This window comes from Tetrao urogallus (genome assembly GCF_951394365.1).
Source record: "Tetrao urogallus genome assembly, chromosome: 14".
Lineage (NCBI taxonomy): Eukaryota > Metazoa > Chordata > Aves > Galliformes > Phasianidae > Tetrao > Tetrao urogallus.
In genome coordinates, this window is record NC_136827.1 from 12,534,403 (window position 1) to 12,595,350 (window position 60,948).

General features: G+C 55.1%; 7 protein-coding genes across 8 annotated transcripts; 3 read left to right on the forward strand and 4 right to left on the reverse strand.

Annotated features, from left to right (window-relative positions):
* Nucleotides 1-1,556: 1,556 nt before the first annotated feature.
* TNIP1 (TNFAIP3 interacting protein 1) lies at nt 1,557-6,910 on the forward strand (the record flags this gene model as incomplete). The annotated part of the gene is made up of 17 exons (XM_079542185.1): nt 1,557-1,698; nt 2,335-2,457; nt 2,572-2,651; nt 2,743-2,811; nt 3,625-3,816; nt 4,002-4,096; nt 4,191-4,272; nt 4,464-4,556; nt 4,659-4,724; nt 4,840-4,975; nt 5,049-5,173; nt 5,305-5,427; nt 5,590-5,715; nt 6,058-6,138; nt 6,245-6,439; nt 6,527-6,617; nt 6,885-6,910. 17 exons carry the CDS (start codon nt 1,557-1,559, stop codon nt 6,908-6,910), a joined length of 1,845 nt encoding a protein of 614 aa, XP_079398311.1.
* A 1,014-nt stretch (nt 6,911-7,924) lies between these two features.
* On the reverse strand, nt 7,925-9,805 carry GPX3 (glutathione peroxidase 3; the record flags this gene model as incomplete). Its single annotated transcript, XM_079542357.1, has 5 exons — nt 7,925-8,375; nt 8,458-8,557; nt 8,758-8,875; nt 8,985-9,138; nt 9,725-9,805. The coding sequence occupies 5 exons, from the start codon at nt 9,803-9,805 to the stop codon at nt 8,169-8,171; spliced, it is 660 nt and encodes a 219-aa protein (XP_079398483.1). The 3' UTR covers nt 7,925-8,168.
* Nucleotides 9,806-13,599: 3,794 nt separating this feature from the next.
* On the reverse strand, nt 13,600-13,779 carry SMIM3 (small integral membrane protein 3; the record flags this gene model as incomplete). The annotated part of the gene is made up of 1 exon (XM_079542591.1): nt 13,600-13,779. One exon carries the CDS (start codon nt 13,777-13,779, stop codon nt 13,600-13,602), a length of 180 nt encoding a protein of 59 aa, XP_079398717.1.
* Nucleotides 13,780-15,902: 2,123 nt separating this feature from the next.
* Nucleotides 15,903-25,502, forward strand: DCTN4 (dynactin subunit 4; the record flags this gene model as incomplete). 2 transcript variants are annotated; one of them, XM_079542613.1, is made up of 14 exons in its annotated part: nt 15,903-16,037; nt 17,044-17,114; nt 17,420-17,598; nt 18,490-18,533; nt 19,245-19,352; nt 19,957-19,977; nt 20,881-20,954; nt 21,121-21,233; nt 22,254-22,363; nt 23,044-23,117; nt 23,531-23,585; nt 23,988-24,095; nt 24,473-24,570; nt 25,289-25,502. In XM_079542613.1, 14 exons carry the CDS (start codon nt 15,903-15,905, stop codon nt 25,500-25,502), a joined length of 1,404 nt encoding a protein of 467 aa, XP_079398739.1. The 2 variants fall into 2 exon arrangements, with proteins under 2 accessions (XP_079398739.1, XP_079398740.1); XM_079542614.1 differs by lacking the exon at nt 19,957-19,977.
* Nucleotides 25,503-27,803: 2,301 nt separating this feature from the next.
* RBM22 (RNA binding motif protein 22) lies at nt 27,804-34,531 on the forward strand (the record flags this gene model as incomplete). The annotated part of the gene is made up of 11 exons (XM_079542414.1): nt 27,804-27,857; nt 28,242-28,295; nt 29,248-29,277; nt 30,215-30,347; nt 30,619-30,719; nt 30,918-31,090; nt 31,677-31,877; nt 32,384-32,548; nt 33,035-33,123; nt 33,593-33,724; nt 34,401-34,531. 11 exons carry the CDS (start codon nt 27,804-27,806, stop codon nt 34,529-34,531), a joined length of 1,263 nt encoding a protein of 420 aa, XP_079398540.1.
* A 2,986-nt stretch (nt 34,532-37,517) lies between these two features.
* On the reverse strand, nt 37,518-40,833 carry MYOZ3 (myozenin 3; the record flags this gene model as incomplete). Its single annotated transcript, XM_079542422.1, has 6 exons — nt 37,518-37,677; nt 39,608-39,779; nt 40,095-40,239; nt 40,347-40,409; nt 40,490-40,710; nt 40,803-40,833. The coding sequence occupies 6 exons, from the start codon at nt 40,831-40,833 to the stop codon at nt 37,518-37,520; spliced, it is 792 nt and encodes a 263-aa protein (XP_079398548.1).
* Nucleotides 40,834-43,114: 2,281 nt separating this feature from the next.
* SYNPO (synaptopodin) lies at nt 43,115-53,973 on the reverse strand (the record flags this gene model as incomplete). Its single annotated transcript, XM_079542362.1, has 3 exons — nt 43,115-43,837; nt 45,349-47,693; nt 53,739-53,973. 3 exons carry the CDS (start codon nt 53,971-53,973, stop codon nt 43,115-43,117), a joined length of 3,303 nt encoding a protein of 1,100 aa, XP_079398488.1.
* Between the last annotated feature and the right edge of the window lie 6,975 nt (nt 53,974-60,948).

The window sequence follows — 60,948 nt, forward strand, 5'->3', positions numbered from 1 at the left end:
TTAAGAACAGCACACCCAACCTACCTGAAACCCAGCAGCTTGACTTGAGTTAGCTGTTGGCATGTCTATTTTATTCTCTCTCCTCCTCTGTTTTTAGTGAAATGTGGGATCTTCATTGCAAGTCTATACAGCTGTGGTTTTGATATGGCCATTGCAGTCTTTGAGATGGCCCTTGGATAGGGAAATCCATGTCAGAATTGTGGGTATTGGAGTTAAGCAGAGGCTGGAGGCTTTGGATTGTGTGCTTGGCCATTGTTGGATTTAGTGCTGTGGGTCACGTTGGGATGCTTCATGTCATATCTCCTTCTGCACAGGGTCAGAGCAGGGGACAGGAGGGCAGGGGATGTGGTGTGTGTGCCACCGAGGTGCTGGCTGCAGGAGCACAATGCTGGCCAGCTACTCTGAAAGCCCCATGCTTGCACCTGAAGCAGCACGTGGTGACCACACAGTCCCCAGTCCAGGTCCCCAGCCTGTGTGTGCTGCTGTCCCCATCCTGCATGCTGCCCACGTGAGTGAGGCACCTGCCGTGCCATCTCCCTGCAGGGGACATGCCACTGCTGTCAGATGTGCTGTATGATAATTACCTCCTGACAAGGTGAGCGCTAATTGCTGCTCCTGCTGTGGATGCTGCCAGGTGGCAGCTGTCACCTAGGATGTCCCCTCTGCTTCTGGGCAGTCACCATCCTCTGTGACCTGGCCAGATGGCATGCGATGTGGGTACTGGTCTGCAATCAGGGCTTCCTCTTCAAAAATGCCCCCCAGGAGCCTCCATTCCCCGTTAGCTGGGCGCAGCTGCTCAGTGCCCTTCTGGCTGCTGAGCTGTCACCTGCAGGGTAAGGACAACAGCTGGGCTGGGAACCTGCTCCCACTGCCACGAGTGCAAGGAGTGTGACTGGGACACCCACACATGCACGGCTTTTCATTTTCAACATGAGTAGCGCTTAGGAGCAGACTGGAAGGATTTGTTTTTTTTTTCTCATTTCCCTTTGTTTTGTTGACAATTGTTTGCGGAAATCTCTGTCTGAGGGGCTTTCCAGTACGATGTTGTCAGGCTCTGTGTGTTGCTTTAGTTCATTGTTTGTTTGCCCTGCTGCATGGATGGAAATTGTGACTTCACTGTAAGGTTCCCATCACTTCAACTGCTTTCAAACCCAGCAGGAAAAAAGCTTCTTGCAGGAAAACAAAAGCCCAACCCCGGTTGTTTTCCTTGACTAGCAGCACTGCATGCAGGCGATGTCCCAAGCTGCAGCATCCAGCGGGGCCTCCGTCCCTCAGCAATGCAGGTGGTTGGGGCGGCGTGGGGACCTTTGTGTCTGCTGAGCTGTGATCCACACGGCACGAGGGCTGCCAGCAGTGCTACCACATGTGACAGCTCTCGTGGCCCTGAGTCACCCCAGTGCTGTCACTCGCACAGGGCGGGCGCGAGCGGAGCGTGCAGAGCGCAGTGCCTTCACCTGGTGCGGTGCTGCAGTGGGGACTGCGGTGGCAGCCGGGGCAAGAGGGTGACTTGCTTGCTGTTCCTTGCAGGGATGCCGGGCTGGGAGGTGGGCGGCTGAATGGCAGCCATGGAAGGGAGGGGACCCTACCGCATCTACGACCCTGGCGGGGGCACGGAGGAGAATGGATCCACGGCTTTCGAGCGGCTGATAGAGGAGAACGCCCGGCTGAAGGAGAGGATGCAAGGGATCAAATCCATTGGTAATCACTGCATGGTGGATACCAGACCCAGAGGATGGGGTTTGGTTTCTGAAAAGCCTCAGCTTTGCAGCCTGTGCGGCATTCATGAGTCTTTGTACCATGGGATGTGGAAGGACCGAGACCTTTCTAAGCTCCTGGGGTGTTTTGCAGTTGTGCCACCCCCTTTTCCTCTTTATCCCCCTTCTCCCATCCACCCCATATTTTGCTTTCAGTCCCGTGACCCAACTTCTGCTTTCGAGTCCTTCTGCTTCAGCAGCTGAACTTCCACCTCCTTCCTGATCCCGGTCTGTCATGTCCTTGCCTGGGGCTCATGCTGTTTGGTGCCCTGAGGCTTGCAGCCTTGACTGTACGTTACCCAGGCTTAAATTGGGTTCTTGTGGGAGGTGTACAAATGTAGTGCTGCTGTTCCATCTCCTGGAACCAATCCTCCCTGCATCAGTATGAGGAACCTGCAGCTGTGAGCCACAAAGACAGCTTGGCCCCAGGATTTGGTCAGGAGGAGATGTTGTTGGATAAAAGCAGACCTCATACCCAAGTAGGGGCTGATGGCTGTGGCTGCAGCAGTGTGGGTGCTGTGGGTAGGGGGGAGTGTCCTTGGGGAGTGCCCTTGGTGAGCACCTTTCTGCTGCCCCCCAGGAGAGCTGTTGGAGGAGTCTCAGGTGGAGGCATCCAAGCTGCGGCAGAAGGCAGAGGACCTCGTGAAGGACAACAAGATGCTGATAGCATCGTCCGCTTTGGAGGAGCTGGTGGAAACTGGAGGTTGGAGATGGGATCTCATTGAGCAGAGGGAACCTGACAGCCCAGGAGCTGAGCTCGGGGCAAGGCAGAGGGTGTGAAGGAGGTCTGATGTGTGCCTGTTCTCTCCTCCTGCAGCCGCTGGCCCCGAGCACAGCTCTGCCCTAGCTGCCCCAGGCAGTGCCCAGCCGGACACAGGAACACGGAAATCCCCGAGTGTGAGTGGTGAAAGTGGGGCTGAAAAGAGGGGGGGTGCAGCAGGGGCTGTGCCACTCCCAGCTGGAGCTGACCACGCTGCTCCCATTGCAGGGCTCCTCATCAGAGTTTGAGGTGGTGGCTGCAGAACCACAGGGCTGTCCCCAGGACAGCGGCAGAGCGGTGAGTGTTGGGATGTGGGCAGGAGGAACTGCATGGCCCAAGGCTTCTTACAGTGCACAGTGGGCTCGGGGGCAAGGGGAGCACCGGTGTGTCAGAGTGCTGTGACAGTGACAGCGACAGCCCAAGGAGCTGAATGCTTCAGTGCTCCCCTCTCAGAGCCAGTGGGAAGACCAGTGCTGTGCACCACTGCTGGCAAGGCCTGCCCCAACCTGGGCACGGTGTGTGCTGTGTGCTGAATGTCCCCTTGGCTGCCGCTGTCACCTCCATCTGCTGCAGTTCTGTGTGCTCTGGAATGGAAGAAGGCAGGGACAGTGACTCCAGCATCATGGCCATACCCTGCCTCACCGTGCCATCCCAGCGGCATGCCCTGCAGCACTCCCTCCTGGAGCAGTTTCAGTTTATCCCTGAGCACAGGGCACAGAGACGGGGGGGGGGGGGGGGGGGGGGGACAGCTGTGACAGGAGGGGATGCCTGGGGAATTCCCGAAGGCAGTGATGAGTCAGTGGGGCTGGGAGTGGTGCCGTGAAGGTGTGCCATTGTGATTACAGCACAGAGTCAACCGGGTCAGGCTGTGTTGTGCCAGTGCTGCCACAAGTCTCCTAGGTGATGCCACAAAAAGGGAGGATGAGCCCGTTGGGGACACCCCCTGTGTGTAGGTGGGGATGTGCCGTGACGCTGCAGGGCGCGCCCGATGCGCGCTCCCCAAGGCAGCGTTAAATCCCACGGTGTACCAAGGACACACAGAGCCCCGAGGGGAGGACGAGGGGAAGGAACAGAAACCCTGAGCAGAGAGTGATGCAGAGCTTCGTGCAGGAGCTGGAGCCGCTGCCCCACGAGGATGCCAACCTTCTGCCACAGCTGCAGCAGCTGGAGAGCACACTGAGTGGCTGTGCCCGTGAGGCCAGCAAGGACCAGGTCTTCGTGCGCATGGGCTACATGGCCTCCGAGCTGAAGCGCCTGGCCTCCAAGGTGCACAAGAACGAGCAGAGGACGTCCTTCCTGCAGGTGAGTGAGGCTTGGATGTTTGTTTTTCCACTTTTTTTCCTTTTTTTTTCATTCTGTGGAGTTTGGCGGCTGGTAATGACAAAGTTTCTTGTGCCTGGTGGACATCCAAGGGGAGACTAGGGGTGGCAACCCCAGTAAAAGCTGTGTGCTGGGGGATCCTCACTCTGCTGTCATTCACCTCGCAGACTCTGTGCGAAACACTGCACACAGAGAACAAGGAGCTGCGAACCAAGCTGGAGAGGGACCTGGAGCAGAGAAACCAAGCGCTGGAGAAGCTCAGGTGAGGGCAGCCAGCATAGGGGGTGCAGGGGGGGAGGCAGGATGAGGCACCCTAGAGGTTTTTCCCCACTGACCCCAGGGGTCTCTGCCTGCAGGTGTGAGAACCAGGAGCTGCGGAGGATGGTGACCCTTAGCAACCAGGAGAGCGCAAAGAGAGAGGCAGCCGAGCAGCAACAGGTGTGGGGAGAGCACGGACCTCGGGCAGGGCTGGGCAGGGGGCAGGCAGAAATCCCCATGGCCTCGTCTCAGTTCTCTCCAGTTTGTCTCAGTAGGACTGGTGCAACTCCTCAGGGTGTTGAGGGGTGAGGTTGGTGGTGGAGAGGGAAATGGCTTGCGAAAGCTTGAGGTCACTGTGTGTGCACTTGCAGCAGAGCGGGGTGGTAATAGAGAAGGCAGCAGGCAGAGGAGAGCTGGAGGCCAAGGAGAAGAAGGTGAAGATCCTGGAGCACCAGCGCCGGGAGGTGAGGATGAGGCTGAGATTGAGACACAGCCCATAAGAGGAGCAGGATTTGGGCTGCAGGGGCACAGGGTGCACTCCTGCAAACAGCACTCTGTATCCACAGCTGCTGGAAGTGAACAAGCAGTGGGACCAGCACTTCCGAGCCATGAAGCAGAAGTATGAGCAGAAGGTAGGACTTGGGGCTCAGGTTGCACACATCTGCTGGGCACATGGGATGCTCAGATGAGACCCAGCATGGAGAAGGGGCTTGAGGCCATCCCAGCGTTCCCATTCCCTGCTGGCAGATGACAGACCTACACCAGGAGCTGGCCGAGGCGAGGCGGGCACTGACTGAGCTGGAGTCAGAGAGGGAGCAGAAGCAGAGGGATTTTGACCGCAAGCTGCTGCTGGCCAAATCCCGGATCGAAACGGAAGAGGCAAGTCCCCTGGGAAGAGCAGTAGGCAGTTGCCAAACCCATCGCCCTTCCCTGGCTGACTCCATCTCTGCAGGCAGAGAAGGACCGGCTGGGCATGGAGGTGCGGGACCTGCAGCAGAGGATGCGCTTCCTGCAGGAACAGCTGGCGCCAGTCACCAGGCAGAGGGAGTACCAGGAGAAGGAGATCCAGCGGTTGAATAAGGTAGGAAGCTGCAGAATGGCCCCTGCCACCATTTTGTTGCAGTGACAGTATCAGACGATGCCCATCGGTTCTCCAAGGATGCAACCCCAGAGATGTCACCCACTTTAACTCACACTCCTCTCCCTCTTCAGGCACTGGAGGAGGCACTGAATGTCCAGGCCTCCCCCCCACCCATCTTCGCTGGCACTCTGGAGCCAGCTGGGAAGGTGCCACCACAGGAACTGCTGACCCAGAATGAGCTGCTCAAGCAGCAGGTAGGGCCAGAGGGGTGGGAGGGAGGGCAGAGCAGAGCGTCCTGTGGTACTTCACCAGAGGGACTGTAATGGTACCAGGTGTGCCCAGGACTTGGCACAGCCACTGCGGTTGGGGTTTATAACACAGAGACCGGGTGCACCCAGAGCTCTGCCTTCCACCAGGTGAAAATCTTCGAGGAGGACTTCCAGAGGGAGCGGAGTGACAGGGAGAGGATGAACGAGGAGAAGGAGGAGTTGAAACAGCAGCTGGAGAAGCTGCAGAAGCAGCTGGCCATGTCCAACAACCAGGTGAGCAGCACTGCACCCTTCATGGACGAGTTGGAGATGCTCATCTCCTGTGTCGCAGCCCCGTCACACACCTCAGAGCAGGGATGAGCAGGGACAGGGGGGACAGAGCAGTGGTTTTACTGCTGCTTATCCCTGCCAGAGCCTAATGAAGGGGCTGAAGTTTATTAAGTGGGTGGCAGTGCCCTCCCATCCTGTCTGGCACAGAGATCTCTCAAGCCCAGCTGTGCCCGTGGGGAGAGGTTTAGGGCTCTTCTCTCTGCCTCTTGCACTTTTCCTGTGAGTCTGCTTTGGGCACGGCAGCATTCCTTGCCCCACTCTGCACTAACCCCTCCTCACCCCCAGCTGCGGGCCTCTAAGGATGACTGCCAGAGAGAGAAGGAGGAGAAGGAGAAGTTGAAGAAGATGCTGAAACAGCACAAACAGGTGGGATGGTGAAAAGCATTTTCTGGTGGAGGGCCTGGCACAGGAGAGGGCTGGGACAGCTCTGGGCTGTCCTCAGGCTCTCACCATCTCTCCCGGCCTCTCACAGGCTTCTGGAGAGAGGCTGCACCCTGACCCAGTGCCAGGACCACTGGGCCCCGCGTGCCCTGTGTACCAGTACCAGTACAGCCCCCCCGTGCCTCACCCCATGTACCATGGCTACGACGAATGGCAGCAGATCCGCTACCCACCAGCACTGCAGGGCGAGCACGCGCCGGGACAGAACTTCCACCATTATCCCCCAGTGAGCACAGTGGGGAACACAGAGCAGGTCTGGGGCTCGTGACGCACATTCACAGTCATTCATCGATCCCATTCCCATCTCTTCCAGCCGGAATACCCCTGGCGCCCGCCCTGTGCTATGGCCCGCAGCCAGAATGCCACAGCAGTGCCTGGGGTGAAACCCGTCCCCAAGGACTTGGGTAAGGCTGAGCCCGGCACCTGGGCAGGGATAGGACAGGTTAGCTGGAGGGGTTCCCTTCAGATCCCATGGGTTTGGGCATCCTGTATCATAAGGGGGAGTGGGAATGGGTGGTGGGGGGATGGATCCTGATGGTGGCATCCCCCTGCTGTCCTGCATCGCATCCCCCTGGGGCCCTGCAGCACGTCCCAGCCTTCTGTCCCCATGTCACACATGGGGTGGTGGCTGAGGAGCGTGCTGACTCCATGCTGTGTCTCTTGTGTCCCAGACCAGGCAGGTCCTGCGCTGCCGTGATGCCGAAGAGCGGCGTCGCTGTGCTGCGATGGGGGCTGATGGCAGAAGAGAAGCAGGATGTGTGTGTGTGCCCGTGTATGTAGAGCTAGGACCTTCCTCCAGCTGATTGCTCGCTGTATCTGCACACAGTGGATGCACGCCTGGGGCCAGAGAGGCCGCAGTGGTGGCAGAGGGATTGTGGATGGCATGGCCATCTCATTCCACCTGAAGGATTGGCATTGGGATCTTGAGCCAGGAAAAGGAGCCGCGCTCCCTCTGTTCCTGGAGCATCTCTGCCAGCGGTGGAGCATCTCTCCCCTCCTGGTGCTGGGAGCACCTGTGGCCAGATGGATCCCGCACCGAGAGTGCTTGGTGATGTATTTATTTAAGGACTGGAACTGAATCTGTTCTCATTCTAAAAGTGTGTTTTCGCCGGAAGAGTCTCAGTGCAGTACTCGAGGTGGGAGTTGTCTCAGACTGTTTGCCCAGATTGATTCAGATGTAACCACGTGTCCAGAGCAAAACATGAACCCGCTCACTGCGCAAGCGGTCAACATTCATTTATCTGAGCCCTGCCCAGCCCCGGGCTCAGCCCTATGCATCCCCCGCTCCCTGGAGCCAATCCTGCTCCAGAAAAACAAAGCTGTAGGGGAAAAAATACAGCCGTCGGTGTCATGCGCGTGCCAGCAGCAGCTGTGCTTGTTTCTAGGTGCTGCTCGGCAGCGTTCCTCCTGCCTGGCTGCTGCCTGTTATTTTTCCCTTCTGTGCTCTGGACTGAAACCCGAGCGCTTGCCCCGCTCCGTGACCCAGCATGAGGGCAGCCAGGAGGAGGCTGGGCTCAGCCTGCAGAGCTCAGAGCCGTAGTGATAAATGTGTGTGCTGTAATTAATAAACACACAGAGATTTCCAGCTGGAGACACTCCACTCTGGCTGGGGGGGAGGGGTTTAGCTGTCATCCCCTTGGGAAGCGCTGACCCCATCCCATAAAGCATCCCACCCTCTGGTGGTGACAAGCAACAAGCAGAGCAGTGCGGTTGCAGAGCCTTTATTTGGCATTGCTGTGGGGTTGGAGCACTGGGAGTCGGCCCCCAGGGCTGAGAGAGGAGCACATCCCTGCACAGTGCGGGCAGCCTGAATGCACTGAAGGGCTGCACTGCACCCGGGCAGGATCAGGCCGAGCCCACCCCGTGGTGGGGGCTTTCAGGCCAGGCCTTCATGGAAATGTCATCCTCAGTTCCCCAGGGCCAGGTTGGGGGCTGCAGGGGGTTGAGCTGGGGGGCTACTGGCCCCGCTGCTGCCGCATGTAGGCGATGATGTCGTTCTTGACGGTGGCGATGTTGGCACGGTGGTACCAGCGCATGATGGGCACCCCGTCAGCGCCCACCAGGAACTTCTCAAAGTTCCATTTGATGTCGTGGTTCCTCAGTGGCTCCCAGAAGAGGTTCTTGGGGTTGCCAAACTCCTCTGCCACCGGAGGGCAGGAGTTCTGCAAAGAGGGAGGGGATGCATCAGTGCTGCGTGACCCCCAAAATCTGGGTGCTGCCCTCCACCCTTGGCACAGCGCCCACCTTCAGGAAGCTGTAGACCTTCTGCTCCTTGGCCCCGTTCACATCCCCTTTCTGGAAGAGTTGGAAGTTGGGGACGAAGCCACCTCCTGGCCGCACGTACCTGTGGGGGACAAGGGGACAGCAGGCGGAGGTGTGACGTGTGGGAACCCCAAAGTTCATCCCCAGGATGGACAAGGAACGCTAAAATCTCATCTCCAAGTTGCGCAGGGGACCCTAAAACCTCATCCTCCAGCTGGGGATGAACCCTCCCACGTTGCCACAGCCTTTCCATACCCCACCTTTCTCATCCCCAGTACTCACTTCAGTGCGGGGAGGATCTCAGAGTTCTGACCAGGCTCCTGCTTCCCAAATTGATTGGAAGGGAAGCCCAGGACGACAAGTCCATAGGGCCCCAGCTCATTTTGTAGTGCATTCAGTTCTGCAGACAAAGAGCCGGGGATAGGTTAGGTTAGGTTAGGTTAGGGGAATCCAGGCCCTTTGCATCGCTGTCACCCTATTCCCAGTGCAGGACAGGTTGGGGACCTTACCGAGGTACTGCAGGGTGAGCCCTCAGTACGTGGCCACGTTGACAAAGAGCACCATCTTCCCCGCGTACTTTCGGAAGGGGATGTACTCGTCCCCATCGATGGTCAGCGCCCCGTAGTCATAGATGGTGCCCCGCACGGAGTCGTAGCATTTCACCTATGGGGAGCAGGCTATGGGGCCGGGCTGGGGGCCGTCACTGTGCCACGACAGCGTTGGCCAGCATTTAGGACACGAGGGACGTGTCACGGCAGCAGAGTGGGCGCCGTATGGAGGTGCACGCACACGTGCACATGTGCGCAGACCCATCCTACGGGAGCGGCTGCTGCGGCGGCGGGGATGTTTACCCGGCTGCAGAGTCCCGGGAAGGCGAAAGGGGGGCCGCGCCACAGCGGAGATGAGAACGGCCCCCCCCCCCCACCCCGGCGGACGCGGCGCCGCGGGACGGACGCACCGCGGTGACCGAGGGACGGCCGCGCTCGGAGCCGCGCGGTGAGGGGGTTAACGGGGGGAGCGGGCGGCCGTGCCCACCGAGGTGCCCGGCACCGTAGGGGGCTATTTTAGGAGCTGGCAGGAGACAGAGTCACGGGGAGCTCCGCCGCCCCGGGCCGTATCCTGCCGCCCTCCGCGCACACGGCGCTGGGAATAGCGCCCAGCCCGGGCAGCACAGTGGGGGCACAAAGCTCTGTACCCCTCCCTCCTCGGCACTGCCCCACGCACCCCTCTGCTGCCCCCCACTCCTTACCATCTCCCTCTCCTGGCCCTGCCCCAGCGGGACGAGCCCGGCCAGCAGCACGGCCAGCACGCAGACGGCTCGGCACCCCATATCGGGGGCGGGCGGGTGGTGCGGGGACCCCCGGGACGGCGCACGGAGGGGTTTCGGGCTCACCGCCTTCTGCCCGCACCCGGTCCGGCGCCGGGGAAATAGCGGCGGGGCCGCGGGGCCGGGCCAAGCGCCGGCGGGGAGGAGGGGGGGGAGAGGGCGGGGGGCCGCGCCGTTAACCGTGTGTGCGCCCTGGGGCGGGCGATGCGCAGCCGGCGGGGCATCGTGGTTTTTTGTTGTTGTTGTTTGTTTGTTTGTTTGTTTGTTTGTTTTTCCTTTACTTTGATTGATTGTGTTTTGGTTTATTTGGGGGTTTTTAGTGTTTGTTTTCTATTTTTCTTTCTTTTATTTTTTATTATGTTGGGGTGGGAGGGGACAATTGGAAGTGCTGCCTCTGCTTGGCCGGGATGTGTGACCCACAGGCTGCAATATGAGCCCCTGGGGATTCAAATCCCGGTTTATGCAATGGGATTTAAAAGCCCCACCCTGGCAAGGAGCACCTGGGCAAGGTGACACCCTGCTGCCATCCCTGGATAGGGACGGGCGAGTGCAGAGACCAAAGCACTCCATCAGCATCCTTCAGGAGATTGGGTTGAGAGCTCCATTGGGTGACCCCACAGTGCCCCCGCTGTGATGCTGCAGTCACAAGCCGAGGGCAGAAGCCTGCGGTCCCTTATCCTCTTATCCTCAGGGACAGGAATTTCCAAGGCCCTTCTTGCACACTGAGGGAATGCAAACATTTACCCTGGGCTGGATCCAAGAGAAATATCTGCAATGAGGTGTAAATTCCCTTAAATCCCTGCAAATGGCCTGATGAACAGTTCTGGGGGAGCTGGGGGGAGGCTGTGGTCAGGGGTTCACTGACCTGGGACAAAGTGTGGCAGCGGGTGAGCCCTGAGACACAGTGAGTATCCAGCTTCCAGCACCAGAGCTGGACTTTACCTTTGCAAGAGAGCAGTGCTGGCCAGACCAGGGCTTCCTGCCAAATCCAGAGGACTGAAGGAGAAGGGCAGCGATGCTGTGGGCTCAGGGGAGCAATCCCCATCCCATGGCAGGGACACAATGTCTTGGGATGGGGCTGCAGGCTCTGAAACGGCCCCAGGGTTGCTTGGTGTCAGTGATGGGAAGTACCACAGATTGATGGAACACAGCTGGGATTGCTTAATTAGGAAAGCAGGGTTCAGAGCAGTGAACCTCTGGTCCTAGGAACAGAGCAGATAGGTCACGCCTGCAGCAGGGGACAGCTGGCTCAGGGTCTGCTCCCTGCACAATGGAATGGAGGGGACCCTACAGCCTGGCCATGGGACAGTGTACCCACAGGTCCCTCTGTGTTCCTCAATCACAGTGTTCCCTAAAGCTTTAAGCATGTAGAGAGGTGGCTTAGCCCTTCTCTAATTCCCCATAGCAAGGAACGCTCTGGACACAGCAGTGGGGCTGTTCGAGCTGTGTTCCCTCCCTGCTATTTCACACCATTCTTATATTTATCCCCTAATTGCTGGTGTGGGGCTCTGGTGGGTTTCCAGCTGTGCACAGGGACTCGGAGCTGTGCTGCAAAAGTGGACACGTCCCTTCCACACGTCCCTAAATCGCCTCCGCACGCAGGGAAGGGCTGACCTGCTCCTGAACCGCCTTTTCTTTTCCTAAACCAAAACAAAAATAAATTGTTCCTTAGGTCCTGACGCCAGGCCAGCCTCCCTGGGGAGAGCACTGAAGCACAGGGAAGGGTTCAGCAAGCTGTGGTCGATGGATCCCTATCCCCATGGCTGAGTTCTGTGGGATCCTGCCTGTGTCACCCCAAATCCGTGCCGAGGCTGGAGCAGCATCCCCCACCCCAACAAGGGGAGTGTGGGATAGGCTTGCCGCCCAGCAGCTTCCCTCCTTGGGTGTTTTTCTGCTGGAGCCAGCCCCGCCTGCTGCAGATGTTTGGCAGGGGCTGGGGATAGACGGCCAGCAGTGCTTCCAGTCTCATCCCTGCTACCACCACCTCCGGTGCTGCAGTGGGACTGCAGCATCCTGCCCTGCATGGCTTTGGGTCAGCACCAGGCGCTGCACACCCATTGCTTCCATACCCTTCTCCTCCAGTACCGCTCATCCCTTCTGCACATCAGAGGCTGTAGAGGCCACAGCAAGGGACAGGGAACCCGTGCACCTCTGCTACACCCCGGGAGCCAGCACATGGCCGTGGAAAAACATTAATCCCAGCACAACCTCTGAACTTTTGTTGCAGGTGTGCAATCCCCCCTTGTCATGCTCTGGAAGCGCCCCTGCTCCCCCCCGCTCTCCCTTCTGCTGCCATGTTGCTTCACGTGGCTCCAGGCTCTGCTCACAAAGCCTTCTTTGCAATGCTCCGCAATGCCTTTCCTGGAAATGTTTGCAATAGGATCAAATCTTCCCAGAAATCTCCGCCGCCTCAAAAGGAAATCCCTCGTGCACCCCTGGCCCAGGAGAAAAGCACTCAGGGAGGTGGGAACAGCTGTTTTTTGCTCTCTTACCTCAAGCCAGGCTTCCTCCTTAAACCACTAACACAGCTGCGGCTCTGTGCCTGTCTACCTCCTGTTATACTGCTCTGCTCCACACGCCACACATGTCCCAGGCAGCAGCTGCTGGCAGTGGGGTGGGATGGGGGAAAGCAAGGCAGGGGCTGCTCTGAGCATCAGCACCGTGACCACCACCAGCTGCACACTGTGAGTGCCAGCGAGAGAGGGAGAGAGGAGGAACAAAGGAGGAAGAAATCTGGTTCTTTGCTCAGTTCGGCGACTTGAGAGGGGAGAGCAGTACAACAGCTCGAAAGGAGAACATCTCCTTGCTCCCTGGGATCCGCGCTTTCCCCTGACCCCAAAGCAAACCCTGCCCAAAATGAGAGGATGTACCTCTGCAGCGGTGAACACAGCGTTTAAGCAACCGTTCCCACATCCCAGCCTGATTCAGCTCACTGCTTACGTACATTCTCATGTTGAGTCATGCCAGGATGCTGGTCTGGCCGCAGGGCTTCTGTCCCACACACAGCAGCCCTGGACCTACATCGCACCCAGTGCAGGGGCTGCGCTGCAGCATGGGGCTGTGCCAGTGGGCTTGTGGATGGGCAAGGGTTTGGGAAGCTGTGACAAAGCGCTGCGCCCCGACACCAACCACATGGACAGAGCTGCACGACACATAGACAGACATACAGACAAAATAGAATACGGTCATTTTATTTTCTATTAGCTTATTTGGTCTGGCAGTACCTGTGGGGGAACCCTCTGCTGCCTGTTTGATAGGAAGGCACGGGGAAAGGGACGCAGCTCCAACATCATGCAGGCAGAGGCAGAAGCTTCCCACACTCCTCTGTCCCATTGGACCCATAGGATCTGAACCCTGCAGGGTTTCCTGCAATTCCAGTTGATATCTGACACATGGAACCACTGGTGCCAGCTGCATTCCTGCTGGGATGGGCTCCTGCGGCAATGCTTTCAGCAGTACGGATGCACAACCAGAAGCCACATCTGTCATCTGGCTTCGACTCTTCTTTTCCAATCACCCCAGCAGCTGGAGAAATAACTATGCCAGGCATTTACGGTCCTTGCTGCCTTGCTGCTGGTACTGGGAGAGTCCCAATGGGATAACATGGCTGCAAGATGGCAGAGGCAAGCTATCTTACAAGAACAAGTCACTTCCAGCTGGGCATCACCTCCATGTCCTCAATGCCACATAACCAGATCCTGCTGTGCTCCCCAGCAGCACGGTGGTTCACTCCCACTCCAGCCCCATCCTCTCCCCACTCTTGGGGTGCCCCGTGGTGGGAGTCCTGCTGATCTCCCTCACACGATGCCATTGCGTGTGGGGTGAGTCCGTACCCGGTAGATGATGACAGCTGTGGCTGGGCACAGCAACAGGGCTGTCATGACAAGGATGGTGGCCAGGATGATAAGAACGATGACCCAGATGTCCAAGATGTGCTTGGGGAGGGCAGCGGGATCAGCAGGGATAGGGAGGTCCATCCTAAAAGGGAGACACAGAGCAGTGATGGGGCTGTAGAGCCCAAAGCCTCCCCAAGGAGACCACGTCCAGCTTCGGGCATGTGCTCTTTGCAGAGCAAACAGGCTTTGGCCAAAGCTCCTTTGAGACGCTGTGGGATTTACGAAGTGCTTTGATGCAGCTGGATGGAAGCCCGGGGAAAAAAATGTTCCCTGTTAATTGCTGCTGCAATTAAAGGAGCTGATGGAGCAAAGCTGCCAGCAGGCATCCCACCAGTCGCCCGCTCACTTTGGGGTCTGCTGGCAGTGCAGAACGATGCTGCAGTGAGGCACTGTGGACAACCGGTGGGTGTCCAGCCCCAAAGCAGCTCTCTGGGGAAGCAGAGCAGTGGAACGTGTGGTGCCACGCAGCCCGTGCTCACAGCTCCCCACACCCCCCGGTTCCCGCTGAGTCACGCAATTAACGGCTCAATTAGCAGCGCTGCTTCGGCACCACACGGTGGGCATCACCAGCGCGGTGCTTCCCCTCCTCCTCAGCAACTCGAGCGCGCTGAAAACACGCGTGGGCTGCGCTCCCAGCGCCTCCTCGACGGGGCGGGGGTCCCACGGGTGGACTCCGGGGCCGCTCCACGCCCGCTTGGTGCGCCCCGAGCTTCGCGGGACCAAGCGCGGTGCCGACGGCCACGCGTGGCTCGAGGCGGGGAGCAGCACCGCGCGGCACGAAGCGAATCCCACGGCGGTACCCACGTCCCGGAGCCGGTCCCCTACCTGCGGCGAAGAGCGGAGGCAGCGTCCCGCCGAACACGGCCCCGGCACGGAGCGCGGAGCCGGGGCGGCCGTCGGGGGAGGGACGGGGCGGGGAGGGGAAGCGGGGCCGGGCGGGGGAGGGAGTGGGGGAGGAGGCCCGGAGGGGAAAGAGGGCTGGGAACTCACTCTCCAGAGCGAAGTCCGAGCCCCTGCAGCCCGCTGCGTGCGGGAGAACAAAGGGGATGGGGTAACGCGGCCACTGCTGTGGGGTGTGGATGGATGTGGGATGGATGCTCCGTGGGACCAGTGATACGACTCCAGGGTTACGGCATGGTGCTGCGTCAGGGGAGAGTCAGGAAAAGGTTCTGCACCAGAGGGCGGTGGGCATGGAACAGACCCCCAGGGCGGGGGTATGGGCTGCAGGAGCTCAGGAAACGTTTGGATACCGTTCAGCCATGGGATTTGTGTGTTCCTGTATGAAGCCACGGTTGGGCTCAATGGTCCCTGTGTGTTCCTCCCAGGTCATGACACTCTTTCATTGTATTCTATTGACATTTCATGGCTGAGCACCATCACAGTTCACTTCCTCCAGCTCAGCAGCCCTACGCTCAGAGCCGGGCAGGAGCCCACAGCAGCTCAGCCCTCATCAGCCTCCAGTGCAGCCTGGGATAAAGCCACACGGGGTCTTATCGCCATGCAGAGGAAGCATCACAGCTGTGGGTTTCCTTCACAGCCACACAGGAAGGGCAGGCGGCTGCTGGAGCTGCACGACACCGCAGGGTTCACACAGAGGGACCTCAGTGCCATGCCCAGGAGCTGACTTCATCATGCACTCTGCCTGCAGAGCACAGCAAAGCATAGCGCCCAGACCTGACACACATCAGCAGATCTCTGGGTTGTTCTGTGCTGCTCACTTCTCAGTAAAGAGTGGCTGTGCCTGAGCCCTGCACAGGGACAATCAGGAGCTGCAGGCACAGCTGGGGCACTGTTGCTCTCCTCCTCCCCACAGCCAGCGCACCGCTTAGGAGGCAGCTGAATGCAGCATTGCAACACTGCAGGAAGCACCTGTGCAACGTACAGGCAATGCAACGCTGCAAGAGGCACCCAGGTCATGAACGCCCAATGCAACACTGCAAATACCCATGCAACAAAAAACAGTGCTGCACTGCGAGAGGCCACGCGCATCCATAGGAACGCTGCAGGGGGCATTCAGGCTCTGCAGGCCGTACACGAGCTCTGTACACAATACAACAATACAACAGGGCGTCAGCGCGCCATCTCGTCCCGCCCGGCGCCGCAGGGGTTAAAGTGGCAGGTCACGTGGTCTCCACCGCACGCGGGGGCGGCGCAGCGCGGTGACGTAAGCGCGGCGCGGCGCGTGGCGGCCGTTCCCTCCCAAGATGGCGTCGCTGCTGCAGTCGGAGCGGGTGCTGTACCTGGTGCGCGGCGAGAAGGAGATGCGGGCTCCGCTGTCGCAGCTCTACTTCTGCCGCTACTGCAGCGAGCTCCGCTCCCTGGAGTGCGTCTCGCACGAGGTAACGGCCGCCCGGCCACGCCGCGCCGGCATACGGAACGGGGCGCTGCCCTCCGCGCGCGCCTACTGGCTGCCTTGTTTGTCGTTTATTCGCGACTCGCCTCGTCATTGGCTCGCGGCTCTGGCCGGGGGTGGGCACAGCGGTGCCCGGACTTAGCGATGCGATTGGCTGTCCATGACAGAGGGGGCGGTGCCTCGCGGTGGATTGGCTCAGTGATCCTGTCCATCTGCGGAGCTTGGGTTTTGATTGGCGAGATCGCACGGGGCAGGGGCGGAACCGCGTGTAGAGGGCTGAGCTCCTTCGGGGCGGTGAGGCCTTGTCCCGGGCCCGGGCGGCCGCTCGGGCTCCCTGAATCAGTTGCCCGGTTATACCGTGAATTAAGGAAGCATCAGAGGCTAAAGAAGCGTTACGAAAGGCATTAGGTTCCTTAAAGAGGCGTGTCTGCAAGCCGTAAAACCTCCCGGGAGCAGAAAATAGATGTGTCACCACCTGCCTCCACATCGCGCTGCAGCCGGGAGGCCTCAGGCCTGGCCGTTCCTAGCTGTGGATGTTTCCTAATTTGGGCAGGGTCTCCTTCCTGTTACCGTTGTGCTAATTGACAACGTCAGTTTGTGGCAGCAAAACATTTCCTGAAACGTGTGGCTTTGTGCCTGCTGTAGGTACAAGGCAGAGTAAATGTAGATGGGAATGGCAAATAGTGCATTGCAGCCTGTTGTCCGGGCTCAGAAGTGACACTGTGGGATCTGCAGTCATCCAGTCCCCGCTGTGCCTTTGCCGTGTACCAGGCAGAGTGCTTTAAATGCCTTAAGAAACCTTCCAATGTTATTAAACATCAGTTTTTGGCTGAGACAGCCTGAGGTTTCAGATACTGAAAGAACACCTACTGTCCTCTCTGGCTTCACCCACCTGTCCGCAGGCAAAGCCTCATGAATAGCACAGCAGTTTCTAGCTGCAGTCTGTGTGCTGCAGCATGGCAGAACAGTGACATGTCTGTGTTGTCCCTCAGGTGGATTCCCATTACTGCCCCAGCTGCCTGGAAAACATGCCATCAGCTGAGGCCAAGCTGAAAAAGAATCGGTAAGGTTCATTTGTCATCAAGGGCCACCATTCAGAGCAGCTGTGTCCTTATGTTGTGAGCACCCAACCACACGTACCTGAAGCCCCCTTCAAAAGTTACTTCACTCGTTACCTTTTGGTTTGTCTTGGGGAAAAATCGTTTTCCCATGATGTTGATTTAATCTTAATTTGCCCATTGAGTGTGTGTTCCTGTGCCTGTGGACAGAGATAGGAGCACTGTGATGGGCTGACGATTGGACTGGATGATCTTGGAGGGCTTTCTCAGCCTTAATGTTTCCATGATTCTAAGGCCTTTCTCTCTCCAGGTGTGCTAACTGTTTTGACTGCCCCTGCTGCATGCACACCCTTTCCACTCGGGCCACTAGCATTCCTGCTCCGCTCCCCGATGACCCAGCCAAAACCACCATGAAGAAAGCATATTATTTGGCCTGTGGGTTTTGCCGCTGGACTTCCCGGGATGTGGGCATGGCAGACAAGTCTGTTGGTAAGTGATGTGCAAAAATACAAGGCAAATAGCAGTCGTCCATGTCTAGTGAAGGTAGAATACAACCAGCCTGGTCGATGGCTGTATAAGTATAAGGTTTGTCTAGATTTTGAGTTGCAGTTGGGAAATTAACAAGAAAATGCTTTTTTGGTGAAATCTCATCTGAAGAGCTGAGTTAGTGTAACATCTGACCCACTTCCATGCTTGTGTTACCTGACCTGTCAGAAAGCTGTCAGATGTGGTTCTTTGTCAGTAGGTGTGCTCTCTCCCCCGGCTGAGAGCTTGCTTCAGTCTTTTAAGTTGCTCAGTCTGACAGCACAGCAATCTAGCTCATTTCCTGTTATTTCTGTTTGCTTAGGCTTATTTCAGAGGTATTAGTCAGTGTGTGCCCCTGTTTTTTCTCTTCATGGCAGAAATGGAACAAAGCTTTTGTCTATTTCTCAGTCCATAAGACACGCAGAAAATATGTATCAGGCTCCAGGAACGAGGCTGAGTAGAGCAGGCAGGTTCTCTTTGACTCCTAGTGTTCGTGAGTGAAGACCTAGAGGTGAAGGTGCAGAGACATGGGCAGCTGTTAATAAGAACATGTAGTTATAAACTGCTGTGCATACTGCCATAGTCATCCTGGGTGCTGTTCTGTATTCCTCAAGCAGAAGTTGTTTAAAAACGCAGTGTGAAAGCTGGACAAGTCACATCAACCCAAACCTGCCCATGAAAAGCTCATAGAGGTATATATTTATGCAGGTACAAACTTGAGGAACTGTGATGGTGAGAGTAGTGAATATAGGGAAAGCCATATTTCAAAGCTAGGACTGAGACAGGTGGGTGTAAGGTGTGATTTCTGTGTGGAGTCTGGAAATCTCCTCAGGACTTTGTTTTATTCTCTTGCAGCTAGTGGTGGCTGGCAGGAACCAGAGAATCCTCACACACAGAGGGTGAGTGAAGGGGAAGGCCACCCTTAGGCTGAGATGGCATCAGCTAAAAAGAGCTGTTAGAGGTGCCAGGCCATCTCGGTCTTGTTTTTTTGCACCTGTACAATTCTTCTGGTGCCATGTCCAGTTCATAATCTCTGCCTTGACTGAATTCAGTGGAAGGAGAGCCTCTTAGAGGCTTATCCATGGATGTCACAGTATGAAATTGCTTGTTTGGGAGGATTTCCACTGCAAACGTAGTAACAAGTGGCACTGTTAAAATTGCACTAATGAGCATGCTGTCTCTGTGTGTCTGAGGAAGAGGTGTTCTTAACTATCTAATGCTATCTAATGAGAGGTGTTCTTAACCTTCGACAGAGCACATCAAATTTTGCCTTACTGGTCTACCTTTAAAACTCTTCATAAGTTTGAAAGCATGCTTTGGAAAAACTAAAGGATGAATCTAAACGGGGACAGTTACTAACTGGAAAATCAGAACAGGATGCTGTTTTCTGGCAGGCCTCATTCCCAGAGGAACATCAGTTTGTCACCCATGATGTGCATAAATGAATGTTAAGGCACAGCAGCGTCCTTGATGTATATCCTGTGATATACTGGAACTAGGAACGGAATGAAACAATTAGCAGGAACCCCAGCTTGTTCACACTGAAATATTGCAGCTGGTGTGATGTTTGTTCTTCTTTCACTGGTATCTGTTCCTCTTCTTAACTCCAGATTAACAAGCTGGTTGAGTACTACCAGCAGTTGGCTCAGAAAGAGAAGATCGAGCGGGACCGGAAGAAGTTGGTGCGGCGCCGAAACTACATGCCTCTGGCCTTCTCGGTGAGCTGGGAGCCCTGTGCTCTCAGAGCAGGCAGAGTGAGGCACAGCAGCCTCAGCTTGGAAAATGGTTGGGTAGAAGGGTAGCATGATAGGGCTACTTTCTCTTTCTGCTTTCTCTTCTTTTTTTAATCGGGAATAACATGAGGAACATGCGCTAGGATTTCTTTAGGGATGAGTAGTTTTGCACCCTTTAATTTGTACTGTACTGCATTTTTCTGTAGTAATCCTCTCTGATAGTGTCAGAAGGGTTTGTACTTGCCAGGCAAAGGAGTACGTATCCAGCAGTGAAGTGCACTGCAGCTGTGGTTATGATGTGCAGCCTTCTAAGGAAAGTTGCATACTGCTGCTCAGTACCAAATCAGGATTGTCCTGCACTTCGCTGCATGAAGTCTCAACTGAAATTAATTAAGTTAAGACTTGATTGTGGCCTGAATTACTTGTTCATTGTAACTGTCAGGTAAACGCTTACTTTGTTCAGCTGGATGACTGCATATGCTTGCTACTTCTCAATTAACTGTGCCTGCTCTGTGCCCTTGCTTGTGTCTTATGGCTGCATTTTTTTGTCTCCGTTGCTACCTGCTGCTATTTTGGGGGCTGTCCACAGCAACACACTATACATGTAGTGGTAAGTCTTTTCACCATTTCTGCTGGTGTTAAAGCTCTCACGGTACCAACTGAAGGGCAGTAACATATTCTGCTCTTCACCTTTCCTCAGGGCCTCTGACTTGAATGTGTATAGAGCAAAAGCACCCAAAGGCTAATTAGTTAGAGGGTAACATGTTTAAAAAAACATGGGTTTTTGTTAGTTTGGAAACAGGGCTTTGTCTTTGGGTAAGTAACTTGTACTTGAAAGGCAGTGCTTCACAGATCTCAGCCAAGAGGTGTCCATCTACATGCCTGAGGGAAATGGTACTAATCTCAGTCTTCTGATTCTTGGGGAACCACCAGGATAAGGCTGATGCTCAGATTTCTCATTTGGTAAGAAATAAATTTTCAGTTGAGCCCAGAAGGAAGATCTCTGCTTCCAAACATCATGTGTGCAGTTCAGCTGCAGAAAGCAGAGGAGTAGCTCAGCTGTTCCTGCTGAGAGGTTGTGCCTGGTGAGAGAGACAGACCGTTAGGTAACAGAGCTCATAGGAAATGGAGCCTTCCAGCATCTGTAGGGAGCATTTCACATGGACACAGAGCCACGTCTGCCTAGTTCTTCTGCAGTTGAGCTCTCATTCTGCATGACTGACAAGCAGTTAAGGGAGAATACGTTAGTACTGTAGGCTGATGGTTTAAAAACAACAACAAGTGTCATAAGCAGTATCCACAAACATTCGTCTCTTCCCATTGTTTTCTCTTCACTCACGGTTTGAGCAGGGGAAAAAAAATATCTTGAGAGGCCTCGAATACCTTTCCCTTTTTGCTTTAATTTGCTTGTTTCCCTATGCTTATCATGCAGCTCAAATATGAGTTTGCAGTAGGTCTTGTTGCCCTGGGAGGAAGCAGACCTCAGGCTGATGATGCCTTTTTGTTCCTGTAGGACAAATACGGCCTTGGAACCAGACTTCAGCGCCAGAGGCCCGGTGCTCCCATCAGCGCTCTTGCTGGACTCTCGTGAGTGTCACCTAATAGAAACAAGTACATTTCCATCTCCATGTGCACTGTTGTCTTGCACTCCTAGCACCTCTGCCTTCTGTGGCATAACGCAGTGCTATCCTTGCTGTCTGTCAGAGCATTTGTGCTGTGTTTTATGACTAAGTTTCCTGGCTTTTTGCTTCAGTCTGAAGGAAGGAGAGGATCAAAAGGAGATCAAGATTGAACCAGCTGATGCAGTGGAAGAAGTAGAACCCCTTCCCGAGGATTACTACACGAGACCAATCAATCTGACTGAAGGTAATACCTTAATATTGTGTCCCTTTTGCCATTCATTTCATAACACGGATGGTGTTTGAAAACGTGTCAATGGGTTCCTAGTGGTTTAAGGTTTTAGCATGCTGGGGTTGAAATGGTGTGAAATTTGTGATTTTCTAATGGTGCTTTTGATTGCAGCTCAGCAAAAATAAATACATAAATAAAATAAGGAAAGCTCGGGCCCAAAACCAACGGGCTTCTTTGCTACTGTTTCATTTTTTTCACTGATTGTAACTTTTCTGCATGTGACGTTGGAGTGAAGGAAAGACCTGACATCCTTTTTCAAATGATAGCAGATAATAAGGAAGTAGTTGTGCTGCTGGGGAGTTGGCACCTTATCTGACCTGTTAAGTAACAGTTGTGCATTATTTTGACATCAGGTTGGAACAGCTTACGTATGCTTGTGAGATAGCTGACTCCTGATTCAATCAGCACATATTGTAGATTAGTCCAAGAAATGTAGGAGTGAATAGGATAAAACAGCAGGAACAGGAAGCATTCTGAACTTTCTGCTGAGGTGGTTCTAAGCAGGACAGATGTCCTCAGTTCTGCAGGCCCACAAAGTTCACACATATTAAATAACTCATAAAAGATTTTTGGGAAGGCATGGATGGTCTCCTTTCCTCATGAGGCTCTGTCAGTGTTGAGAAAATAGGATGCTGGTGAAGAAGACAACTTCTGCATTGAGGGAAAGGCTGCCAGGTGGCTGGCTGCCTGTTAGACAGTGGTGAGGAGCCTTTTTTATGGAAGAACACCGCGGGGAGTTTGGCTGCTGAAGTTCCTAACTGCAGTCACTAATTCTTTGTGTGAGTCTGAATTACGCAAACTCCTTGCTGCAGACTTTGTCTCCTACTCAAGCAGCACCCAGCTGTGGCAGTAACAAAGCTATGAAAGCTGACTTGCCCTTTGTACACATGCTGTTAGGCCAGTGCGTATGTGCAGTCTGGCTTGAGTTTCAGTGCGTAGATAAGTTGTAAATTTGGTCTTCTTTGTGTCACCCAGTGACAACACTGCATCAGCGCTTGCTGCAGCCTGACTTCCAGCCAATCTGTGCTTCCCAGCTCTACCCACGTCACAAGCACCTCCTGATCAAACGTTCACTGCGCTGTCGGGTGAGTAATGACTGCAGAACAGCACTTCTTCTAGGCTCACAGGACTTGGGCTATGGGAAATGAGCTCTGCATTTCTTTTTTAAGAGAAACTGCTCAAATGCTTCTGGTGGTTGAATACTGGAAGCAGCATGAGGAGATGAGGGAGGCTGTTGCATCTCTGGTGTGATGACAGCACAGCTGCCCCTTCACGTTACTGAAAGGCTTGTAGAGACACAAATATGGACTTGCAGAAGAGTCTGTGTGTCCTGCCACACAGAAAGAGAAGAAAAGCAGGGAGCTGGAAAGTGAAGACGGGCAAGAATTAAATCCAGTTTCAGAATGTTTTCTAGGAAATCATTTGTGTCAGGCAGTGCCTGTATTTAAAGAGTAGCCCACGAGGAGGTCAGCCTTGGATTCCAGTTATTTGTGCCTTCTTTCTGCTGCAGTCAATGCTGCAGTATTTTTAAGCTTGGTTCCAAGTTGTATTTCTGAAATTGCACCTCTAGAACTGATAAGATACTGATACAAAGTATCAGTAACTTGCCACCATTGTGGCTACATGCACCCCAAGATAGCTTTATGTGTACTGTGCTACAGGTTGGTAGTGCTGTGGTTAGGTGGCCCTGTGCCTGCAGCTCTGGCTCATCTGTTTGTGAGCACACGCTATCTGTTGTTGCTAACAAAAATATCTTTGTGTCTAGAAATGTGAACATAACCTCAGCAAACCAGAATTCAACCCAACATCCATCAAATTCAAGATCCAGATGGTTGCTGTGTAAGTAAGATGTGGAGGGTGGGGCCAGCAGCTGCCTACCAGTACTTAGAGCTTTATATTTTAATTTCTTTTGAGCTTTGACCTTGTGTGTAATTGTGTAATCTGTTAAAATGACATAATCAGTTAATTTCTGTATTTGAGTAATTTGTAGTAAGTTTGCTCCCTCGTGTATTGGAAGCTTGCTGAGGACCTCAGCAGTCTGAAAAAGGCAGTGCATGCTGTTCAGCCCCATGTAGTAGCAGGAGTTGTAGGTTTAGCCTTAGATAGCAAACAGGCTCTTCATTTATTTGCTTGATGTAAGCTAAGCTCTAGTATCATTGAACATGCCAGCCAGATGCCTGTGAATACTTACTTCAGCAGGTTACAGGCAGCAATGCAGTTTATCCCATTCATTTGCTCTGTTGTTCTTTTAGTAACTACGTCCCTGAAGTGAGAATCATGTCTATTCCCAACCTGCGCTACATGAAGGTCAGTGCTTTCTTGCAGAAACACTTTAGGGTAAGATATAACTGAGAGGTGTGGATGTGGGATGGTTTCCTGAGGGATCTGCTAGCTTTGTTTAGAGAGAGTGCAGGGCTTAAGGGAGCGGTCAGAATAAGAGTGCCTGCACTTGTCACACCGTGTGAGTAGATTACAGTGCAGTCTGATGTCTGGCATAACAAGTACATGCTGGTGTCTGAAGAATAAATGGTGTGGAGAGCTGCATGATGTTGCCAGCATTGTGAAGGAATGGGGCTGTTTGCTGTCCATCCTTTGAGTAAGCAGTGTGATTTTTGAAGGTGTCAATCAGTCACACAGTGGGGGGTACTGACAGTAATGATGACTTTTAGCATGATGACTTCTTGACTTGCAATTCTTGAATCTTTCCAGGAAAGCCAAGTTCTTCTGACTCTGACCAATCCAGTGGAAAATATCACACATGTCACGCTGCTGGAGTGTGAAGAAGGAGACCCTGACAACGTTAACAGCAGTGCCAAGGTATTGTACCTGCTGTGCAAGCCAGGTGTCTTCCAAGGCTTTCTGCTCCCATTTATCTTTCCTCATGTGGACCTTTAGGCCATACTGTGTTTCCTTTTCTTCCTGGGAGGTTTAAATTACCACCATCAATGTAAACATCAGCTCTTAATGTATTTTAAAATTCTGTCTGATCATTGAGATCCAGAGCCCAAGGGAGAAATATGTGACTTCACAGATAAGAGTTGTAAATAGAGACTGCCAGAGGAGGGAGAAGCCAAGGGTAAATCATTCTATTAAGCTGTAGGAGAGCTTAATTCCCTCAAAGAGAATTACTTTGTCCTGTTTGTGGTGTAGATGGTGGTCAGTACTGAAAGGTTTCTGTTGGTGTTTTGTTTCAGGTGGTAGTTCCTCCCAAGGAGCTTATTCTGGCTGGCAAAGATGCTGCAGCAGAATATGATGAGCTGGCAGAGCCTCAGGACTTCCAGGATGACCCTGAGTGAGTGCTGTCTGTCCTGTAGGGACCCTGTCCCTGAAATGCTTGGCACTTTAACCGAGTGGTTTGCTCTGTACTCTCTCTGTTCAGGGTGTTTTTTTCTTTCTTTGTTTTCAATTGTTAATTTGTTTAGCTTTGTGATCAGAGAGGAGCAGTGCAAATCTTTCTCTTCTGTTTGTGGTTTGGACTGTTCAGAAGACATTTCATCCCTTCAAAACAATTATGGTGTTAGAGCAGTTGAGTTATAGGTGTTGGTACTGATTCTCCCTTCAATACTCTTGTAATCCTTTCCTTTGCAAGCAGAGGGTTCAAAGAAGTGATGGGAACCACACAGTAGTGTGTACAACAGAGGTGCCTCCAGCTTTAGCATTGAAATACACCGTATAGCCTCTTACAGAGCAGCTTGAACCATATATTACGGCCTTTCTCTGTTGCATAACTAACTAGGTACATAACTTTCATGGCCAAAGCAGGCATGTTCTGTTCTGCCAGCAGCTGCCAGCTTAGAGGAGGGTAGTGCATTCTGATCTTGAGGCAGGAGGGGCTGTGAGTCCCCTGGGAAAAGAGCAGCAGCCGCCAACCAGAGCAATTGTTCTAGTGAGGCATGTTCAGGCCGTGGGCTGTAAACTGAGCATCCCTCTTACTTCGTGTCAGAATAAATCTCTCAGAACAATAGATGGAGAACTCAGCTGACCCAGTTCTTTTGTTTTCTGTTTTGCAGCGTTATTGCCTTCAGAAAAGCCAACAAGGTAGGAGTTTTCATCAAGGTTACCCCGCAGAAAGAGGAGGGCGACGTGACCGTGAGCTTTAAGATGAAGCACGAGTTTAAAAACCTCGCTGCTCCAATCCGGCCCAGTGAGGAATGCGATCAGGTCTCAGAGGTCATCTGGCTTACCCACCACGTTGAGCTCAGCCTCGGTCCAGTGCTCCCCTAAAAGCTCCCAGCACTCGTGTCCCCGTGGCTGGCTGCAGGATGGACTGTCAGTGAAAGAATTGCACCCTGGTGAAACCTTCTGTGAAAGCTCCTGTGTGATGTGTGGGTGTGTGCCACGGGCTGCAGCCAGGCCGTCAGGAGGAGGCTGCGTGGGTGAGGGTGCTGTGGTTTGGGATGATTTGTTCTCTCTTCTTATCGTAGTGCCCACTAACTAAAGCTCTGCTTCCCCACACTGCCACAGGCTAGTTTAACTCGCAGCACGTGTTTCAGCACGCAGATAGAGCTAGCTTTCTCCAGATTTGTGTTACTGGCTGAATTTGGCTTTATCGACAAAAAAGAAACCCTGTTGTTTTTCTTCTTCTTTCAAGTCAGCCCACGAACCTAATGTAACATACACAGAAGTGAACTTTTTCCCCACATGGAGCTATGCCCTTCTCAAACAAACATTTTAGGAGGTGGCAGTGTCTGCTGCATTACTGACAAGTCTGTTGCTGCAGCATGATGCTTTCTTTCCTTTGTTTTTTGCTTCCTGTTAGGATACCTCAAATAACTGTGGGGCACTCGGATGTACAACCCTTTCTGTTCTTGTGAAAAAACACTCTGGCACATGCATTTTCCTTAGCCAAAGTGGTAAATCTTTTCACAGAGGAAATGGTCACTTTGTCTTCAGTTCCAGAACATGAAATACTGCAGTGCTCATGGATCTGACTGGCCACCAACCACACTGTAGGCTCGTCGTTTTGCAAGGTGGATGTGGTAGTGTGAGTTGTTAGAAACTGGGAAGTCCCATTGTGCTACATTTCTTTACTGAAGTGAGAGTGGTCCTGAGAGGCTGCCTGTCAATCTTCGTATTAATAAATGTGTGTTAATAGGGATAGCATTCAGTACTAAACTTGGAGAATTGAGATTAGCTCTAGCATACAAAAAACTACTGAGGCTGTCCAAGTTCATACTGTCTTTTCCAGCTGTGGGAGTGGGGGTATAAAGGAGGAAAGGCTGTTACACTGTAACTAGCATACACTGTACAAAAAAAAAGAAAAACATTATCTGGGGTGTAATGTGGCCATAGCCCAAACTAAAACTTTAATTAAGAAGAGTGTATGCAGGATACCGAATGCCAGTTCACTGCAGTAGTACAGTGCGAGTGGGTGAGATTGTTTGTCCTTGGCAGACTTCAATTTCATTCCCAGTTCAATGTTTACTTTCATTACCTGTTTCTGATGGGCTTTGATGTGCTGGCTTTGGGAGGCGTTTGTGTATCAGCCAAGGACAGCTTTGTTGCTCACGATGTTTGTGCTGTGGTTCTGCCACCCCAGAGCTGCAAACCGCTGTGTGGGAGAGAGGGATAAGGCCACATCTCCTGCAAACCAAGCAGCCTGCCTTAGTGTGCCCAGAGGGCTGGTTTCCCGGTGCCTGGAAGGGAAGCACACGCCTTACAGCCCTGCTCCTGCAGCACCTCCCAGAGCAGCAAGTCAGCACGTTTACAATGCCTAGGTTACACACAAGTGTACAGCATGAGTTTAAGAAGTGTAGTTTGTATTTATTAATGTATAGCGCTAGCGTCTGCTGCTGTTTTACCTTCCAGATAACAAAACACTTAAACCATGGCCATCAGTTCTCTCCTTAGCCGCAACACTACTACCTATGGAAGCAGCTTTTGGGATGCTGCTGGCTGATGGAGCCCTCTGGCTGCAGCTCCCGGTCCCAGTGCCACCGCAGGCATTGGGATGGGCTTGGGCTGTGCTCTGTGCTCCTGGACAATGAGGAGCTGCTGGGCTCTGTGCCTGCCGACAGCTGCTGGGGGCGCAGATCGGTGGCTGTCCGAGCAGTCCGGTATGCTCGGTGAGATGTTCCTCTCCTTTAGGTGCTTGTAGGTGATAGCAATGCCGTGAGCTGTGTCTGTCCGTCTGTCTGTCCTTGCTCCCGGGTCGCAGGAGTTCTTGCCCATCGGTGTTACCCGTAATGACAGGCGACTGTTGCCTTACTGCTTAACTTCATGTAGTAATCTTTAATAAAGCGACCTTGGCTCTCAGGCTCTGCACTGTTATTTACACCGCCGTTAATGGGGAAGTAGTAACAATTAAAATATGAAAAGCTGAGCACCCCTGTGCTCCCAACGCCTTCGCTCCCGCTCGCTCCTGCTGATTCTGCCGCGTTGGCTCATCTCTATGGTTGTCTAGGACAGTGCCTAGAGCGCCCCCACTGCTCCTCCCGCGTCCGCGCGGCGCTAGCGGAAGTGACGTCACGTCCGGGTCCCACCGCCTGCCGGGATCGAGGCGGAGCGGAGCGGCGCGGGGCCGCCATGTCGACGTCGCTGGGCTCCAACACTTACAACCGGCAGAACTGGGAGGATGCGGTGAGCCCGGGGGGATCCGGCTGGCGGCGGAGGGCCGTGCTGTGGGACTGGGGACTGCGGGCTGGGCCGAGGCCACGCGGTGGGGCCCCTAGGGCCGAGGGTGGCTTCTGCTATAGAGCTGGGGAGTGCGGGCCTCGGGAACGTCCTTTGGGTTGGGTGCGTGTGAGGTGGGCGGTGAGAACAGGAGCGGCTGCCCTGCTGCGGTCCTTTAGCCATCAGGGCGTGGGTTGCGGCTTCTCATATGGCTCCTGTGAGCCGGTTCTATGAGCACCTTGCTAAGGCAGGCCGGGTTCGCTCGGCAGGGTGAGCGCAGAGGGTGGTTCCAGTGCTCTTGTGATGATTTGATTGCTCGGTGCACGTTTTGTTTCTTTTTCCTCCGCTTAGGACTTCCCTATTCTGTGCCAGACGTGTCTTGGAGAAAACCCGTACATTCGCATGGTATGTGCTGGTGGCCCTGTGCCCTTCGTTGGGTGCTGATGGCCATACAACTGTTCGGTTTTGAGGGCTCAAGCAAGCTTGGATGCAGGAGGGGATGCTGAGGGCATGCACTGGCTCCTTGTCTGTGCACTGCAGGCTTTACTTCATGCCTTTGTTAGTGCATCACATTGTGGTGGTCGGTGCAGGGTTTAACAATAACTCGGTCCAAAAGCTGAGCAGGATGTCACAGTCTGATGTCTGGAGTGCAGGAAATACCAATAAAGCTTTGGTGCCAGTAAATCACGTGACGTGGGAAGCAACGAGCTGCTGAAATATTAAATAGATGAGCACAATCTCTAAAACCTGCATAACATGAAAATGAGCTGGAGCTGTCTTAGAAAAGCTGCTGACAGTAATTTAAATCCTGCTTTGTTGACCTTGGTTTAATATGTCCAGGATGAGTCAGGCCGTTCCATGCTGCTTTTCTCAGTGCTCAGTCCAGTTACACAGGGCATACCTTTAGATTATCTTTGCCTTGCGTTTCCTTTCCCCAAGTTTGCTGAGAGCTGTTATATTTTTATGGAATGTGACTTTATAGTCCGTATAGATACTTAAAAAATGCTTTGTTTTGGTGTGTTTGCTTTATGCACTTACATCATTTTGATTAGAAATAGCATTAATAATCTGTTTCATGATTGTTTTTCTTTGGTATGTGAGGTGGAGCTCATAATACTTTGTTTTAATGAGTGCTTCTAAAATGAAAATAGGTTGAGAGTTTCTTAGATTATCTTTTTTTGGTCCTGTTTGCCAGGCAAGAGAGATTCTGCTTAAGCACCAAAAGTAGAGGTGAGCGAGTCTAAATGCAGTATGATAAGAGCAGGAACACTGTGCTATAAGTTCAGTGATGACGTTTCATCATTCACTATGTTTTGATATTTCATATTTTCTTTTCTATTTATTTATTATATTTCAGACCAAAGAGAAATATGGAAAAGAATGCAAGGTATGTTTGTTGTCTTTTTGAAGAATGAGCTTCTAAATTGGTGCACATCTGGGAGTAATGTGTATTCAGTGTTTTTTAAAACATCTGCTGGAAAGTGCTTATCTTGGCTAAGAGCTTAACATGTACAAAACTACATGAAGTTTCAGGTGCATCATCTTCACTGTGTTAGTTATTCTTGAATCATAAAATTACTGCTAACAGAGTTAAGATTTGCTCACAGTTATTACAATTATTAGATTGTGCTAAAGTATTTCATGTTTTCTGTTGCAAGTTTGTTTTTACTGCTATGCAGAAGTCACTGGAGTTTAGGTTTTGCTGTCAATCTGTTATTCTTTGCCAGCTAATAATTTGTGTTGGCCATTGTACGAAATAAGGCAGGTTTGTATCTGAGAGAGCAAGAATCATTTGGCATTTTCTTGACTTGAGTTGTCCCTCTGCTCCATTCTCACCCGAGGCAGGGACAAGGCACGTGTTGAGATCTTGCTTCTGTTCCTCAGATACACGTGCAGCAGAAGCAGATGCATTTTTCCAACACATAACACAGAGGGCAGTACTTCCTGTGTCAGTAAGCTCTCGCTGGCTTGCTGCAATTTCATTGACCTCTTAGTTTACTCATAATTGGTAATTTGTCTCTAGTAGCTCCATGCTGACATCATCTGGAATAAAAAATGAATTCTTTCCGTTGAGTAGATCTGCTTTCAGCATTCAGGTTACTTTAATAACTCCAAACCTTCCCAGACCTTCCAAAAGCTTCCTCCTCTCACAGTAAGGCAGCAGATAGCAATCAGCATTATCCTGAGCTCTTCAACTTTTTTTGCCTAGAACTTTGCTGAAGATTTCAGTGAGCCTAGGCGTGTTTGAGTTCTACATTTCCTTGCAGGAACTGCTCTGGTATCTTGGCTGTGGTGCAACAGCAGCTTGCTTGTCTGTCTTTCAGATTTGTGCCAGGCCTTTCACAGTGTTCCGCTGGTGTCCTGGTGTTCGGATGCGTTTCAAGAAAACAGAAGTGTGCCAGACCTGCAGCAAGTTGAAGAATGTCTGTCAAACCTGTCTGCTTGACCTGGAATATGGTGTGTACCACAAAGGGCCGGCTGAGAGAAGCAGCAGCTCTGCTTGCTTCTGAAGTGAAAGCTTCTTAAAATGCGTGCATGACATTGGAGTAGTTGTTTCCAGACTTTGAGAAGAGCAAGTCTTTGTGATCAAATCTCTTCTGAGATTCAGGGGCAGCTTGGTGTGCTTGAGCAGGAGACAAGTTATGTCTGCTTACCCTGAGTTGCAGTAACTATTTTTTTGCTCTTTCAGCTTGTGCTTCATAGGGGTTTTTTGTTTGTTTAATTCTAGGTTTGCCTATTCAAGTCCGGGATGCAGGACTGTCCCTTAAGGATGAAATGCCTAAATCTGATGTCAATAAAGAGTACTACACCCAGAACATGGAGCGAGAGGTGAGAAAGCATCATTGTGAGCATGGTCTTTGTGTTTGGATGCGTACAGGGAGGGAGGGGATCAAACACACTTTCTCCAAAAAAGAATGACCTACGTCATCTTCAAATCATGTGTTTGTTTTCATTCTGCATTACGTGTCAGCACTGTGTGTGTGTGTATATCTGTAATAATCTGTCTGCCTCTTAACTGCTGTGTAGATAGCCAACTCTGATGGCACTAGACCTGTGGGTGCACTAGGAAAAGCTACTTCTACCAGTGACATGCTGTTGAAGCTGGCTCGGACCACTCCTTACTACAAACGTAATCGTCCTCACATCTGTTCCTTCTGGGTAAAAGGGGAATGCAAGAGAGGAGAAGAATGTCCTTACAGGTACACCAACATCTTACATAGTTTCTGTTCACCGTGGTCAGATACGCCTCCCCTTAGGGACTGAAGAACAGGAAGTGCTGCAGTGGGCAGGAGGTGCAGCACTGTGATTGGAGTTGGTGTGAAATTAGCAGTAAGGTGGCGTGCAGCATCCGTGGAAAAGTCCTTGTTGTGACAGGCTCATCTGTGAGGAATTTGCTGCGTAGGTTTGTGGTGTTTTGCCAAAGCAGTGACTGCAGCCCTTCTCTTGCATAGTTCATTTCTTCCCGTCGTGGCGTCAGTCCCCACAATCGCAGGTCTTTGTATTTGAACAAGAGGCCATTTGAAATCCAGCTCTTACGTTTTGTAGTACTGAATGCTTGGCTGTCAGAAGTGCCATTCATTCTGAGCTCCAGGCAGTTGTGCCAGCAGCGTGTTGGTAGCCCCAGTCTGACTTCTTCGGGCTTTTTGTTCCAATGTGACATCTTTCTGTGAGCAGGGCTAAGCGTACAAGCGAGCAGATGGTGTTTAGAGGGGAAAGTAGTGGATGAAGTCATGTCAGCTGCAGCTGTTGCTGGCGTTAAGAAACGCTTTGTTTGCTGAACCCCAGGCATGAGAAGCCTACAGATCCAGACGATCCTCTGGCTGATCAGAATATCAAAGATCGTTACTATGGAATTAACGATCCTGTAGCTGATAAGCTGCTGAAACGAGCATCGACCATGCCTCGACTGGACCCTCCTGATGATAAGACCATCACTACGCTGTACGTTGGAGGGCTTGGAGATACTATCACTGAATCAGATCTCAGGTGTGTTGGTGTGTCTGCTTGTATGTTCTATGCTTTGGGTGCTTCTCACCTTCAAGGGAGGAAATCTGTCCTTCAAGGGGGGCAAAAAAACTGGCTTTCAGTTTTCTTTAATGGGGAACTCGTGGGCAAGTGCAGAGGAGTGCCAGCTTGTTAGAGAACAAATAAACAAGCACATTTCAAGAGCTTTGATTAAGAGAGAAGTCTTAAAGATGAGTCATCTTTCTGAGTTCTTGGGGATAATGTCTTTTATTTTTTACAACAAATTCCACATCTTCTCTCTAGTTAGCTGCTGAGAAAAGCCCTAACCCTTATCCTACACTAAAGCATTTCTTTTATTGTTCCACAATTACATGCAAGAGCAAGTGGCTTGATTTGTACTCACTGCTCTGAACTGGTGATGGAGAAAGGAAAGGATCCGAACATACCTGTTTGGTCACATTTAACTGCTGTTATTCTGTGGCTAAGAGGAACAGGCTTTCATCCTCTCTCATCCTCCCTCCACGCAGAAATCACTTCTACCAGTTTGGGGAGATCCGGACGATAACGGTCGTGCAGAGGCAGCAGTGTGCTTTCATCCAGTTTGCCACCCGACAAGCTGCAGAAGTGGCTGCTGAGAAATCCTTCAACAAGCTCATTGTCAACGGTCGCAGGCTCAATGTCAAGTGGGGAAGGTGAGCACTGGAGTGACACGGAGACACGTTATCACTTTCTCAGTTGCCCTGTGCGTGCTGTCCTCGGGGGCTTGATTCTCAAATAGACAGAACTGTGTGGATCTTTATTTAGTTATGGAATCTGGAGAGCTGCATTGGCTGTTAAGCTGAAGTAGGTAATGAGCTGCTACATAGCTAGGGTTCTCTTACAGTCTGTTCTTTTTTTCTTCTTTTTTTTGCCCAGTAATGGGATCTGGGTTCGAGATAACACAAACTGTGCAGGGAGTTTGCTGGTTGAAGGTCACAGATGAGTTTCTGTGGTTGTGCTTCCTCTCTACATCTTGTAAACAGTATGGCATACTTGGTTCCATACTTGGTTCCAGCCACCTCTGAGTAATTTTTGTTCATTTCTGGCCTGCAGCAGTGGATCTAAATGATGAAATGTGGAACTATGCAGTGTATCTCCTTACCTTGCCTTTTCTCATCCTTGTCCTTTGTGTTTTTTAGGTCCCAGGCAGCGAGAGGTAAAGAGAAGGACAAGGAAGGTACTACAGAATCCGGGATAAAGCTGGAGCCGGTTCCAGGACTTCCCGGAGGTAAGGGAGTAGCTTTCATCTCTGAAGCTGACCTGCCTCCATGGGAAGGGCTGGAGTTAAAGCTCTGCAAGCAGTATCAGCTCAGGACAGTAGAGGCACTGGTGAGCCCAAAGCAGTTACTGACAGTAGGTCTGTGGCAGATCCATCTGGAATGGAAAGTGAGCTTTGTGTAGAAGCAAATTCTTGCTGAAAAAAAGGTTATCATGTGACTGGTGAATGAAAGTCACTCAGCTCCGAGATACTGGCAACACAGAGTGTTCAAGGCTTGATTCATGTTTTTGTAATTCGTTGAGTGTTGTGTGAAGGAAAAACACAAAGCTGGCTTCTGGTGGATAAAAATGGGGGGGTGTTCAGCAGTTCTTCCACAAGGGCACGCTGGTTGTTTCTCCTCCCTAAAGGAAGATGCTTCTGCAGCTCTTGGGATTTCCATAACCACAGTGCGTTTGCTTTTTGTTGTTGTATCCTGCAGCCCTCCCACCTCCTCCAGCTGCAGAAGAGGAGGCTTCTGCAAATTACTTCAATCTACCTCCTAGTGGCCCTCCAGCCGTGGTTAACATCGCCCTGCCGCCGCCTCCTGGCATTGCTCCACCACCACCTCCAGGTACTTGATTCTCCTCTTCAGATGAAGGTGTGGAAATTGGGGTTCCAGCACGGAGGGCTAGAGATGTAGTCCTTGCTCAGCTGGACTGTAACACTGATTTTCCTCATCTCTGATCATGCAATCTAAAACAATTGTATGAAATGAGCCGTCAGCACGCTTTGGTTGAACTGAGCTGCCTGTTGTGGTATGTATTCACTTCCAAGTTTTCAGGCATGTCAGAGATCCCTGTTACTGGTATTCAGATCTGCTCAGGGTATTTGCTGACTGGGTACACGGTGCATTAACCTGAACATCAAAGGGTAATTCTGCAGCTGGTTGAATGCCAGCCTGTGTTTGGCTGTGTCTGTATCTGTCTGAAGACAAGTCTTTTTGTGGGGCATCATGTCTTGTGGATGCAGTTGCTCCACAGCTGAGTAGAAAGCAATTTAGATTGACCTTAGACACACGTGCCAGTCCCCCACCAGCTTTTATCTGCGACTGAGGATGTGTATTGTTTAAGGGTTGCTCCCAGTTTTACTGAAAAGAGAGGAGTGGTTTTGAAGACCTGAGGAATCACAGGACCTCTGTGACGTGCAGCAGTTAGCCAGGTGTTTTCCATCGGTACTCAAACAGCAGCAGGTCCACACTGAGTGCTCTGTTGCTTTGTCTGAACGTGACAGCTGTTTTTTTCCTGCAGGTTTTGGACCACACATGTTCCACGCCATGGGGCCACCGCCTCCCTTCATGAGAGCCCCAGGCCCCATTCACTACCCGTCTCAAGATCCCCAGAGGATGGGTGCCCACGCAGGAAAGCACAGCAGCCCCTAGCACGTCGTGCCACCCTTGTCATTTCAGTAAATGTTATTTTCTAGTTACCATGGTAGTGCCGTATGTTGAGCTGTGGGTGAACTAGAGAAGCCTTATTTCCCTGCTTGCAGACGCTGGGCAAGCTGAGCTCTGTGTCGCTGTTAGCTAATCAGATCGTTAAGACATCACAGATCTTTCATGTAGTGTATAGGGGTGGGGTGGAGGGGGGCAGAAAGGACTGTCAGGTGGGTCTGGGGATCAGATGTATCAGAATTACAGTGCTGTTAGTGTATCCCATTTGCACACTTTTGAAATAAACTTCTGGAAAAACCAGATCGAACCCTTTTCAAGCCCATTTGGTATCTTCAGTCTGAACATTATAGACTGTTTAAATGTGATGAGAGACTTCTCTACGTCAATTAAGTAATGACTTGTTATTCTAATTAGGTATTAATCTTGTACTATTAAGCCAGGACAGAATAAGAGCTGAAAAACAAGCTTATGACATGTGCCAAACTCATGGCTTTGCCTGACAAGTGCCACAGAATTTCTCCTTTTTTTTTGACTTAAAAAAAAAAAAAAGAAAGAAAGAAGCTTTTGGTGCTTTATTTCTAACCCTACCCTGAGCAAGATGAGCAGCAGGCAGCCTGCTGGTAGTGCAGGCATGACCTGGAGTGACAGGTGAGCAGTTTTAACCTAATGAAGGTCCCCAGAGGTTGGGCTTCTGCACCCCTTCAGCTGTCAGCAGTGAAGTACAGCTGCAAACTTGTCCTGTGTATTTTCAGAGCATGTTTCAGGCTTTCAAGGGTTTTGGATGCAGACTTGAACCTGTGAGATGCATACAGTATGTTTCTGATTTGATAAGATATGAAACCTTTCTGTTTTTTTCCTCCAACCATAGCATTTGTCTAGGAGCAGCTGTGTCTTCCATGGAGCCTGCAGTTGAATAAGATGTATGGGCACAGGGCTAGAGAATTTTAAGATGATATGTATGTCTGCTGCTTGTAATGGATCTGTGGGCATTTCTCTGTAAAGCAAAACACGATGGGACCTCTTCTGAAGCCTCATTTGCTTGTTTAAAAAAAAAATACATTAAAATATGTGAATTTTTCAGTACTTTGCTTTGACCCTGGAGCAGGGTGCCTGAGGACTTTGGTTTTATTCAACTGCCACCAAAGCAGCTACGGAGTGTGCTGTAACAGTGAGCACACTGCTGGTTCTCCGCACTGCCCTGTAGCACCGGTGGCACCGGGCGCTGATTGTGCTGAAGGCACGTGGTGCAGTCAGAGGCACAGCCTGCACTTCCCTGGAGGAAGGGCTGAGCTTTGGGCAGAGCTCAGCAGTTTGGCTCTCATCAGGTGAGAGGCAGCGCTGGGGGAGGCTGGGGCACGGTGGTGGGTCAGGAGGGCAGCTGCTGCTGCTGCTGTGGCCCCAGGGTTGCAGGCAGGGCCTATGAGCGCTGCAGACAGAACTCGGGCAAGCTTTACGTGATGGCAATTAATTTATTTTCTAACCAAATCCTCACAGGTAAGCATTTTCTTCAGCTGATGGACAAAGGGAAGAGAGGTGGGTTTAGAACAGGCCAGAAGTTGTGCGTTGCAAGTGTATAATGTTAAAGGAATAGCCTTTTTTTCGTCCCATTTGCTCATCCCCTCGTGCTTCTGTGGGAAAAACAGAAATGCAAGTTTCCTGCCTGTGCGATGCGTTGCTGCAGCAGAACTCCTGTTTGGGATTTCCTCTATGCATCCATGAATCAAAAATATATTTTATCAGTGAGGCAGCTGTTAGCTGCATTTTACACCAAAATTTACTGGTTTAACCACAGTGGTGTAGGAAAAAAAAAAACCACTTTTATCCCAATGCTCCTTTTATCACAGGGTTAAATAAAGGTGACATGAAGAACTTGACAAAAGCAGTTGTAGAAAGCGTTACAGCTTTTTGTTAGCGCTCAGCAGGACTTTTCAGGTGCTGTGGATGGCTGTGCTGGGTGCTGCTGTTAGCTGCACATCCCACTGCCTGTCACTGCTGGGAAAGTTCCTGTAGTCAAATCCTCACTGCTGATGCTCGCATTATGGAGAGGCCCGGGGTTGCAGTAGGGGCACAGCTGTGAGTAGGGGAACAGCATTCCTCCCCGTGGATGCTGAAGCTACTCAGACACCCTGGCAGTAGCATTCAGATCTGTGACCCATGCAGCTCTGCAGTGTGTCTGGTCCAGCAGGGTCTGATCCTTACCAGCTGTATGAGGCCAAGCTGACATAAGCTGATTGAAGAGCTTAATTTGATCTTAAGGCATGCAGATAGGAGGAAGGAGGAGAAAACAACACCTGCAGCTAGCCAGTAGTTTAAGGAAATGGCACAAATTTCCAGCTCTTGACCTTTTCCTCGTCTCCAGGCTGTGCTGTACTTGTGTTGGTAAACAGGCGGCTCACCAGTTCATCATTTGCTTTTGCTGTCCAGCCCCACGTAACTGCATTTAACATGCCCGTGCCTCTGGTGACTTGTTCTGCTGGAGTTTGTCAGCACTCACCTCTCGCTGTCCCGAGCAGAACGGCAGATGAAGAGTTGTCCTTAAGATGGAATTTCTCCGCAAAGACGCCACCTGTCAGAGCAGCTCTGTGTGTCAGCAAGCACTGAGGCTGCTGGGTGCGTTGCAGCTGGTGGTCCTGCCATTTTCCAAAGCACGGGGGGGACAACAGCCTGCTCAGGATTTTTGTGCGGTGACGGCGGTGGGAGCTCACAGGGATCTCCTTGCATCGGCGGTGAGAACTTGGCTGCTCAGCTTAGCGCTAAACGTCCTTGTGACAGTGAGTGGCGTGGGGAGAATTCAAAATGGTCCCAGACCTGAGCTTGTTCAAATCCCATAGAAAAGAATGACAACGCGAGGCCGCTAGCTTGACTTTCACCAAGTGCCAGGCAGGAAGATTTCATCCCCTCTCCCCTGCTGTGCAAAGTACGGTTCACTCTAGCGAGAAAAGCATCCGTGGCGATGGGGAAGGGAGCGTGGGTGCTACAGCTCATCACTCTCAGGCAGAACTCGTGCCCAGCCCTGAGGGACTCTGTTGAAGTTGGGCCTGCGGGCGATCACCTCCAGAATGCTCAGGTCCAGTTCGGCAGGAGGCACGTAGAAGAGGTCGCTGAGCTGGGCTTTGTCGAACGGGGTGGGAGTCCTGTGGCACAAGAGAGGGTGAACTCAGCACTGCAGTAGATGGTGTGCATGTTTTGAAAGCAATGCGTAAAGCAGCTCTGGGAGCCTTAATTCAACAAGCCCAGCAGCACAGCAATAGCTTCCCAGGATGCTCTCGCACTCTGCTTGCTCAGCAGTGTACTTCTGTACAGAGTGAAGCTGCATTCAAGTTTGGGCAGGCCGGGGTAGCGCTTCTTGGTGTGTGAGTGCTCATGGCTGTACTGGGGAGGGAGGGAGGGAGCCTGCTGGTGCATTTACCACAGTCTGTTTTCATGAGATGTGAAAAGGGGTTACGTTAAGAGAGACCCTCTGGTCTACAGACAGCAGCTTGTTCACAGCTAATGCGTTCTGCAGGGGCTGAGGCTCCTCATGCCGCCTCCTGATCGCTCTAGCACATGTTCAGGCAAATGGCTTTCTCCTGGCCCTTGTTCCACCTCGCCTTTTGGGACGGCTCTTGAGCTCTGACTAACAGGAGGAGCAGCGCGGGGGCAAAGAGCTGTCATCCCTTTCTGGAGAAATGTCGAAAGGGAGCGGGGTGAGCAGTGCCAGCCCCCAGAAAGCCAGGAATGTTGGGTTTGGAACACTGCGTTGGGGCTCATCTATCAATAAGGCAGAGCTGGGAGTGTTTGCTTTGGGTAGCGCTGCGTGAACATGAGCAACGTGGCACTGTTTTGCAACAGCGTCCCAGGGAGAAACAAGAGGGGAAAGGTAAATGAGAGGCCGGTTGGGAAGCTGTCTCTGCCCTATTAAGAGTCACTTTCAGAGCTTTGTTTTCACTCTCTCTTAAGGTAGCAAACTTCAGCAAGCTGGCTGAAGGTCTGTGCTTCACAGCATGAAAGCTGAGAAGAAGTCAGTCTGCTTTAAAGCAGTTGCTGTTGAGATAGTGAACTTTGCCTTGCCCCGTGAGCTGTGCTGGGATTCACCAAGCTCAAGGCAAGGCTGCTGGCTTCTCGCGGGCTGCTCTGTTCCAAAAAGCATGTTTTTCTGCAGTTTGGTATTTGATGAACTGAGAAGTGATTTAAAAGCCAACAGCTTGGAAGATCATGACAAGCCCAAGTTGAAAGCATATTGGCTCTCTTGAATCTTCATGCCTCAGTGAAGAATTAGAGGAGGTGGTGAGAGGCTCGGTGTTAAATTAGCATCAATCTGTATTAAATAACAGTTCAAGGCTTTAAATAGAAAGGCAGCATGTGAGAGGGGAGAAATGGTGCAGGGTAAAGCATCATTCAGAAACATGCCCTTGCTTGAGTCTCTGTCCGTAAATAAATACTGAGGCAGGAAGATGGGTAAATGCTGAAAGGAAAGAGCCAAGTGTTTACAGCAGCTCCCTGCTGTTACTGCACCACAGTGCTGGAGGTGAATAGCTGGGAAGCTGTGGGCTGCCTCTACCACCAGATCTCCTGAATGGCCACCAAATGCTGGTAGTTTTTCCTTGGCAGTGCCCGTTCCAGGTGCTAACCTTGCCCCTGCTGTAACTGGGAGGCACGCAGGGGACACAGCAGCTGAGCTTTGCTGGAAGCAGCTACAGAGCACAGAGCTTGCCAGGCTGAGCCACCAGCAGCATGCCTGGAGCCTTCTGTCCCAAACAGGTGTTTGGAAAAGAGCTGGTGACCTCTTAGCACCTTGTGAGAAGATTAACCTTTGCACCCCTGTGCTTCCAGCAGCTGTTTGGCTACCTTAAGAAAATTAGGAGGGAGATTTGGTGCTGCCTGTGCCACTCCTCCACCCAGCTGGGAGCTGAGTCTGACAGAGAACATCAGAGAACCCTTCTCCAGGAATGAGAACAAGCCCTCCAAGCTTCAGCAGGTGTCCCTGAGGGTACCCGATAGGATGGACGGATGGATGGATGGATGGATGGATGGATGGATGGAGGTGCCCCAGGCTGGGGTTGCCCACACCTCATCCAGCCTTACCTGTTGAAGTTTATGAAATCCCCATATGGGAGTTTCATGGGCAGCTGGCTCTCAATGCCCACAGCCTTGTCCTTGTCACCCATGTGTCCATGCCATGGGGAGCGATAGCCCTTGGGAATGGCGGTGACATTGAACTTCTCTGGGGGCACCTCTTTGAGAGGGGTTGAGTACCCTGTGGGGAGAGGGTTACATACGTATAAAAACACTGCTATATTTATATATCCGTAAATCCAAGGGGCTGTGTGGCAACACTGGCTTTCTGCAGACTCCAGGGCACGTGCAGAGCTTGTGGCATATCTGGGATGAGGAGGACCTCTTCACTCCTGGCTGGGGGCTGTCCCCCATGGGCAGGGAGGGAGGGAAGGGAGAGCACAGCATTCAAATCACGTCCTCTGAGGGACGAGCATGGTGCACTGCCCATCTGCCCATCTGTCCTATAGCACTGCATGGAGATCACAACAGGGTCAGATTTGCGATGCAAGCTTACCTGGTGCCAGAGAATCTGGATTGAGGACTTTGATCATGTGCAAGACTTTTTCCGTCTTCTTGGGCACCTCGGGAGGCCCACCATGGGGTGACACAGCCACGTGCAGCTCGGAGTGAAAACTCTGCTGGCCCTCAGCATTCCCAGCCTGTGGGTGGAAGGGTTGGGGGCTCAGCCTGCCCAGCTGCCCAAAACAGGGGAGCGAGGGATGCAAGCAGGAACACTTTGATGCTATCTTTGATGCTGTCTACTCACTGTCCACTCGTTGGCTGCTCCTTCTCCTCTCTCGGTGCCATGTGAGCCAGCTGGCCCGGGGGGCTGCAAGAAAGGGAGGACAGGGCTCAGAGCTGTGCTGCCATCCCCGTGCTGTGAGTGGGATGTTGGACCACGCTGTGCACCCAGCCCAATGAGCCACCTCCTGCAAAAGGTGGGGGACACCACCCCACCCGGAGCCAGGCACACACCTTCCTGTAACCACTGGGGTGCTCAAGGACGAAGCGCTGCATCCGCTTCTGCCGCTGCTGGAAGAGCTGAGAGCCACGGTTGGTGCTCAGGGAGAGCTCCTCCAGCATCACATCCTGTGGTGTGCTCATCTTCTTGCCCAGGTCCAGCTCGGGTGCTGAGGATGTGAGGGGAGAGCACAGATGAGGACCTTGTTGTGAGGATGGGGGTCGCTATCGGGGCTTGGCAGTGTGTGTGCCCTCTGCTTACCATCTCCAGGATCCGGTTTCATGATGGTCATCGCCTGCTGCCACGCTCCTGAGGCAGAGCTGTGGGATGAGGACGACTGCAAGAGAAAGATGGCCCTGGGTGATGGCTGGGCATGGGAAGCTGCTCCCCACAGCAGCACTGGGAATGCTCAGAGCCCCGGGAATGCCCTACATGTGAGCAGAGCTGTGTTTTTGTGTGCCCACCCCAATCTTTGCATCTGTCCCCCCTCCCTCTCACCGCAACCAGAACCCCCTTGGGAAGCCTGGAGTTATCCTGTGTCTGATTTCCTTTTTGTCTTCCTTTAGGGCAGAAATATGCCCAGCACTGCCTGCAGCAAGGCGTCCTTACCCCCGAGCCCCACTGGGAGCAGCACTGTGGGACCTGGCTGTTCCCACCCTTCGCCTCAGCAGAACTATTTTCAGCTGCTGGCTGCAGGATCTGCAACTCTGACCCCTCAGGGCGAGGAACCGAGGAGCCCAGCCTGTGTGTGAGGGGGATTCAGGTTGTCCCCTTCCCCTAGGAGCCCTGGGCAGCTCCGGGTCCCCCCAGGTTGTGGCTGCATGGTGCATGGCACGTGGTTCTTTGCCAGTTCTGGCTCCAACGTTGCCCATCCTCAGCTGGCAGCAGCGGGAGGAACAGGGAACCGCTCATTCCTCTGCAAACCTTTTCCTGGCCCTGTCTGCTGCGTCCCATTAGGGGGACCACACCAGGACCCCAAGGCTGGGCTGTCCCCAAGCCTTGTGCACCCACCCGTCCCTTGGCCCGAGCGCAGCACCTCAATCCCCTACCTGGCCAGAGGATTCCTTGTCGTAGCAGGAGCTGAGGATGCCCTGTGGTTGCACTGTGTACAAAGACACAGTATGGCTTCAGCCAGCAGTGTTGGGTGGCCCCAGCTGGCACCCTGAGCTTCTGCTGCTCGCCCCTTGCTGGGCTTTGGCCGGGATGCCGAGGTCCGGCTGCGGAGCAACGGTTATTTCTGGCTGAGAAAGGGGCGGAGCGGGGCTGAGCCTTGGGGACAGGGATGGTGCCACCCCAGCACTGAGCGGGGCTGAGCCTTGGGGACAGACCCCAGGCAAGGGTGGTGGCTGTGAGCAGGAGGTGACTGCGTGCACTCAGGCACCTGGGGACGGTCGGAAGCAGGCAGGCAGGCGGGTGGGATAGCGGCAGTTTATTTCTGAGCTGGCAATACATGTGCGTGGCGCAGGCGTGGCGCGGTGGCTGCAGAACCCAGGGGACAAAGATGCTTGCTACCACAGTGTGTCCCAGGGGAAGGGATAGGGGGACAGGGGCTCCCCTAAGAGGCACTGTGCCCTGGTACCACCCCCCCTTTTCCTTTGCTGCTCTCGCTGGTGCCAGGGCTGCACCCTCCCGGTTCCCTGAAGTTGCCGCCTTAGCTCTCCCTGCCTCACTCCCCAGGCTCTGCCCCATAACTGTGCCCATTCCGTTGCCCCCTCTCCCCATCACTTACCATTGCTGCTGTGCTCCAGGGAGCTCAGCCTCTTGCAGGGAAGCTCCCATGTAGACACTGACCTGTCCCTAAACCCTCACACTTGCATCCACACCTCCTCCCAGCCTTCTGCAACCTGCACTTCTGCCTTCTGCATGCCTTCATCTCCCCCCGTTGCACTACCCTCTGTCCCTACCATGTCCCTCCATAGGGACAGGGATGGGGACAATGATGGGGGTTGGCGCTGGCCCCCTCTGCCCGGGCAGTGGGAGGCAACATGTCCATCGTCCCCTTGGCATGGCAATAAATAACTCTGGATATCTTCGTTATCACTAAGGAAGAATTTAGGGGACATTCCTTCAGGAGGGGATCAAAAGTAAAAAAAGAAAAAAAAAAACATAAAAGCGAGGAAGATTTGGAGGTGGGGAGGATAAAATATTCACTTCTCCTCCCCCAAAATCTGGTTTCAATTGAAAGCAGCCGGGCTGCCAAGCAGGGCTGGGCAGGGTGCCCCAACTGTGCTGTGCCACCCCCAGAAAGCTGAGCTGTGGGGTGCCGGGCTGTGCCCCCCCAGCACTGTGCACAGGGATGGTTCCACTGCCAGCTGCCCTGTGCCCAGTGCTGAGCACGCAGTCCTGCCCCGAAAGGTTAGGGTGGTAAAAATAGCTCTGAGCCACGGGGCTGTGGGCAGGCAGGAGGTGTCTGACCCCGGAGATACGTTGATAGGGACGAGGCCACCCCGTGCACCCCCAGCCCAGAGCCTCTCCCTGCCTGGGGACCAGCACCGAGGGCGTTGTCACCCATCCCACGGGTAGCACCGCGGGGGCTGCCCCGTCCCCAAGCGGTGTGCGTAGCTGGGGCTGCTCTAGGAAGTGCAGGGGGCCCCCGACGGTAGCCCCCCCGCTTTCAGCCTCAGGCTCCCGCTCCAGCCCCGCGGACACAGGTTGAAGCTGTGGATGCCCGGGCTCTTGGTTCCCGAATCTTCGGAGTCGATGGAGACGTCCGAGTCCGTCGGGGACCGGGAGCTGTAGCGCTTGGCCGGGGAGCGTGCGCCCACCACCGGCGATGGCAAAGGGCTCTTTGGGGTGGGGGACGGCCCGGCCGGGCTGGGTGGCAGCAGAAGCCGGCGGCCCTCTGCCCAGGTGGCTCGGGACACCCCGGGGGAGGCACAGGGCCCCTCTGTGAGGGGCGATTTGTGCGACGGCGAGGGGCTGCCCGGCGCAGCCAGTACGCTGCGGGCCCGCTGCGGGGCAGCGGCTTTGCACCCCTGCGGCAAACCGGGGGGAACCACGGCCGGGGGGGTGAAGGGACGGGAGCCTTCCGGCCCCAGGGGTTTGGGAGAGGAGCTCTTCCTGCGGGCCGCGTTGATGATGTTCCTGGCGAGCCGCGCTTGCATCTGGCGGCTGGCGCGGGGCTCGGCGTCCTGCCGCTGCGGGGACAGAGAGCGCTCGCTCCAGGGCGGGGACCGGGGCGGCCCCTGCTCCAGCTCGGGCACCGAGACGGGGCTGGCCCAGCCGTCCTGGCTGCCCTGGTGCCGCGCCAGCCGCGGGGTCCAGGTGGGCGAGGCGGGGAGGGACGGCCGCCTTTCCTGCGGGGACAGAGAGTGCGTTAGAGTCCCCCGACACTGCTTGGAGACCTAGCAGCGGTGACGGGGAATAAGGGTGAGAGGGGAGCAACTCTAATGTTCCCTCCCAAGGGGCTTTTTTTGGAGACAGAAGCAAAGTTCCATTGGTGTGGGCACGCGGGGACACCTCTGCCCTGCGCTGCTGCCACTGCCCATGTAGATGGGGCTATTATTGAGCCACGGAGGGAGGCCAAGCCACAGTCCATCACTCTTACCCAAATACAGAATCACAGAATGGCTTGGGTTGGAAGGGACCTTAAAGATCATCTGTTTCCATGCATGATCCAGGGTCTCACTATGTGCTGATTCACCAGAGCCCCCGGTGCCAAGCTTTGCCGCCCCGCAGCTCCTCCTGAGCCAGCAGGAAAGAGAAAAGACAGGTTTGATAGTGCACGTGAGTGTATTGAGAAAGAGGAAGGGGGAAAAATGCAGGAGAAATAAAAGCACAGTTGAAAGGCAACTTGTTAATGCAGAGAGCAGCAAGAACCCGTGGTACTCCCTGCCTCCACCAGGCACCTCCCTGCCCCAACCTCATCCTCCTGCTGTGCAGGATGGGTTTGGCACGTGCCCATAGGATGTGAGGAAGCCAGCATCTGGGCAAGGGGCACGTCTGCTGGTGCATCCCATGGTCAGAGCTTGAGCTGTCAGGCCCTGCAGATGCCTCCAAAGCTCCAGCACTGAGCCCTGTCCATGCAGTCCCTCAGCTCCTGGCTGTGCCAGCCCTGCTAGCAGCCCACTCCAGCACTGAGCTGCCCAGCTGCAGCAGCATTTGTCAGCTGGCTGCTGCCAGGCTGGATCAGGCAGAGCAGCTGAGAGCCTGGCACAGCACAGCAGCATCAGTCTAAGCAACAAATCACCCCTCTGGACTGGAGGGAGACGAGGGAGCACTGGGATGTACAGGGACCACAGCGTAACCCCAGTGCCACCTGCATGGTGGGGAAGAGGCTTCTCTCTGTGGTGTGGGAGCAAATAGAGACAGATCCCAAAGGTGCAGCAGAAGAGACAGGAGCAGGCACAGTGTGGTGGGAGGGCAGAATGTCCCCTTGGCCACGCTTTGGTTCGGAGATCTGGAAGTGCAGAAGGTGAGAAAAGGATCGAGGCAGAGCCAGAGTGCTCCATAAAGTTTCCAGGCAAGAGAAGAGAGAAAGCCACGGAGGTGCTGCGGGTCAGCCGTGCTCCTGTCCATGCATTTTGCTTTGCAGGCTCGGCCCCATTCGGCACAGACACACAGCTCCCATTGCCCCACTGGGGCTCAGCATCGCGTCCTCACCCCATAGCACTGCCCTAGGGTTGGGCTCTGGGAGCCACTGCGCTACTTCATTTTGTCTTTCAATTTTTCGTCCCCCTTTCACAGGTCGGTTTGGCTTTCTGCACCACCCCCCCTGTGCAATGCTCGAGGGTTTGGCCAGCTGGAGGGGAGCCCAACATCTGCCCGCGTTCGCTCTCTACTTGTAGTAAAAAGAAGGCTTCCACACCTGTGGCTCGATCCCTGCGTTCCTGGTGGAGTAGGAGGGTCGAGGCGCCTGGAAGCCACCCTTGGCTCGAGGGGAGCGCCCGTGGCACGGCGATGCCAGCAGCAGCTCTGCACCACCGCCTCCGGCACCGTGAGGCATGGGCACAGCCCCGGTGCTGCTGGGGAAAAGGCTGGAAGCGGCCCCGTGTGTGGTGGGAGGTTGCCAAATGGGGGACGGAGGCAGCGGGGAGGTGGGGCAGGAGGTGTGCTGTGGGTAGGAGTAAGAGCTGGGAGGTGAGGGTCTGGGTGGTGGCATGGACCTCGCTGGAGCTTTGGATGGGGAGAGGATGAAGAGCGAAGGCTGGAGCTGGTAGGGCTGGTGCTTGGAGAGCTCCACTTCGTTCTCCATCGGGTTGTTGCCGTAGAGAGAGGCAGGGGGGGTTTTGGAGGGCTGGGAGGGACTCCTGGGGGGGTGTCTGGAGACCATGGGTGACAGGCAAGCGTTGGCATCGTACTTCCAGGAGGGAGGCAGCGACATGGTGGGCGATGGGGAGCGCGGCAGCTCGGGCCGGGAGGGAGCCTCGATGATGAACTTCTCCATGCGGGACTGCCGGCGGGCAAAGAGCTCAGCCCCCTTCCCTCTGGCCTCGCTCAGGTTGTGGCTGGGCTGCGGCTTCGGCTTCGGCTTCACCATGGGGGACTTGAGGCAGGAGGACCATGCTGGGGCATCATTGGGCACCGGGAGGGCCTGCGCAGGCCTGGATGCGCTGGTGGGGACAAAGTTGGCAGCTTCAGCCCCCAAAGCAAAGGGCTCATCCTCAGCACCGGGATCCCCATGCTCCTTCTGCTTCTTCCTGATGTCTGCGCTCTGCACCAAATCCAGCAGGTCGGGGTTGGGGCCCAACTTGGGCTTCTCAACAAAGGTGAACATGGACTTCTTGTGGCCCCTACGTGCCGCCGACTCCTCCAGGATGCCCGTTTTGGGCAAGGGGACCACTGCCGCCAGCCCATAACCGGGGCCTGGCAGCGCCTTCTGCTCCCCAGGGGGGTACAGGGTCGAGTAGGTGGGGGGCGAGCGGACCCTGCTGAGCGGGGGTGGGCTGCCCAGCGTCTCTGCATAGGTGGGTGGTGGGGGCTCAGCACCAGGGTCTCGCTCCGGAGGCTGGCTCAGCCCAGGGGGGGTCTGGGTGCCAAACGGCCGCGCCGTGCGGTTCTTCACCGGTTTGGGTTTGGCCAGGGTGAGTTGGACCTCGTAGTACTGCCTGCCCTGAGCCCCGCTCTGTGCCCGTGTGGCTGGGGGAGCCGTCCCTGGGGGTGTGCTGGCCGTCACTGTGGGTATGTTGGGTGTCACCACCGGTGCACTGGATGTCACTATGGGTGGACTTGCTGTCCCCATGGGTGCATCGGCCATTCCCGTGGCTGCCTCGGCCATCCTCATCGGTATGTTGGCTGCCACCATGGGTGTGCTGGCTGTCCCCATTGGCACGCTGGCTGTCACTATATGGGTGCTGGCTGTCCCTATGGGCATGCTGGCTGTCCCAGTGGGAGTACTGGCGGTCACCATGGGGACGCTGGGTGTCCCTGTGGTTATGTTGGCTGACACCATGGGTGTACTGGCTGTCACCACGGCTGTGTTGGCCACTGCCACACCAGTAGGTACGCTGGCTGTCACCATGGGTGCACTAGCTGTCACCACAGGTGTACTAGCCATCCCTATGGGCGTGCTGGCTCTCCTCACGGTCATGTTGGCTGTCACCACAGGCATGGTGACTGTCCCCATGGATACACTGTCTGTCCCCAGAGGTGTGCCGGCTGTCCCCATGGCCATGCTGGCCGTCCCCATGGGTGCACTGGCTGTCACTACAGGCGGACTGGGCAGCTCACCATTCTTCTGCTTAGGAATGCACACGCTCTCTGGTGGGGCAGGAGTGACTACTCTTGTCCCCAAGCTGTCCTGTGTCCCCTGGACCCCTCCCACTTCACTCTCCACCTTCTCCTTGTGCACACCATTGGCAGCAGCCAGTGCCATGTTCTCCTTCAGGTAGATACTCAATGGGACTTGCTGAGCCTCAGTAGGGGACTCCCGGTGAGATGCCACGTCCTCCTTCTCTCCCAGCGTCCCCTGGCTGCCGTGCCCCTCGCCCGTCTCCATGTCCCCTCGCTGTGTCCCCAGGCTCAGCGGCAGCCCCGTGCCATGCCCTGTGCCAGTCCCAGTGAGCCCGTCGATGCGCTGCCTGCGGCGGTGGAAGAGCAGCACGCCCTTGGAGCTGGGGCTGGGTGCCGTGGTGAGCTGTGCCACGATCCTGCGGCTCCGCGCTTTTGCCTCTTTCAGCTCTTTCTCAGAGAGGCTGGAGCTGCGGGAGAGACCTGGGTGAGGAGAGAGAGGAGCAGGGGGTTAGCAGGGCTCAGCCCCTCCTTGGAGTGCCCCCAGCACCCCGAACCCAGGGATGCCTCCCCTCCAGCCCAGCCTTGTTGCAGCTGGGTGCGCTGCCTAGTGCTGCATAGACACGTTCCTGCTGGGAGTAACCTCTGAAGCCCAGAAGACAGCCACCGTGAGGCAGATGGGACCATTCCTCCCACCCAGCAGGGCAGAGGGGAGCGTCCCTGCGTCTCACTCCGCAGGACAGTTTATCTCCCTGGGCTCTGCGCGCTGATCCCAGTGACCGTATTGGAAAGGAATTTCTCAAAAGGCTTCAGGAGGTTTCAGGTTGCAGCTCACAGGATTTCAGCCCGTGGCTCAAACACACACAGGGGCAGGGAAAGCGTCCCCCCAGCCCTCTCCCCACGTGATGATGCACAGCCCCACAAATGCAGGAGAGCGAACCCGGCCTCATCGCTTTGCCATAGGACCGGTGCGTGTGAACCCGGCAAGTACGTGTGCAGCAACACGAGATGGCAGCAGCCGACAGGAGCTGGGCAGGATCCCGACCCGACACGCAGCCCGCAGCAACGCGCCAGCCCCATTCCTTCGGAGCCTATAAAAGTGCTAAAAGCGGCCGGCCGCGCGTCTGTTAACTGCGCTGAAAGTCTTCCGAGAGCCGCCGGGCTCCTCCAGCTCTGGCCAAAAGGTCAGGGCCAAAGCCCTTCCCAAACACCGAGAGGATGTGGAGCTGCCGGGAACGCATTTTCTCGGGGTGAGCCATTTCCTATGAGCGTGCCCTGAAACGCCCATGGCCACTGGGAAGGGCAGTGCCACCAAACAGCCCCCAGCGCCCTTCCTCACGACGGGGTCCACGCATCGTGCCCAGGAACGCTGCCACGAGGGCCCCATCCACACCCGGACAGAGGTGGGTGGCCGATCCCAGCTCCTCTGGGCGCAGGCAGCGTCCATTCCCCTTCCCTTCATGTGTTTTTCATTTTCTTGCCTTCTGTGCTGCTTGGGAGCCTTCCAGGATATTTTAAGCGATGGTTCAGCCTACCAGTGAAGGAAAGGATGAATGACTAAGCCAAATCCTTGCAGAGAGCTCGTGGTGGGGTGAGAAAGCTGCTGCGAGCTGGGCATCCCCTCCCCATCACCCTCCATCCATCCGCCCATCCCTTGTAGTCACATCTGTAGGATGTTTGCAGCCATTCGACCCGCTCATCTCTCGGCCGGCCTGGAGGAACCAACCGGAGAGGAGAAGGATGGACGCGCCAAGCTTTAGGGCGGCCTAGCAGTGGGATTTAGTTGTGCCAAGAGGAGAAAAAGGCAGAAATACCATTGCAAACCCTCCTGGAAGCGACGAGCCCATCCGCAGCGGGCGTTCCAGCTCTCCCCGTCCGCAGCCGGCATTGTTGAATGCGACATTTCTATTTGCTTTGGCGGCGGCACAGAGCGGGGAAGTGGCTTCCTGTGGCCGGGCTGCCTGGAGGGCCGCCAGCCCCGCGGCTCCCGCTCCTCCACTCGCCCTCACCGTAGAGAAGTGGGGAAACGGGGCTGAGGAGCTGTTGGGAAACAAGCCGCAGGCTCCAGATGTCTGCTCATTTCACGCTCCGACCCAAGCATCCTTGGAGGCCGGGGCCGCCTATGAAGCAAAGATCTCAGCAGAGCTGTTCTGGAGCCTCTCCTTCTTGCTACTGCCTTTTAACAGCCACCGGGGGGCTGTGGGGGTGTCCGCAGAGCTGGAGGGATGACTCGGCCTTTGGCCAGGGAAGTCCTGGCTTTGGCTAACTGCTGGCTGAGCCCCACACCAGCACTGGGACCTCACAGAGTGGTCCTGCACAGAACCGGCTTCTGGCCACTGATGGAGCCCCGGCCAAAGCTCAGCTCCAAGGGCTGAGTGGCTCTTCCTTCCTTCCCACGCCGCTCGCCATCGGGCTGCCGTTTGGGAAGGAAACGTCTCCTGCCCCTGAGTGTCCCAGCCTCTTCCAAGAGCAATGAATCAGCCCCACCACCACTCTGACCCCACGGCAAGGACGTCCCTGGGCGCTGTGATCCTGCAGAAGGAGCTGCAGCATCACTGGGATCCTGTGTGTGCAACCAGCCACATGGGCACCTTGAGCATCGTATCAGTGCAGTGCACTTTACCTTGGCCAGAGCAGCCTGTAGCTCTGTACGTATAGATACAGACCTGTACCTATGTACACCTACTGACCTACATAGGCACTTGCTGTATTTCCAGCAACAGCCCCAAAGCTCGATGTTTAACAGCCTCTTCCCAATCTGTCAGCCTTCCCTCTGCTCTCTCCTCCAGAGTGAGGGTGATGAGTGTGATGAAAGGCATTTTCGTAGCCCTCCCTTCCTGGCCAGATGGGAAAAGCCCTCCTTCCAGCTCAGCTCTCCATGCCAACACTGGGTCTCTTCGCACAGGGATGAAGGGTGAAACACATCCGTGGGATTACACAGCAATGACAGAAGACAGTGAGGTGGGGGCTGTCCCTGTGCAGGTCTGGGTGTGACAATGAGATGTCCTGGTAGAGATGGGGGAATTGCATCCCAGCCCCACTCCCGGCTCACACAGGATGCTCAGGTGCATCACAGAGGATGTCACCCCATGCCCAGCACCAGCCCTATAGAGCTGAGGGGCATCCAAGGCCAAGAGAAAGATGACAAACCTCAACTCCACCACCTCTGCACAGACCCCCAGCTGCTCCCAGGCAGTGCTGGGGATGGGGAACCCGCTGTTTGCACCCAAACGCTGAGGGCTTTGGACACGGAGCAGGTTTGGGGCAGGGAAGCCAGCTGGCCCTCTGCCTGAACTACAGCTGTGCGGGGCTTTTTGCAGAGCACACAAACGCACACATTTCAGTCTGCTCTTCCCTCCAGCTCTCAGTTATCCCAAATAATCTGCTGCCAGGAAAACAAGAAGGGTAGCGCAGGCAGGCAGTCTGGCTGGCTAGGAACAATTGACATGCAGAGATTAAAACACAACAATTTTCTGCCTCATTCCCAGCTTCCAGCACTCCTGGTATAAAAGCTCCATGAAGTTTCCATCAGTGCTGGCCCTGCAGACCCCAGAATCCCCAAGCTGAGCAGTGGAGCAGCTCTGTGCTGCCAGGCAGGATCAGAGCACGGGGCCTCTCCTCTGCCAGCAACAAAATCTGGCACAGCGAGAAAATTCGATTCGCTTGCAAGTTCTCCCTGCGCTCCGTCCATGAGGGCTTTGCTGGATTTGGAGCTGGTTTCTCCCCGCTGCCCTGTGCTGCTCCTGGCTCCCAGCCGTGCCTTGGCTGTGCCTGGCCCTCAGCACCCGAACTTGCTCCACTTCTACCTAAAATCACCCCACAAGCGTGGGGCAGCAAGTCATAGGGCTGCCATCTCCCAGTGGAGGCAAAGAGGAGAAGGGGTTGGGGATGGGACCACTGGGAACATCATTGGGTACCGCTTGTGCCCAAGGCAGAGCAAGAAGGGGACCGGTGCAAAGCGGTGGCCCTGGTGTGTCCTTTGCCCGTGGAGAGGAGAGTGCATGAAAGGAGAGATGCAGAGCTGAGAGATGCGATCCGCCCCAACCCACGGACACAGGCACGGGCACGCGTGGGACTCATTTCTATAGAGACAACTGCAGCGCAGCGCACCCCAGTCGGCTCCGCAGCAGGGAACACCCCCGGCACCACGCAGCGCCGGGCACCCCCGGCTCCCCGCAGCCCCAGCTCCTCGCATCCCTCTCAAACACCCCCCCGATCCCTTCACCCTCATGACCCCGCTCCCTGGCCCAGCCTCCAGCCGACCTCCCCGCCGCCCCCCGCTCTCCTCCCGCTTCCCGACTCCGTCTCCCCCGGGCCTCCCGAGCCCCGCTCCTACCCGCGGTGCCGGTGCCGGTGCCGCCGCCGCTCGACTGCACCAGGGGAGGAGGCGGCGGGCAGGAAAGTTGCAGCGGCTCCGCCCTCGGAGCGGGCCCGGGGGGGCGGCGGGCGGGGGCCGGGCGGGCCGGGGCCGCTGGGGGTGCCGCTGCTGGTGCCCGTACCGCCCCGGTACAGCGGATCGCACCGCACCGCGCGGGATGCGGCGGGACGGGGCCACCATCCCGGTAGTGAGGGCGGCTCCGACGGCTCTGCCCTGCTCGTCGCAGCCCGGCTGGATCTGCCCTGAGCAACCGAGAGAGCAGCCCGAGCATCCCTTTACCCATCTGTCAGCACCCCCTAACCCAGCCCCGAGCACCTCCTTACCTTCCTGCCTTCCCGCCAGGAGCACAGTGGGGTCACACTGATCCTGAGCCCCCCAGCACAATGGTGACAGCGCTGGGACCCATCTGCAGCACGCAGAGCCCTGAACGCTGCTGCGCTCCCCCTCTGTCTGCACCCCCGGATGAGCTCCTGGCCTTATTTTTTGCCTTTCTAATTTCCTTTCTTCCTGCTGCTCTTTGCTTTTCTGTGTTTTTCTGGTTTTTGAGGGAGCCCGGTGCTAGCTCAGCATCCCCCAGGGAGCGAAACCTTCTGTTTATTTGCACTCCAGACAGAGAAACCAGTCCTGCCTCCTGCATCTCACTGCTGGTGCCTCTACCCGGGGCTCCCTGAGAGGTGCCAACCCGTTGGGGCCGCTGGGCCGGATTACAGCCAGGAGATGGGGCTGGATGGGGCTGCTGACCCTGCAGGGTGGGTTCAGCAGCGATGCGCTCCCTGTGCCATTCCTGCAGGCATCGAGGCAGGGATGAATGCACCGACTTCAGAAATCGACAGATAAGGAGAAAAGGAGCAGATCCCCAACACCTCTAGGGGATGCTCTTGCAAATACCTCACTGCAAGGGTAGCCCTAATGCTTGGCTTTTACCCCAGCTCCAGAACCAGCCTGGCACCACTGACCCACAGCGTTATTGTAGGGCTGTTGCCAGGGCTTGGGACCCTCAGTGTCATCCTGCCCAGTGGCTCTGGAAAGTCTGACCGTCACGCAGGCAGCGGATGGCAGTGATCTCACTCAAGGGGAGGAGAAAACGGGGCAGACAAACGCTTTCCAGCAAACCTGTTGAGTTACTTTAAATTCCAGGCTGGCAGCAGAACTGCTGGATCGCTGCTCAGGATAGGAAAATGCTGAGCCCGGACAGAGCTGGGCCTGACCTTTCCCACTGCAGATCCACCATCCAAAACAGAGAGAGAAATGGGAAACGCTCTGAGTCCTTCTGCAGCCATGAAACGCGACGCTGCACGGCCACACTGAGCCAAGAGCTTGGCTGAGGTTCCCGCCTCCAAACTGTTATTCCTTCCCAGGGGCTGCTGGAGTGAGGGCGAGCGGTGCCCCAAGATAGATGGGTTTGGGAAAGCCCGTTTGGAGTCCCCAGGGCAAAGGGGCTGCTTTGGGAAAACTACTCTACAACATCACCTGAGGGCTCGTTCCCAGCGGGGATGTGGCACACCTGCCATTGCAGCTGAGATAACAGCTGGTGGGGGGGAAATAGAGCAGTGGAAGTAGGATTTAAAGATGGGTCCCATGGCTGCAGGGAGGAGTGGGAGTCAGCATCTCCCCCTGGGGCTGCTGTAACCCCATCTGGGTGCCTACGCTCGGGTCCCCATGGAAGGCAGGCTGTGAAACAGGGCTCTGGAGCAAAGCAGCGTCAGGGAGCATCGCAGGGAGCGACCAGCCTGAAATAAAGTGCTTAATATCTAAATGGGGGCCTGAAATAGAGATGGCCTGAAGCCACATAGCAGGAGCATCCATGCGGACTCATCTCCCATATGCAGCACAGCTGTGCCATGTTCTGGGTGAGGAGAGATGCCCAAATCCCACAGAGCTCCCCAGGATCTGCCTCCAACCCTGGGGCACCCCTATGCCCTGCTCAGCTCTTGGAGACTGTGGGAACCCCCCTGCTCCTCCCCACCCCTCCTCAGGAATGGCACAGATTCCTCTGATTTTTGAGGGCACTGAGGTCATCCAGAAATAAAAAAGCCCCAGAGCACAGCACCCAATGCCCTGGATGGGAGGAATCCCAACCACACTGTTTGCTGGGGATGCTGCAGCCCCATGACGCTGAGCTGCTTTACAGGAGGAAAAGAGGTCCTTACTTGCTTTCCTGGGCTCACTGGAGGGAGCGATGAGGACGCGCTTGATCTTCACCAACCTCCACTCCTGGCTGGGGTCGTCCATGAGGCTGGCTGCTGTTGGGGGCAGCTGTGGGGCAGGACTGGGGGCACAGAAATCTGAGGAAGCTGCAGGCTCGGTGTTCGTGCTGCCTGTGGGGAGCTCAGGGTCCGGGACGTCCCCGCTGTCGCTCTCCTGTCGCAGCGGTGCCTTCAGCATCCTGCCGGCTTCCTTTCTCCACTCTCAGGGACAATGCTCAGTGACTCCAAAGATCCAACTGGCTGCTCACGGCCTGAGGCCTGGCTCTGCTCTGGAGTTGTCCCCTTCCATCTGAGGAGGAAGCAGGCACAGCCCTCACTCCTCAGTCCCTCGCTCCGTGTCTTCAGAGCAATGTCACCAAGGAGAGTTCTGCGTGTTTTTCTCTTTTCCAGCCCAACAGAGGACCTGTGCAAAGGAAAGGGGAACACTGAGCAATCCAGGTGAAGGATGGGGCACCTCACCCCTCTGCTCCAACCCAGGGCTGTGTTTGGCTCACGCTGATGCTTGCTCAAGGCAGGAGCCCCAGCTCCCACCTCCATCCTGCACCCAGCTCACAAAGCCGGGCCGTGTTTAACCATTGCATGACTCACAGCTCTGGGACAAGCGCCGACAAAGTCACTTCCCTCTGTTCTGCCGAGCAGAAATACTGCTGAGTGATGAGAGCACACAGCACTGCAGCCAAGAGGAAAGGTACGGGTTGGGAGCAGGGATCAGCACGCGGCACAGGATGCGGCTCAGCACTGTGGGGGAATTCCTGCACGCTGAGTCCAGAAGGGTTCTGCACGACCCAAAGCCAACCCCATTGCCTGGACTTCAGTGATGCCAGCAGAGATGGCTCAGCACCACGTGTTGAGCTCAGGATCTCATCCTGCACTTTTCTCTTCTGAAATCCCTCCTCACATCACTATTCAATGTGGATTTGCAGAGGGACCCGAGCTGGGCGGCTCCCACCACCCACACTGAGCCCCACAGGCTCACGGGGGCCGTCCTGAGCTCTGCGGGGCACTGTGCATCACTGCTGCTGTGCTGGAGCAAAGGGTGCTCAGGTGGGATGTGAACATCCAGCTCCCAGCCCCGTGGGCCCAGAGGCTGTGGGATGGTGAGCTGCTCAGAGTGCAATGTGGCTTTGAAGCCCCTCCTGCAGCAAGACCCTGCAAGAGGAGCCTGTGCTGCTCCTAAAGGCATGAGCTGCAAGAGGTGCCGGGGGAGGGAAGAGTGAAAAATACATGGAAATATCCCTATGTTCACTAAATCTGGCGGCAGGAACACCTCTTGCTCTCTCCCCTCCCACTCAATGGGGTCTGACATGCACCCCCCTCTGCCTTCCTCACAACCTGCCACCCCTCCCCATCCAAAAAGGAAAACTAAAGTTAACTTTCCACCTCCCACACACAGATTTTTGGCAGGCGCTGCTGGCACTGAGGCTGCCAGCACTGCAGAGAGCCCTCCTCCCAGCTCTGAGCCCCCCCACACCCTGCAAGAGGATGTGGGGGACACAGGGAACCCATCCTACTCCCATCCCATCCCAGGCGCGTGGGCAGAAGCAGCGTCCCAGTGGGGCTCCCCTGCCCAGGGATGCTGCCTCATGTCCCCATCGCCACCCTCCACTCGGTTTCCATCATCTCTCAATGAGCCCAGGGGGGTAAGCAGGGGGGCTGTGGTGTGCAGGCTCTCGGGTTTCCCCAGGTCACGCAGAGGGTCGCTGTCACTCAGACAGGACCCCGCTGCCCAGACTTTCAGTCCCCAGCTCCGGTCACAAGATCGGCGCCTTCCCTTTCCAAAATAGACTGAGTGCAACCCATACATCGGGGGATTTTTGCACCTTCCCTGTGCCAGCAGCTGAATGTCCCATGGGGGCAGCTTAGCGCAGCCTCTCCTCTCCAACACTGCAGCTCCTGGCACTGGGGACCCTGGGACAGGGGCTCCTGCACCATTCCTGCACTTTTGGCACGAACCATGAGGCAAAGAGCCCCCAAACCTGCTGCTTTATGCTGTAACGGGGCATTTCTCAGGGATCCTTTGGCACCGACCCTGTGAAGCAGAAGGCCAGGATGGGATGCGTCTCCAAAGGGCAAACCCCTGCAGGACCCTATTGGACCCTATTTCTTTAAGGGAACGCTGCCTCCACAACTGATACGGAGATGTCCCTGTGGTGTGGCTGTCACTTGGAGCTGTGCCTGGGCCACCCTGTGCCCGGCTGCTGTCACCTCTGCTGCAACCCAATACCACCCCAGGCTCCCTGCGGTCCCTCGCTGCTGGGAGCTGCCAGCACCATTCCATCCACCCCAAAACCCCACTGCAGCGTCCCCAAACACTGCTAGGGCTGCATGGGGATGTGTGGGCATCAGGGCTGGAGGATGCTCCAGGGCAGGTCGCTCTGTCCCCTGTCCTCGCCAGCAGGGCCATCAGAACTTATGATGCCATTCGCAGCACCTCGTCTATGACTGCAGGCAGGGCAGGACCTGCTCAGCACTGGGCAGGTGGCAGCCTGTCCTACACACTGCTTCCCTGGGGACCCTGTGAGGGCAGATCCCAGCCTCCCTTTGTCCCCCAAGCTTCCTGGAGGTGAGGACAGCCCCACCCCAACTGTCAGGGGCATTCTTGGGGCAATTTGGAAGCAAAAAGCACCAGGTTTGGTGGAGATTTTGGGTGCTGTGCCACCAAGGTGAGACCAAGGTGCCACCGAGGTGCGTGGCAGGGATCACAGCTGGGAGCATTTGGGGACTGGGGCCACACGTGTGAGACATAAAGCAGCACATGTGTGAGTGCATGTTCAGCACTCAGCCCTCATCCTGGCAAAACTGCTGTGCAGTCCAAACGAAGCTGCTGAGGACACATCCCAGCAGCTCAGACAGCCCCTGGCCCAGCCCGGCTCTCCCTGTGCTCTGTTTTCTTTCTCTGCTTTTCTCTCTTAACCCCTTCAGGATCCTGCTGGATTGGTGCAGTGGGGCCACACAATCAAATGCTGCACGGCTCCTGCATAGCCTTGGGGACTGTGGATGGGGATAGGGACAGGAGTGGGGGCAAGGGCGGGGACACTGGGACAAAAAACAGGGACAGAGAAAGGGATGGGGATGGAGATGGGGACAGAGACAGGGACACCGCTGCTCCCGTGGGTGGCTCTGCCGCCTGCAGGCACCCCAGTGCTGCTCTCCCTGCTTCCCCCAACCTCTTTCCCTCCCACCCTTTGGTACCCCATGGTACCTCCATCCCTTGGGGGAAGCCCGGCGGCACCCAGGCTTGCCGCGCTCGTCTCTTCCCCCATCCCCACCATCCCCATTCTCCCTCCAAGAAGCAAACCCCCTCTGCAGCCCTGTGGCCACCCACCCGGGGGCCGTGGCCACGCTCCCCACACCGTGCCCATACCTGTGTCCCCATTGTGCCCGTACCCGGTCCCTGCCAGCAGCTCAGCTCAGTTCTCCTCTCCTGCTCTGCTCCAGCCGCTGCGGAGGGCAGGGAGAAAAGGGGGGAGAGGGGCGGGAGGAGGGGAGCGGGGAAATGAAACTTTAATAGCACAGAGCCCCTTTTGTTTCCCGGCATATGGGATATTTCATACATGCTGAAGGCATTAACCACCTATGTGCTTCTAGGGCCGGCGGCAGCAGGGAGCGCAGCACAGCTGGAGGCGGCCCCTGTCCCCTACATCCCTTCTTCTGGGGGGGGGGGGGGGGCTAATTGCAGCTCCCTGTTTTAGAGACACACTTGCAAGGAGGGATGAGAACAGGGGGGCTGTGGGACCCCTCTTAGCCCCCCATTGCCCTCCTGCCTCGGAGACACAGTGAGGACAGCCAGTCCTGCGGCGCTGTGACTCGTGCCCCATCTCACCTCACGCCCCAAGGCACAAAACCATCCCCAAGAGCAGCCAGGCTGGAAGGCACCCCTGGTGGGTGCCCTTGTGCTTTTTCCCCCTCCATCTCCCTCCATGGAATCCCTTGCCCATAAATCGGAGTGACGTTGGCAGACCCTGGCGTGGCGCATCGCTCCCTCTTCCCCTATAGGAGGTGTCAGCCCACGGGACGCCAGCCCGTGGTAAATTGGTACTTTGTGCAGTGTTGATCCAGGCGCACTCTAATTTGAAATAAAAAAAAAAAAATAACGCAGCCAGTAAAGGGCCTTTATGGCTCTTCAGAGCTCGTAAAGCTGCGGTAAGGGGCCGGCGGGCTGGGGGCAGCTGGGAAAATTTATGGCAGGTTTGGGTGAGTTCAGCATCACAACTCTGCAGGGCCGGTGTGCCGGGCAGGAGCCAAACAAGGGGGCTTTTTTGGGGTAGGGATGAAGGGGCTGTGCCTCCCAGGGACCGTGCTCACTGCTCGCCAACCCAAATGCCCCAAAGGATTTCCCCAAACCTCCTTTCAGACTCATTTCTAACGGCGGACAGATTTTGCGTGGGGATGCTTCCCAAGGCTGTGGGATGGATTCAGGCTGCACTACCATGGACCAAAGCTGCATGGACCCACATGGGCCTGACGAGCATCCCCACTGCAATCCCAGCGTTGGGCAGGAAGAGCTGGAAGTGGGGCGGCCGTGAGAGCTGCAAGAATTGGGAGAGAATGGGAGGAAGCTGTCGGGTGGGGACCGTGCAGAGGAGGCGGGCAGTGGGGAAAGGCATTTTTCCTTGCCAGCGTCTTGGCTGCTTCGGTGTGAACTGCTATAAATTCGCTCCTTATCTCTCAGACCATTTCATGTTTTCATGAAAAGAAAATAGTCTGCAGGAAAAAAAAAATGCTCGCTGATAAAATATCCCTTTGGTATTGGGAGGAATGTGAAACAGCTCTAATCAGAGCGGGGCTGGGGCTGGGAAATGGCCGAGACGGGGCCGTGCCCCGGCGGGATCAACCCAAGGGCGTCCTGGGTGGGAGCTCCATACGCACAGCACTGCCACATGCCACCCCCCTCCCAACAGAGCTGTGCCCCCATCGTGCCCTACCTCGGCACTGCCACCCCTCGGACTGCACTGTGCCCGTGCGAGGTGCTACACCACTGCCCCACGTCCCCTCCGGCCCTGTCCCAAATCTCCGCATCCCCCCGCTCTGCAGAGAAACGCAGGCACAGCCGGCGTGTGGAAATAGGATGTGCGTTTCGGTGCCAAAACATGCACAGACGCACATGCCAGAAACGTCTGTGCCGCCGCACAGAGCCGCCTGTGTTTCCCTGGTTCGCACAAGTGACTTTTGTTGGAAGGATTTGGCCCTGCTGAGGGGCTGCCAGGCATGGCTATGGTTGGATGTGTGCCCCCTGCATCCCCTTACCCGTAGGTCCTTAGGGTTCAGGGTGCCGGTGTCCCCACTCCTGTCCTGAGCCCCACAGTTGTCTGGGGCTGCGGCACAGCCCCATTTCCAGACAGTCCTAGCTTTCTCTGAGCTGGAGATGGAAGAAAGCCTCTTTGTTCAGCTCTGCAAAAAGTGCCCATGAGGCTGGTGGACCCCCTGACCTCAGCACCCCAAAACACAGCCAATGGGGTGCAGGGATGGGGCAGCCCCGCTGTCATCTCCAGGTGCTTGGGGAGACCCATGGGTACAACGCGTATCTATGAGGGACAGACGGTGAGATGGATGATTAATAGCAATGTCTGGGGCCAATAATGGGAAATAATGGGGGGCGAGGGGTTGGCGTCAGGCTCAGCCCCAGCGCCAGGAGGAAGTAGGAGCACAAAGCAGCGATAACCGGCACGGCACTGCTCCCGTCGGCCCCGCAGAGTGTTTATGGCAAAGCCCGAGGTGAGTGAGAAATCCATCTCCCGCTTCCTGTTGATCGCTGCAAGCCAAGTGCCGTGCTTGGCCAAGCAGGATGGGAAGGGGATGCGGGTAGCAGAGAGCGGGGCAGCACAGAGCCCAGCCTTGGGGGCTGCGTGCATCCTGTGCCACGGGACAGAGCCGAGCTCCAGCAGCACCGGACCCTGTGGGCTCACACTGCAGCACCCAGGGCACGCTGAGGGCAGGAGCAGCGCCAAGCTGTGGATGCTGTTTGCTCCCTGAGTCATCGGCCGCAGTCGGCTGGGTCTGAGATCCGTCCTATTTTTCTCAGAATCCATGTGAAGAAGATGGGGAAAAGGTTGGGGGAAGGGGATCGCAGTCGGTGTGGCGGGCTGCTTGCATTGCCCAGCCTATCCATGGCCCCGTGGGGAGCAGGGTGAGGGGTCACACCATGGGGCTTCGATGCTCCCCCCACTCTGTTGGGAGATCCCAAGTCCGGGAGTTGTAGGGGCCCCCATCCTGGCCAGGGGTGCTCATGTGGCCACCAGCTGCTTGGAAAGCCTTCCCTGGCGGTGGGTCAGAAGTACAGATTTTTATAATTATTAGTCCTGGTAATTTACCATAAGATATGTATTCCGGCTCATTCCAAAGCATCTGAATCGTGTTGAGTCTGCGGGTGGGGGCTGTGCGGGGCTGGGTGCTCTGTCCCCATCCTCTATCAATGGGATGCATGTGGTGCCAAAGAATACCCCCCACCCAGAGTGAGGTCTCACCCCGTGTCCCCTCCCCAGCACCCACGGCCATCCCACAGAGGCCAACTCACCTGCACCGAGCCAGGACCCCCTCTCTGTGCTGGGGTCACAGGGATAGAGGCAGTGAGGGCTCCTGGGTGGTCACAGGACCGGGCTGTGTCTGGAGATGGGCTGGAGGATGGAGGATATCTCCCACCCCCCATTAGGATGGGGCCCCGCAGCTCGCTGAGCCCCCGCAGTGTATGTATGGGGAAACTGAAGCCAGATGTGCGCTGTCGGGACAGCCTCACATTGCCCTCCTGCAGCTGGGATCCGCCTCACAGCCCAGGATCCTGCTGGGTTTTCTCCTCTATTGCTCCACAACGCCCTGCAAAGAGCTGTGGGTGTCGGGAGGGGGGGAGGGGGATGCTCCGAGCTCCCCTCTGCATTATTAACCGTATCAGCCCTTATCCTTTTCCGTGGAGTTGTAGCTGCCAGGAGCTGCGGGTGCAGTGCTGCAATAGGATCTGAGCAACGCAGTGCCCACTGCAGCCCCCACTCTACACTGGGATGGCTGCACAGCAAACCACGTCGGGACGTCTTATTGCCATTTATAATCTGACTTTTTAAAGTCAATTTTACTCCTGCGTGGTTTTCTGGTTCAGCCTGTGACATTTACACGGGCAATTCGTATTTACAGTCCGAGGCGCTGTAAATATGTGATTCATTTG